The sequence below is a fragment of the Aulonocara sp. 'chitande type north' Nkhata Bay genome, linkage group LG3, assembly GCF_057382095.1.
Source record: "Aulonocara sp. 'chitande type north' Nkhata Bay isolate Kocher_YH1m ecotype deep benthic linkage group LG3, A_spYH_male_GT1.1, whole genome shotgun sequence".
Taxonomy (NCBI): domain Eukaryota; kingdom Metazoa; phylum Chordata; class Actinopteri; order Cichliformes; family Cichlidae; genus Aulonocara; species Aulonocara sp. 'chitande type north' Nkhata Bay.
Window position 1 is genome coordinate 15,497,108 of NC_141346.1, and position 58,517 is coordinate 15,555,624.

General features: G+C 43.3%; 1 protein-coding gene and 1 pseudogene across 1 annotated transcript; one reads left to right on the forward strand and one right to left on the reverse strand.

Annotated features, from left to right (window-relative positions):
• Positions 1-19,879: 19,879 nt before the first annotated feature.
• Positions 19,880-21,407, reverse strand: LOC147334151 (uncharacterized). Its single transcript, XM_086285881.1, has 2 exons — positions 20,382-21,407; positions 19,880-20,290 (listed from the first exon to the last, which is right to left on the reverse strand). Exons 1-2 carry the CDS (start codon positions 21,405-21,407, stop codon positions 19,880-19,882), a joined length of 1,437 nt encoding a protein of 478 aa, XP_086142007.1.
• An 8,306-nt stretch (positions 21,408-29,713) lies between these two features.
• On the forward strand, positions 29,714-34,624 carry LOC147334152 (uncharacterized; annotated as a pseudogene).
• The last annotated feature ends 23,893 nt before the right edge of the window (positions 34,625-58,517 follow it).

Below are 58,517 nucleotides of genomic sequence, written 5' to 3' on the forward strand. Positions count from 1 at the left end.
GACTTGTAATGCACCATAACTGAGTAGAGCGAAGCAAAAACTGCCTTGACTTGCCCTCAAACAACGCTTTGTGACTTGAAATCTATTTGGAGTATCGATATCATTCTTTCACCGTAAGAGACAGCAGGCTTTGGTGAACAATCATGGAAATTTTCAGGTCTCTGTGGAAATCCAACAAAAAGTTATGACGAGAGAAAAAAGTGGTTCATTTCCACAGTTTGAAATCTGAAGAAATCTGAGCGAAGGACGAATTTCCTACCCTCAAACAAGTCCAACTCATTTCAGAACGGTAATAGGTGAGAAAGAAATTCTTGAATTGTGAGCGTCAGGGGTGTCTGAAGATATTCGGGGACAAGCCTCATGTCTTAACTTTGCTTCGTTAAGGAGATATGACGATTCGAATATGCCTCTCATTACAGAAATCCAGCGGTGATTTTGAACAAGCTCTCCATTCACTTTATATGGAGAGTTTTCTGACCTTGTGTTAGTCTGAGGAGATTTGCAAAAATTCTATAAATCCCACAACAATGATGGTGACATTTTCTGAAAGCCAGCAAAAATACCTACGTTTTGATGTATAATTTGTGGAAGTTGAGTGAAAATTGAGCAAGTAGCAAACAGTTGTTCGGACATGAAGAGAAGACTGCAAAACCTTCAGTGACACACTGGAAGCCAAGAGCATAGCAACCATAACAACGCATGTATTTTGTGAAAAATCACAATTTTGCAACTCAAAACTTTAAGAGGCATAAAAGTAAAACAGTAGAAGATTTGAAAAAGCTGAATCATACCTGAATAGCCCAATAATTTGTGAACATTTTAAAATTTGAATGGTTGTTCTAGGTGAAAATATGAGGAAGTAGTTAAGTTTCAAAAACAAGCAAATTTTAGCAGAATTGCTGAAGTTTCCCATTCATTTCAATGGGACAAATTAAAGGAAAAAAGTGGAATATTTTAAAAAGTTTAATAGTTAAAAATACCAAAAGATATAGCAGGAAAGAGCAAAAATAGCTGAATAGTTTAAAATTTGAACGGTGAAAATAGCACAAAAATTGTGGAAGTAGTTAAACGGCGAAAAGTGTACGGAAGTCCTAAGAATAATAATAATAATAATAATAAAGAATAAAGAGAAACAGGAACTCAATAGTGTGGATGCTTAAGCATCCACACAATAATAACTAGAAAAATTTGCATTTCCTGCGAAAATGCAGTGTGGATGCTTTAAAGCTGAAGCTGTATGCAAAAACTAGCTGAAAAAGCTGAAAAGTTGCAGAAATTGTAAAAACTTTGCAGAAGCAAAAGAAGTTTGCTAAAATGGAATAACTTAGCAGAACTGCAATATCTTAGAGGAAACATAATACTTGGCAGAGATACAATAGCATAGCAGAATTTAGCAGAAATATTGTAACTTACCAGAAACATGATAACTTCTCAAAAATACAAGAATTTAGGAGAAATAGTATAAGATAACAGAAAGAATATATTTAGCCAAAAATACTTAAACATTACAGAAACACTATGATTTAGAAAAATAGTACAACAGAGCAGAAATATTGTGATTTACCAGAGACACTGTGATGAACTATGAATATTGTAATTTTAAATTAAGACTATGTTTTAGCACAAATATTATAATTTGGCAGAAATCCTATAATTTAGCAGAAATACTATATTAAGCACAAATCCCATAAAAAGCAGAAATACTGTACTATGATTTAGTAGAAAAACTATAATTATTCAGAAATACTACATTTAGCAGAAATACTATATTAAGCACAAATCCTATGAAAAGCAGAAATAGTATGATTAAGCATAAATACTACATTTAGCAGAAATACTATATTAAGCACAAATCTTATAAAAAGCAGAAATACTATATTAAGCACAAATCCTATAAAAGCAGAAATAGTATATTAAGCACAAATCTTATAAAATAGCAGAAATAGTATGATTTAGCACAATAGTAATAAGTTAAACAGAAAAATTGGGAAAGCAAAATGGACAGCTGAAAAAATGCTGAACATGCTGAGGTTCCCTCAAATATACTAGTTAAATGACAAAAATCTGCAAAAAAATTTATGACAGCCACACAATTACAAATATGCACACATGAGGAAACACACATGCACAGAGAGACACACACACAAGATCCAATTCAGTCAAACAGTCTAAATATATTGAATTTGAATCTTACAATGAGATCATCCCATTAAAAGGCTTTCTCTCTCTCTCTCTCTCTCTCTCTCTGTCACACACATACACACACACACACACACACACACACACACACACACACACGCACACACACACGCACACACAAACACACACAGACAGACACAGAGGGAGAGAGCTGCCGAATTTAAATCCACCAATCCGAGTGGCTGTTTACGTTTTCCCGCCAAAAAAGGTGCATCTTTTTACACACGCAGCACAGAGAGGCACAGGATTATTGCAGCCTATTTCTCATAGTGACGACTCCCCTCAAACAAATGACCAGAATTTCCTAACCGTAGGGGCTAGAGCGGTCATTCTTACACCGTTTTGTTCAGAAGAGATGGGGGAATCTTCCAGTGTTTACAATTTATCATTAACATATGAATTTTTAGAGATATATGACATGGATGACTTATTTACTTAGAAGCCACGAATTCCCCAATATGCAAATTTGAATGCCTGAGGCCACATATATGATTGGCTGGCTGGGAAGCCGTGCAGGCCCTGATTTGTGGATTTGAATTCCTCAGCCCTGATATGATTGGCTGGCTTAGAAGCCATGAAGGCCCCAATATGCAAATTTGAATTCCTCAGGACACATATATGATTGGCTGGGAAGCCGTGCAGGCCCTGATTTGAAAATTCTAATGTCTCAGTCCTCACAGAGGATTGGCTGCCTGGGGACCTGGCAGAAATATATGGAAATACTATGATTAAGCATAAATACTACATTTAGTAGAAATACTATGTTTTAGCACAAATACTATAAAAAGCAGAAATACTATATTAAGCACAAATCCTATAAAAAGCAGAAATACTATATTAGGCACAAATAGTATAAAAAGCAGAAATACTATAATTTAGCAGAAATACTATGTTAGGCACAAATCCTATAAAAAGAATAAATACTATAATTTAGCAGAAATACTATATTAGTCACAAATCTTATGAAAAGCAGAAATAGTATGATTTAGCAGAAATACTGTATTTAGCACAAGTACCGAAAAGTACCAGGAATACTATGATTTAGCAGAATAGTAATAACTTACAAAATTACAAATATGGAGGCATATTGAAACAGAAATGCACAGAGGGACACACAAACACAGGCTCTAATCCAGTCAACCAGTCTAACTATATTCAATTTAAATCCTACAATGACATGCTGCCAAATAAGGGCAGGGTCCTCTCTCTCCCACTAAACAAACACACACACACACACACACACACACAGAGGGAGAGAGCTGCCGAATTTAAATCCACCAATCAGAGTGGCTGTTTACGTTTTCCCGCCAAAACAGGTGCATCTTTTTACACACGCAGCACAGAGAGGCACAGGATTATTGCAGCCTATTTCTCATAGTGAGGACTCCCCACAAACAAATGACCATAATTTCCTAACCGTAGGGGCTAGAACGGTCATTCTTACACCGTTTTGTTCAGAAGAGATGGGGGAATCTTCCAGTGTTAACAATTTATCATTAAAATGTGAATTTTTAGAGATATACGACATGGATGACTTGTTGACTTAGAAGCCACGAATTCCCCAATATGCAAATTTGAATGCCTGAGGCCACATATATGATTGGCTGGCTGGGAAGCCGTGCAGGCCCTGATTTGTGGATTTGAATTCCTCAGCCCTCAGATATGATTGGCTGGCTTAGAAGCCATCAAGGCCCCAATATGCAAATTTGAATGCCTCAGGACACATATATGATTGGCTGGGAAACCGTGCAGGCCCTGATTTGAAAATTTGAATGTCTAAGTCCTCACAGAGGATTGGCTGCCTGGGGACCTGGCAGAAATATATAGAAATACTATGATTAAGCATAAATACTACATTTAGTAGAAATACTATGTTTTAGCACAAATACTATAAAAAGCAGAAATACTATAATTTAGCAGAAATACTATATTAAGCACAAATCCTATAAAAAGCAGAAATAGGATGATTAAGCATAAACACTACATTTAGTAGAAATACTATGTTTGAGCAAAAATCCTATAAAAAGCAGAAATACTATATTAGGCACAAATCCCATAAAAAGCAGAAATAGTATGATTAAGCATAAATACTACATTTAGTAGAAATACTATGTTTTAGCACAAATAGTATAAAAAGCAGAAATACTGTAATTTAGCAGAAATACTATATTAGGCACAAATCTTATAAAATAGCAGAAATAGTATGATTTAGCACAATAGTAATAAGTTAAACAGAAAAATTGGAAAAGCAAAATGGACAGCTGAAAAAATGATGAACATGCTGAGGGTCCCTCAAATATACTTGTTAAATGAAAAAATCAGCAAAAAAATGCACAGGGAGAGAGAAGTAAGTTTCTAGGTCAGCCTGGGAGCTGCTAAATTTGAATCCACCAATCAGAGAGCCTGTGTACTTTTTCCCGCCAAAACATGTGCATCTTTTTACACACGCAGCACAGAGAGGCACAGGATTATTGCAGCCTATTTCTCATAGTGAGGACTCCCCTCAAACAAATGACCATAATTTCCAAACCGTAGGGGCTAGAGCGGTCATTCTTACACCGTTTTGTTCAGAAGAGATGGGGGAATCTTCCAGTGTTTACAATTTATCATTAAAATATGAATTATTAAAGATATTTGACTTCTAATGCACCATAACTGAGTAGAGCGAAGCAAAAACTGCCTTGACTTGCCTTGACTTGAAATCTATTTGGAGTATCGATATCATTCTTTCACCGTAAGAGACAGCAGGCTTTGGTGAACAATCATGGAAATTTTCAGGTCTCTGTGGAAATCCAACAAAAAGTTATGACGAGAGAAAAAAGTGCTTCATTTCCACAGTTTGAAAGCTGAAGAAATCTGAGCGAAGGACGAATTTCCTACCCTCAAACAAGTCCAACTCATTTCAGAACGGTAATAGGTGAGAAAATAATTCTTGAATTGTGAGCGTCAGGAGTGTCTGAAGATATACTGGGACAAGCCTTATGTCTTAACTTTGCTTCGTTAAGGAGATATGACGATTCGAATATGCCTCTCATTACAGAAATCAAGCGGTGATTTTGAACAAGCTCTCCATTGACTTTCTATGGAGAGTTTTGCGACTTTGTGTTGGTCTGAGGAGATTTGCCAAAATTCTATAAATCCCACAACAATGATAGTGACATTTTCAAAAACCCAGCAAAAATACCTACGTTTTGATGTATAATTTGTGGAAGTTGAGTGAAGATTGAGCAAGTAGCAAGAAGTTGTTTGGACATGAAGAGAAGACTGCAAAACCTTCAGTGGCACACTGGAAGCCAAGTGCATAGCAACCATAACAACGCATGTATTTTGTGAAAAATCACAATTTTGCAACTGAAAACTTTAAGAGGCATAAAGGTAAAACGGTAAAAGATTTGAAAAAGCTGAATCATACCTGAATAGCCCAATAATTTGAGAACATTTTAAAGTTTGAATGGTTGTTCTAGGTGAAAATATGAGGAAGTAGTTAAGTTTCAGAAACAAGCAAATTTTAGCAGAATTGCAGAAGTTTCCCATTCATTTCAATGGGACAAATTAAGCTTAATATTTTAAAAAGTATAATAGTGAAAAATACCAAAAGACATAGCAGGAATTAGCAGAAATAGCAGAATATTTTAAAATTTGAACGGTGAAAATCGGCTGAAAATTGTGGAAGTAGTTAAGTGCCAAAAAGTGTACGGAAGTCCCAAGAGGAACTCAATAGTGTGGATGCTTAAAGCATCCACACAATAATAAAGAATAAAGAGAAACAGGAACTCAATAGTGTGGATGCTTAAAGCATCCACACAACTAGAAAAATTTGCATTTCCTGCGAAAATGCAGTGTGGATGCTTAAAGCTGAAGCTGTATGCAAAAACTAGCTGAAAAAGCTGAAAAGTTGCAGAAATTGTAAAAACTTTGCAGAAGCAAAAGAAGTTTGCTAAAATGGAATAACTTAGCAGAACTGCAATATCTTAGAGGAAACATAATACTTGGCAGAAATACAATAGCATAGCAGAATTTAGCAGAAATATTGTAACTTACCAGAAACATGATAACTTCTCAAAAATACAAGAATTTAGGAGAAATAGTATAAGATAACAGAAAGAATATATTTAGCCAAAAATACTTAAACATTACAGAAACACTATGATTTAGAAAAATAGTACAACAGAGCAGAAATATTGTGATTTACCAGAGACACTGTGATGAACTATGAATATTGTAATTTTAAATTAAGACTATGTTTTAGCACAAATATTATAATTTGGCAGAAATACTATAATTTAGCACAAATACTATAAAAAGCAGAAATACTATAATTTAGCAGAAATACTATATTAAGCACAAACCCTATAAAAAGCAGAAATACTGTACTATGATTTGGTAGAAAAAACTATAATTAATCAGAAATACTATATTTGGCAGAAATACGGTATTTGGCACAAATCTTATAAAATAGCAGAAATAGTATGATTTAGCACAATAGTAATAACTTAAACAGAAAAATTGGAAAAGCAAAATGGACAGCTGAAAAAATGCTGAACGTGCTGAAGGTCCCTCAACTATACTTGTTAAATGAAAAAAATCAGCAAAAAAATCTATAACAGCCACACAATCACAAATATCTACACATAAGGAAACACACATGCACAGAGAGACACACACACAAGATCAAATTCAGTCACCCAGTCTAAATATATTGAATTTGAATCTTACAATGAGATCATCCCATTAAAAGGCTTTCTCTCTCTCTCTCTCTCTCTCTCTCTCTCTCTCTCTCTCTCTCTCTCCCTGTCACACACAGACACACACACACACACACACACACACAGGGAGAGAGAAGTAAGTTTCTAGGTCAGCCTGGGAGCTGCTGAATTTGAATCCACCAATCAGAGAGGCTGTGCACTTTTCCCCACCAAAACGGGTGCTTCTGTTTACACACGCAGCACAGAGAGAGACACAGGATTATTGCAGTCTATTTCTCATAGTGACGACTCACCTCAAACAAATGACCATAATTTCCTAACCGTAGGGGCTAGAACGATCATTCTTACACCGTTTTGTTCAGAAGAGATGGGGGAATCTTCAAGTGTTGACAATTTATCATTAAAATATGAATTTTTAGAGCTATATGACATGGATGACTTGTTGACTTAGAAGCCACGAATTCCCCAATATGCAAATTTGAATGCCTGAGGCCACATATATGATTGGCTGGCTGGGAAGCTGTGCAGGCCCTGATTTGTGGATTTGAATTCCTCAGCCCTCAGATATGATTGGCTGGCTTAGAAGCCATGAAGGCACCAATATGCAAATTTGAATGCCTCAGGACACTTATATGATTGGCTGGGAAACCGTGCAGGCCCTGATTTGAAAATTTGAATGTCTAAGTCCTCACAGAGGATTGGCTGCCTGGGGACCTGGCAGAAATATATAGAAATAGTATGATTAAGCATAAATACTACATTTAGTAGAAATACTATGTTTTAGCACAAATACTATAAAAAGCAGAAATACTATAATTTAGCAGAAATACCATATTAAGCACAAATCATATAAAAAGCAGAAATACTATATTAAGCACAAATTCTATAAAAAGCAGAAATACTATATTAAGCACAAATCCTATTAAAAGCAGAAATACTATATTAAGCACAAATCTTATGAAATAGCAGAAACAGTATGATTTAGCACAATAGTAATAAGTTAAACAGAAAAATTGGAAAAGCAAAATGGACAGCTGAAAAAATGCTGAACATGCTGAGGGTCCCTCAAATATACTTGTTAAATGAAAAAATCAGCATAAAAATGCACAGGGAGAGAGAAGTAAGTTTCTAGGTCAGCCTGGGAGCTGCTGAATTTGAATCCACCAATCAGAGAGCCTGTGTACTTTTTCCCGCCAAAACAGGTGCATCTTTTTACACACGCAGCAGAGAGAGGCACAGGATTATTGCAGGCTATTTCTCATAGTGTCACGGATCGCTGTGCGGCAGGCAGGAGTAGGACCCAAAATGCAGGACTCACAGGCACGAGGGAATGAACTCAAAACTCAGCTTTATTCGCTGGCAGAACAGACATATAAACTAAACCAAACTGGGAAACCATAAACTAAGAACTCACAGAGAGACACACAGGGAGATCCACACAGCAAGAGGGACGACGTCACACTGAACAGAGGGAGACGCAGACAGAAATACACAGAGGGTTAACGAGGGAAGTGGGAACACACGGGGAACACAGGTGACACTGATAATCATGACGAGACAGGGCGGGGTGAACTGAACACTGACGGGAGAGGTGAAACAGGAAGTACAGGAGGAGAGAGAGCACGAGTAGAACACCAGCGTAACAGGCAGGGGAGACATGGAATAAACACGAAAGGGGACGAGGGCTCATAAATACATAGAGGGCACACAGGGGGAAGAGAGAGCACGGGGAGAACTTAGACATAATGGGCAGGGGAAGCATGGAATAAAACATAAACATACGAGGAAACTAAGAACACTGGGCCAACATGGCCCAGGACCATGACAGTACCCCCCCCTCAAGGGCTGGCTCCAGACAGCCCAAACACAGAAAAACAAAACCAAACAGAAAACAACCCAGGGCGGGCGGCGGGGGCCCAGGACGGAGGGCTCGGAACAGAAAACAAAAGAAGAGCACAGCAAACACCGGAGCCCAAGAAAACAACCCAAACACAGAGCAGTTCAGGGGGCCGACCGTGCGGAAGGCAACGGCGGAGACGCGGAAACAGTTCAGGAGGCCGACCGTGCGCAAGGCAACGGCGGCGACGCGGAAACAGTTCAGGAGGCCGGCCGTGCGCAAGGCAACGGCGGCGACGCGGAAACAGTTCAGGAGGCCGGCCGTGCGCAAGGCAACGGCGGCGACGCGGAAACAGTTCAGGAGGCCGGCCGTGCGCAAGGCAACGGCGGCGGTGAAGGAGACGACGGAGCAGTTCAGGAGGCCGACCGCGCGGGAGGCGGCGGCGACGATGACAGCGCTGGTCCGGGGGCCGACCGTGCGGAAGGCGACGGCGGCCACCCAGGCGAAGGCGGTCCGGGGGCCGGCCGTGCGGAAGGCGACGGCGGCCACTCAGGCGATGACGGTGCAGTTCAGGGGGCCGGCCGCGCGGAAGGCAGCGGCGGCGGCTCTCCAGTGTCAGGCGTACCGGCCGAGGCCCGGTGGGCACAGGACCAGTCGAGACGGGACCAGGCGAAGCACAGGCTGAGGCTGCAGCAGACGAAGGCTCTGAGGAGGCTGCAGCAGACGAAGGCTCTGAGGAGGCCGGGCCAGGCGAGGACGAGGCGGTCGCAGATGGCGGCTGGACAGGCTCCTCGGGCCCTCCAGCTGATGCGGCGTGAGGCTGAACGGGCCCCTCGGACCCTCCAGCGGAGACAGGAGGCTGAACGGGCCCCTCGGACCCTCCAGCGGAGACAGGAGGCTGAACGGGCCCCTCGGACCCTCCAGCGGAGACAGGAGGCTGAACGGGCCCCTCGGACCCTCCAGCGGAGACAGGAGGCTGAACGGGCCCCTCGGACCCTCCAGCGGAGACCAAAACAACGCCAACAGGCATGAAGTCCTTCGGCCGACATGAGGACAACTGGCGCTGCACTGAGCACTGACTCTGCCCAGGCAATGCGAACATGGTGCAGTTCTTAGGGGGCTGCTTAAACTTCAGGGGTCCAGAATCAGCTGGTGACTGAGACCTAGCCTCTGGGGAAGCCCTGGAGTGGCAAACTGTGCCAACGGCGGCTAAACCATGGAAAGTACCCTGAGTAGAAATCCAGTTACCTCTCTGCATGGAGTGAATGAGCAAAACTGGCGACACAGGAGACTGAGCGGAGAGTGGCTGCTGGGCAGCTAACTGAGTTACTGGAGACACGGGTGAGAGCGGGAGCTGAGCTGCTGGAGACACGGGGACCTGAGCTGCTGGACACACGGGGACCTGAGCTGCTGGACACACGGGGACCTGAGCTGCTGGACACACGGGGACCTGAGCTGCTGGACACACGGGGACCTGAGCTGCTGGACACACGGGGACCTGAGCTGCTAACGGTGGAGAAGTAAATGACTGCACAGGGGACTGAACTGATGTCTGTAGTAACGGTGGTGGTGAGAGTGGAGTAGGTGGTGGAGTTAATGACTTCACAGGGGAATGAACTAGAGGTAGTGACGGTTGTGGTGCTGGTGGTTGAGTGGGTGACTGTGCTAAAGGAGGCTGCACTGGGGACAGCAGGGCTGCAGGAGACTGCACTGGGGACACTGGAGACTGCACTGGGGACACTGGAGACTGCACTGGGGACACTGGAGACTGCACTGGGGACACTGGAGACTGCACTGGGGAAAGCAGAGCTGCAGGTGACTGCGCTAGAGACCGCAGTGATGGTTGTAGTGGAGGTGTGACGGGTGGAGGAGTGGCTGAAGTGGCTGCGGGTCGGGCGGCTAGTGGCTCAGCTACAGAGCATATTAACGGCAGGGCTATGGGTTGAATGACTGACTGAGTAGCAGCCTGAGTGGCTGGGTGAAGCGACGGTTGTGGTGGAAGAGAAACAGGTGGTAGTGTGGATGATGGAGCTAAGGGCGACTGAGTGGCAGACCGAACTGATGACTGAAGCGATGGTAGAGGTGAAAATGGAGCTTGTGGTGGAGTTAATGGCTGAGCTAGCGGGGACACAGGAGACTGAGCTGCGGGTGGCGGCGAGGGAGCTAACTGAGCTGCGGGTGGCGGCGAGGGAGCTAACTGAGCTGCGGGTGGCGGCGAGGGAGCTAACTGAGCTGCGGGTGGCGGCGAGGGAGCTAACTGAGCTGCGGGTGGCGGCGAGGGAGCTAACTGAGCTGCGGGTGGCGGCGAGGGAGCTAACTGAGCTGCGGGTGGCGGCGAGGGAGCTAACTGAGCTGCGGGTGGCGGCGAGGGAGCTAACTGAGCTGCGGGTGGCGGCGAGGGAGCTAACGGAGCTGCGAAGGGCTGCGAGGGAGCTAACTGAGCTGGAAGTAGCAGCGAGGGAGCCGACGGAGCTTCTGGCAGCACAGAAGGTGAATTAGAAGGCCGAATGTCCGGCTGTGGGGTGGCGCGTCGGCGGCGTGAATGCCGTTTCTTTTTTGATGATGGCTCTGACGGGCCGAGCGGCTCCACATCCGGCCCTTCAGGCAGGTGGGTAGTAGCAGCTGGGGAATGAAGGTGGAGCTCGTTGCGGATTAAATCCTGTTCGAGTGGGTGGAGCGCACTGAGTAGCCAGGGAAGACCAGAGAACAAGCGCTGTAGTCTGGTTTCCACAGCACGGCGAAATTCCTTCCCCTCATGTTCGAGCCACAGATGCAGGAGTCTTTCCACGGAGTAGATTATGTCCAGACGCAGTTCTTCTGATGGGTTGAGTGCTGCTGGGTCCATATCTTGTGACGTCGTACTGTCACGGATCGCTGTGCGGCAGGCAGGAGTAGGACCCAAAATGCAGGACTCACAGGCACGAGGGAATGAACTCAAAACTCAGCTTTATTCGCTGGCAGAACAGACATATAAACTAAACCAAACTGGGAAACCATAAACTAAGAACTCACAGAGAGACACACAGGGAGATCCACACAGCAAGAGGGACGACGTCACACTGAACAGAGGGAGACGCAGACAGAAATACACAGAGGGTTAACGAGGGAAGTGGGAACACACGGGGAACACAGGTGACACTGATAATCATGACGAGACAGGGCGGGGTGAACTGAACACTGACGGGAGAGGTGAAACAGGAAGTACAGGAGGAGAGAGAGCACGAGTAGAACACCAACGTAACAGGCAGGGGAGACATGGAATAAACACGAAAGGGGACGAGGGCTCATAAATACATAGAGGGCACACAGGGGGAAGAGAGAGCACGGGGAGAACTTAGACATAATGGGCAGGGGAAGCATGGAATAAAACATAAACATACGAGGAAACTAAGAACACTGGGCCAACATGGCCCAGGACCATGACACATAGTGAGGACTCCCCTCAAACAAATGACCATAATTTCCTAACCGTAGGGGCTAGAGCGGTCATTCTTACACCGTTTTGTTCAGAAGAGATGGGGGAATCTTCCAGTGTTAACAATTTATCATTAAAATGTGAATTTTTAGAGATATACGACATGGATGACTTGTTGACTTAGAAGCCACGAATTCCCCCAATATGCAAATTTGAATGCCTGAGGCCACATATATGATTGGCTGCCTGGGAAGCCGTGCAGGCCCTGATTTGTGGATTTGAATTCCTCAGCCCTCAGATATGATTGGCTGGCTTAGAAGCCATGAAGGCCCCAATATGCAAATTTGAATGCCTCAGGACACATATATGATTGGCTGGGAAACCGTGCAGGCCCTGATTTGAAAATTTGAATGTCTAAGTCCTCACAGAGGATTGGCTGCCTGGGGACCTGGCAGAAATATATAGAAATACTATGATTAAGCATAAATACTACATTTAGTAGAAATACTATGTTTTAGCACAAATACTATAAAAAGCAGAAATACTATAATTTAGCAGAAATACTATATTAAGCACAAATCCTATAAAAAGCAGAAATACTATATTAGGCACAAATCCTATAAAAAGCAGAAATAGTATGATTAAGCATAAATACTACATTTAGTAGAAATACTATGTTTTAGCACAAATAGTATAAAAAGCAGAAATATTATAATTTAGCACAAATAGTATAAAAAGCAGAAATATTATAATTTAGCACAAATAGTATAAAAAGCAGAAATACTACATTTAGTAGAAATACTATGTTTTAGCACAAATAGTATAAAAAGCAGAAATATTATAATTTAGCACAAATAGTATAAAAAGCAGAAATATTATAATTTAGCACAAATAGTATAAAAAGCAGAAATACTACATTTAGTAGAAATACTATGTTTTAGCACAAATAGTAAAATAAAGCAGAAATACTATAATTTAGCAGAAATACTGTATTTAGCACAAGTACCGAAAAGTACCAGAAATACTATGATTTAGCAGAATAGCAATAACTTACAAAATTACAAATATGGAGGCATATTGAAACACAAATGTACAGAGGGACACACAAACACAGGCTCTAATCCCGTCAATCAGTCTAACTATATTCAATTTAAATCCTACAATGACATGCTGCCAAATAAGGGTAGGGTTCTCTCTCTCCCACTAAACACACACACACACACACACACACACACACACACACACACACACACACACACACACAGACAGACACAGAGGGAGAGAGCTGCCGAATTTAAATCCACCAATCAGAGTGGCTGTTTATGTTTTCCCGCCAAAAAAGGTGCATCGTTTTACACACGCAGCAGAGAGAGGCACAGGATTATTGCAGTCTATTTCTCATAGTGAGGACTCCCCTCAAACAAATGACCATAATTTCCTAACCGTAGGGGCTAGAGCGGTCATTCTTACACCGTTTTGTTCAGAAGACATGGGGGAATCTTCCAGTGTTTACAATTTATCATTAAAATATGAATTATTAAAGATATTTGACTTCTAATGCACCATAACTGAGTAGAGCGAAGCAAAAACTGCCTTGACTTGCCCTCAAACAACACTTTGTAACTTGAAATCTATTTGGAGTATCGATATCATTCTTTCACCGTAAGAGACAGCAGGCTTTGGCGAACAATCATGGAAATTTTCAGGTCTCTGTGGAAATCCAACAAAAAGTTATGACGAGAGAAAAAAGTGGTTCATTTCCAGACTTTGAAATCTGAAGAAATCTGAGCGAAGGACGAATTTCCTACCCTCAAACAAGTCCAACTCATTTCAGAACGGTAATAGTTGAGAAAGAAATTCTTGAATTGTGAGCGTCAGGAGTGTCTGAAGATATGCCGGGACAAGCCTCATGTCTTAACTTTGCTTCGTTAAGGAGATATGACGATTCGAATATGCCTCTCATTACAGAAATGCAGCGGTGATTTTGAACAAACTCTCCATTGACTTTATATGGAGAGTTTTCTGACCTTGTGTTAGTCTGAGGAGATTTGCGAAAGTTCTATGAATACCACAACAATGATAGTGACATTTTCTGAAAGCCAGAAAAAATACCTACGTTTTGATGTATAATTTGTGGAAGTTGAGTGAATATTGAGCAAGTAGCAAACAGTTGTTCGGACATGAAGCGAAAATTGCAAAACCTTCAGTGGCACACTGGAAGCCAAGAGCATAGCAACCATAACAACACATGTATTTTGTGAAAAATCACAATTTTGCAACTCAAAACTTTAAGAGGCATAAAAGTAAAACAGTAAAACATTTGAAAAAGCTGAATCATACCTGAATAGCCCAATAATTTGTGAACATTTTAAAATTTGAATGGTTGTTCTAGGTGAAAGTATGAGGAAGTAGTTAAGTTTCAAAAACAAGCAAATTTTAGCAGAATTGCTGAAGTTTCCCATTCATTTCAATGGGACAAATTAAAGGAAAAAAGCTTAATATTTTAAAAAGTATAATAGTTAAAAATACCAAAAGATATAGCAGGAATTAGCAAAAATAGCTGAATAGTTTAAAGTTTGAACGGTGAAAATAGCACAAAAACTGTGGAAGTAGTTAAACGGCGAAAAGTGTACGGAAGTCCTAAGAATAATAAAGAACTAGAAAAAATTGCATTTCCTGCGAAAATGCTGTGTGGATGCCTTACGCTGAAGATTTCTGCTGAAAAAAGCAGAAAAAGTTGAAAAAACAAAAAACATTGCCCTGAGCGAGATTCGAACCTGGCCTTTCTGATCTATAGGCGGCGTCTCACCTTACTGGACCAAACTGATTCTTACAAAGAAGAGGTGGAGAGACTGACAATTCTGGTGAAATTAGCAGAAGCTGCTTAGTATTGTGCTAATAAGAGGTGAAAAGGCTAAACATTTAGCAGAAAAGAGGTGAATCAGAAGAAGTTCTGCTGAAAAGAGGTAAAGAAGCAAAAAGATGAGTTGAAAAGAGGTGTAGAAGTGCTTGCTGAAGATGGCTGTATGTGTAATGACACACTGGAGAGTGTCAAGAAAGCAGAGCGCATGCAAGCAGGGAACATGTGTAGCAACTGTCACAGGTAGGATTCGAAACTCTGCCCCCGGGTCTCACGGCAGCTGCCCTACCCTCTGAGCCAAATGAGTTCTGGTCTCAAGCAAATATATGATGAGAGAGAAAATGTGCACTGTGGAGCAGAAGCTCAAATTAGCAGAAAAGAGGTGAAGAGGAAGAACTTTGTTGTGAAATGAGGTAAAGAAACTGAAATTTGTGCTTAAAACAAGTGAAAAAGCTGAACTCTGAAATCCTGCTAAAACAGTAGTAGAGGCTGATATTTTTCAGCTACTCACTGAGCCAAACTGGTTCTCACGTAACTGAAAAAAGGTGGAAAAGCTTAAAATTCTAATGAAAACAGCAGAAGAGGCTAAGTGCACTGTGGAGCAGGAGCTCTAATTAGCAGAAAAGAGGTGAAGAGGAATAATTTCTGCTGAAAAGAGGTAAAGAAGCAAAAAGCCGAGTTGAAAAGAAGTGTAGAAGCAGAAGTGCTTGCTGAAGATGGCTGTATGTGTAATGACACACTGGAGAGTGTCAAGAAAGCAGAGCGCATGCAAGCAGTGAACATGTGTAGCAGCTGTCACAGGTAGGATTCGAACCTCTGCCACCGGGTCTCACGACAGATGCCCTACCCTCTGAGCCAAATGAGTTCTGGTCACAAGCAAAGATATGATGAGAGGGAAAATGTGCACTGTGGAGCAGCAGCTCAAATTAGCAGAAAAGAGGTGAAGAGGAAGAACTTTGTTGTGAAATGAGGTAAAGAAACTGAAATTTGTGCTTAAAACAAGTGAAAAAGCTGAACTCTGAAATCCTGCTAAAACAGCAGAAGAGGCTGATATTTTTCAGCTACTCATTGAGCCAAACTGGTTCTCACGTAACTGAAAAAAGGTGGAAAAGCTTAAAATTCTAATGAAAACAGCAGAAGAGGCTGAGTGCACTGTGGAACAGAAGCTCAAATTAGCAGAAAAGAGGTGAAAACAGCAGAAGAGGGTGAGATTTGTGCTGATAAGAGGTGAAACTGCGGAACCAATCAGAGGTACTGCTTCTGTCTGCTTCATCAGGCTGTGTACTTGTATGTATTTCTGCCATAGACTGTTAACCAGAATCTGAGGTCCATATTAGAAAAGCTGCTAAAATCATTAAACTTTGCAGAATTGTAATAAATTATCAATATGAATTACCGGTCTGTGATAGTGTATAAATTTGTAGTTAAAAAAAAAACATGTGGGCCAAGGTGGAATCGAACCCACGACCTCTGGTCTGAAGAGCGGTGTCATTACCAATCGCGCCACCTCTAAGGGGGCGGGCGCTTTGAAAAAAAGGGTGATGAGGAGTCAGAATTAGATCGCGGTGAGACGCGAAAAACGCCGTTTTTTGGAGTTACAAAACGTCGTGTAACTCAAAAACTAGGTGGGATAGAAGCATAATTCTTGCACTGGGTGAATCAGCGGACTTTGGTGTACTTTGACTGCGATTTACATAGCTCTTTGTATCTCCGTCGCGGAGATATGACGAGAGAAGAAACGGCTTCATTTTCGGAATTTGAAAAATGAGAGGAGGACAGATTTCCACCCCTCAAACAAGTCTAACTCATCTCAGAACGGTAATAGGTGAGAAAATAATTCTTGAATTGTGAGTGTCAGGAGTGTCTGAAGATATACAGGGACAAGCCTCATGTCTTAACTTTGCTTCGTTAAGGAGATATGACGATTTGAAAATGCCTTCAGTTTCAGTATTTCAGCTCTGAGTTTCACAACCTCCCCATAGACTTTGAATGGGGAGTTTTTAGACCATGTGTCACTTCGAGGCAAATTGTGAAAAAAACGTAACTCTCACAATAATTATAGTGACACTGTCTTAAAGCCAGCAAAAATACCTACGTTTTGATGTATAATTTGTGGAAGTTGAGTGGAAATTGAGCGAGTAGCAAGGAGTTGTTCAGACATGAAGAGAAAATTCAGAACGGACGAGTGTGCAGTGGGAGTTAATTGCATAGCAACCATAGCAACACATGTATTTTCTGAAAAATCACAAAGTTGTAACTGAAAACTTAAAGAGTCATTACATGAAAACGGTAACAGATATGAAAAAGCTGAATCACACAGGAATAGCCCAATCATCTGAGAACGTTTTAAAGTTTGAATGGAGTTTCTAGGTGAAAGTATGAGGAAGTAGTTAAGTTTCAAAGACAAGCAAGTTTTAGCAGAATTGTAGAAGTTTCCCATTCATTTCAATGGGACAAATTAAAGGAAAAAAGTGTAATATTTTAAAAAGTATAATAGTAATAAGTACCAAAAGATATAGCAGTCGAAAGCAGAAATAGCAGAACAGTTTAGAGTTTGAATGGTAAAAATCGGCTGAAAACTGAGGGAGTAGTTAAGCGGCAAAGAAACGGAGCAACTAGAATAATAAAGGATAAAGAATAAAGAGAAACAGGATCTCAATAGTGTGGATGCCTACGGCATCCACCCAATAAAGAGAAACAGGAACTCAATAGTGTGGATGCTTAAAGCATCCACACAATAAAGAATAAAGAGAAACAGGAACTCAATAGTGTGGATGCTTAAAGCATCCACACAACTAGAAAAATTTGCATTTCCTGCGAAAATGCAGTGTGGATGCCTTCAGGGCTGAAGATATCTGCTGAAAAAAGCTGAAAAAGTTGAAAAAAAACAAACAACAAAATGTTGCCCTGAGCAGGATTCGAACCTGGAACTTCTGGTACCCAAGGCAGGTTCTCATCTCACTGCACCAAACTCTTTCTCACAAAGAAGAGGTGGAGAGACTGACAATTGTGCTGAAATGAGCAGAAGAGGCTGAGAATTGTGCTGATAAGAGGTGAATCAGCAGAATTTCAGCTGAAAAGAGTTGAATGAGCAGAATTTCTGCTGAAAAGAGGTTTTTGCTTGGTTCACGTTTACTAAGGCACTACCCAAAAGGCGCCACAATAGGCCACTCCAACACAAGAGATGACATAGAAGCTGCTGAGAATTGTGCTGATAAGAGGTGGAAAGGCTGAAAATTTTACAGAAGAGGTGAATAAGCAGAATTTCTGCTGAAAAGAGGTGAAAATTCTGCTGAAAAGAGTTCAATCAGCAGAATTTCTGCTGAAAAGAGGTAAAGAAGCAAAAAGATTAGCTGAAGAGAAGTGCTTGCTGAAGATGGCTGTGTGTGTAATGACACACTGGAGAGTGTCACGAAAGCAGAGCGCATGCAAGCAGGGAACATGTGTAGCAACTGTCACAGGTAGGATTCGAACCTCTGCCACCGGGTCACACGGCAGCTGCCCTACCTTCTGAGCCAAATGAGTTCTGGTCACAGGCAAAGATATGATGAGAGGGAAAATGTGCACTGTGGAGCAGAAGCTCAAATTAGCAGAAAAGAGGTGAAGAGGAAGAACTTTGTTGTGAAATGAGGTAAAGAAACTGAAATTTGTGCTTAAAACAAGTGAAAAAGCTGAACTCTGAAATCCTGCTAAAACAGCAGAAGAGGCTGATATTTTTCAGCTACTATTGAGCCAAACTGGTTCTCACGTAACTGAAAAAAGGTGGAAAAGCTTAAAATTCTAATGAAAACAGCAGAAGAGCCTGAGATTTGTGCTGATAAGAGGTGAAAATGCTGAACCAATCAGAGGTACTGCTTCTGTCTGCTTCATCAGGCTGTGTACTTGTATGTATTTCTGCCATAGACTGTTAACAAGAGTCTGAGGTCCATATTAGAAAAGCTGCTAAAATCATAAAACTTTGCAGAATTGTAATAAATTATCAATATGAATTACCGGTCTGTGATAGTGTATAAATTTGTAGTTAAAAAAAAACATGTGGGCCAAGGTGGATTCGAACCGACGGCCTTTGGTCTGAAGAGCCGTTTCATTACCAATCGCGCCACCTGGAAAGGGGGCGGGGTGCCTTAAAAAACAGGGTGATCAGCAGTCAGAATTTGATCGCAGTGAGAGGTGAAAAACGCCGTTTTTTTGGAGTTACAAAACGTCGTGTAACTCAAAAACTAGGTGGGATAGAAGCATAATTCTTGCACTTTATTGTGTGGATGCCCATTGAGGGCATCCACACAATAAAGAGAAACAGGAACTCAATAGTGTGGATGCTTAAAGCATCCACACAATTAAACTCTTTAAATAATAAATAATTTTCAAAAAAATAAGAGTCAACATGAAATAGTTTAGCCTTTTTGCTTCCTGAATCATCTTTATTACATTCTATAAAAAACATTCTTTAATAATTACATTTTTAGTAAGGAATGTAACTTTCGTTAGCTAAGAAACACAATTCCAGAATAACAAATATATTTTTCTGCAACATATCTGAATAACAAAAAAGCTTAACTTAAGAAATGTTAAACATGACATATTTCACGCAGTAAACATTAAAATTTTTACATTTTCAAAGCAATGAGTAACATATTCATACATAATGTATGTCATGTCATGTCATTTGATTCAACAAAGTGAAGTTAACTCTGAACTTTGGTTAAATAACAGAATTCCTCTGAAACTTCCTCAAACCAATGAGCACAATATTTCCTGCATGCTGTATGCATTCATGTTTTCCAAAACATTTTTTGTACTACTTAGCTGTGTTGTTTTTGAAAAAGTTGTTGTATCTCATTAATGTAAGTCTCTCAAAGCGTTCACTTGACAGTCTGTTCCTTCTGGGTGCACAAGATTGCCGAGGCTGCGCTTGATGGTGTGGCTGTGTTGTACCTCAGTGAAATGGCCTTAATCCTGGGAAACTGGCTAAGAACACCCAGCTCAGACCCAGTAGATTTCAAATATTCCATCACCTTTGTTTCAGCAGAGTAGGTACAGTCGTCCTCCTCAAATGAAAAAAAGTCATCAGTGGAGTTAGCAGGATTCTTGTGATCTTGAGCAGGTTGTTGGTCTTCAAGAGACAACCCATGGCACTCTGTAGTAAGCATTGCCCTAACCATGCCTTTTTTCTCTTCTTCTCTGATCCAGCGTAACTTAAATTTAGGCAAAGTGACTGCAGCCAGGAGAGCTTCTTTATTGTCCATCATTGAGGAAAAGCGCACCTTGATCGCCTATGAGAAAAAAAATACATCAGACACTTCACATAAGAGCATGATAAATAAAACAAAAATTCATTTTAGGGTAAGGCTATATATAGATTACCTTAACAATGATATCAGGGAGGGATGCTGTCAGCTTAAGCTCGTCCTGCAGTGCCAGCGTCCTGGACATTAGAATCTCCAGAGTTGGAAGAAGGATTCCAAAATAACAGTTCTCTTCTCCTTGCAATATGTCTAGTGCAACAGTGAGTGGCTTCAACGCGATACAATACTCCTTTAGGAACAGATACTCCCGATCAGTGAAGCATTCGATTCCAAACTGAGTGCAGACAGTATTTAATTCAGCGAGGGGAATGTCAGTGATCCTGGACAGAGCGTCGTGAAATGAATTCCATCGTGTTGAAACAGGTACTATGAGTTTTTTCTTGAAAAAATTGTCTAGCAACTCAGAAGCAACAGAAGAACGGTTTGCTTTTGTCCACATTGCAGAACACTTTGAAGTTGCACTTCTGTAGATGAATTTTTCCTCATTTTCTTGAAGCCATTTCTCAACATCATGAAAAATTAAGTTCAGTGTGTAAGATGCACACCTTAAGTGTGGAGGGAGAGAAAACTGTCCTTCAGATTCTGTGGAGAGGGTCTGCTCAACATCAGTAAATGTCACCTCTTCATCTTCTTTCGATTCCTCATCAGAGTCGGATTTTTGGAACATTCTAAAAGCTTTGATAAAATTGGACCCGTTGTCTGTCACGGTGGCTGTCACTTTAGAGTTCAGTCCATAAGCCGAATGTACTTGCTCGATTTCATTGCCGATGACATCATATGTGTGTCTCCCTCGAACTCTTTTACATGCTAGTGCTGCATGTCCTCGTACAAAAGTAGAAGGATCAATCCAGTGTGCCGTCATTCCGAGAAAACTTTTGTTATGGCTGGTCCAAATGTCAGTCGTGGAAATATATTCCAAACTCTTGAATGTCTCTTTAAGCTCCTTTTCCATGTCAGCATAAGACTTAGCTAAGTAAGTAGAAAACGTTTTTCGATCATGCAGTGCTGCTTTTTTGCCACACACAGGTATTTTGTTTAATATGCACCTAAAAGACGGAGACTCTACAGTACGCAGCGGTAGCATCTCTTCCACAACGTAGCCTGCAATCATTTTCTTAAGCTCACCTTCAGACACTTTCTGTGTTGCTGAAGTGAAATCAAGTTTCGTCTGCTTAGCAGGAGTTGCCATGGTGTTATCCATGGATGATGAAGATGGCTCACTCAGAAGGCTTTGTTTGTGCTGCCGTGTCAGGCGCTTCAGTAGATTACTCGTGCTATTGACAGCGGCCGATAATTTTTTCTCCCCAGGACATAGCTTACATATTACCGTAATGTTCTTGTCTGCTTGTTTTAGAAAAGTGAAGTGACAGGAATATTTCCCTTTCATAAAACAGGCCCCCGCTTCAGCCGAGTCTGACATCTTCCGCTGTAGAATACGACTATGCGGCAAACTGGCGCCAAAAGACGTGCACCTGCACTACAGCGATGTTAAAGCAGCAGAGTTTATTTTTACCTTTAGAAGATAAATTATTGAAATTAAATAATGATTTTCAGTGAGTTTAGTTATTTTACAATGTAACGCAAGTACATTGTAAGTAACTGTATTTAAACTACCTAAAAATGAACAGTAATTAGTTACTCTACTTTTTCAGTGGAAAAGTAATTTAAATACAGTAACGCATTACTTAGTAACGCGTTACACCCAACACTGTACATAATATACCAGAATATTGACACAATTCTACATTCTTGCCAAGAGTGTTTGCAAACAAACACAAACATTTGAAATTCACCATCTCATCTACAGCAATGATCTACTGTTTACTATGTGAGAGAGAAACAGTCCGTTTCATCTTCAACTACATGATAACAAGATTTTATTGTGTTGAACCATTTCTTAGATCTTAAAGTGAAGCCGATTACACTCAGACACTGAAGGAAACCGCTCACTGTACTTTATATATGTTGCACACTTGGATTAAAATGAATTGAAACCAGTGTGGCTTTGTGAGTTCGCCTTTACTGCATCTGCAAATATATACATTGACATAGCACAACGTTACACACTTTTGCAGTCTCACACAACTCTTATAGGCGCACTGCCTTATGGGTAGTCTTTAAACTCAAATCACTAATATTTCTTACAGTGCAACAATGAAATAAACATAAACAAAAGATAGTGTGATCCACAAGGTATAAATCCACAAAAGTGCCACGAGGTTTCCGCACAAACTAATGAATCAGATCTAGCTGCTAATCGTTAGCATCACGGCTAATTCACATCGCGACCAATAACTTATACACTAATGACACATAGTGGGGATTAACGGCCAACTTTCCCACATTCTCTGCAACCCCGTGGACTCATCTTGAAAGAAATCTCTCCTTTCGGGTCATCCGTGGATCGAGTTTCCTTCGAGACGTGGGCAGCGATAAGCAGAGTTTTGTATAAGATTAATTATTCAAAGTAAGCTCAGGTATGCCGTTCAGCGGGTTAGTTACAGCGCCGGGAGTAGCCTGGGAGAACAAAATGATACAGAGACTGCTTCAGGTTGCTTTCCCAAAATCAACTCAAAGTTTATTCTTTTGTGCAGGGTTTTTATAGGCAGAAGGGTTCGTGTGTCAACAAGTTTCAACCATATAAGGAAGTTCCCCCTAGCTCTGAAAGGGGCCTTCTATAATCTCAACATATCTTTTGACAGGTCCATTAAACACTAGACATTTAGAATCCTTTAGTGATATAAGTTTGCACATGGTAGAATACTACATGTAGTTATTTGCATTAGGAAATGTTTAACCATATATACCTAAAGGCACATAATCAATGGTGTGTGATCTTTAGCAGGCTGCAAACTTGATGTGCACTCGAGGAATGCACTGTCCTATTGTACCACGGCAGGATCAACGCAGCTATGCCTGTTCCAGTTTAAGTGCCTTCTTTACATATAGATGAACTGTTGGATTTTCCAGACCAGCAGGCCAAAGGAAGTTGCCGTGGGGTCACAGCAAGAGGAGATGAAGTTCAAACAAAGGGCATTGCAGAAACAGGGTCCTTTGTATAATATCATCAAAAACAATATCCTGTAAATGCTAACCGTAGTGCTAAAATTCACAACACCTCTGTAGATACATTTTAAGTTATTTACCATCTTGTATCTGCTTATCTGTGTGTCGGGTGGTGGCCAGGAGTGGAGGCCCTGGCGGACTGACCCCCAGCTGCCAAGACTGGCAATAGGGACATGGAATGTCACCTCTCTGGTGGGGAAGGAGCCTGAGTTAGTGCGTGAGGTTGAGAGGTACCGGCTAGATATAGTCGGGCTCACCTCTACGCATGGCTTGGGCTCTGGAACCAGTCTCCTGGAGAGGGGCTGGACTCTGTCTCAGTCTGGAGTTGCCCCTGGTGAGAGGCGGCGGGCTGGGGTGGGTATTCTAATATCCCCTCGGCTTGCTGCCGGTTCGTTGGGGTTTTTCCCGGTGGACGAGAGGGTTTGTTCCCTGTCATCTGTGCTTATGCGCCGAGTGGCAGTTCAGAGTACCCAGCCTTCTTAGAGTCCCTGGGGGGGGGGGGGGGTGCTGGAAGGTGCTCCACCTGGAGATTCTGTTGTCCTGCTGGGAGACTTCAATGCTCACGTGGGTAACGACAGCGAGACCTGGAGGGGCGTGATTGGGAGGAACGGCCTCCCTGATCTGAACCCGAGCGGTGCTTTGTTATTGGACTTCTGTGCTAATCACAGTTTGGCCATAACGAACACCCTGTTCGAACATAAGAGTGTCCATAAGTGCACGTGGCACCAGGATGCTCTAGGCCGTAGGTCGATGATCGATTTTGTAATCGTATCACCAGACCTGCGACCATATGTTCTGGACACTCGGGTAAAGAGAGGGGCTGAGCTGTCAACTGATCACCACCTGGTGGTGAGTTGGATCAGGTGGCGGGGGAGGACACTGGACAGACCTGGTGCACCTAAACGCGTAGTGAGGGTGTGCTGGGAACGTCTAGCAGAGGCCCCAGTCCGCGAGATCTTCAACGCACACCTCCGGCAGAGCTTCGACAGCATTCCGAGGGAGACTGGGGACATCGAGTCCGAATGGACCATGTTCAGCGTCTCCATTGCCGAAGCTGCTGCATTGAGCTGCGGCCGCAGGGTGGTTGGTGCCTGCCGTGGTGGTAATCCCCGAACCAAATGGTGGTCACCAGAGGTGAAGGGAGCCACCAGGCTGAAGAAGGAGTCCTATCAGGCTTGGTTAGCCTGTGGGACTCCGGAGGCAGCCGACAGGTATCGACAGGCCAAGCGGAATGCGGCTCGGGCAGTGGCTGAAGCAAAAACTCGGGTGTGGGAGGAGTTCGGAGAGGCCATGGAAAAAGACTTTCGGACTGCCTCGAAGAGATTCTGGCAAACCGTCAGGCATCTCAGGAGGGGAAAGCGGTGCTCTACCTGCACTGTGTATAGTGCTGGCGGAGCGCTGTTGACGTCGACTGAGAAAATTGTCAGGCGGTGGAAGGAATACTTCGAGGACCTCCTTAATCCCACTGACACGTCTTCCGAGGAGGAAGCAGAGTCTGGGGATGAGGGGAATGACCCGCCAATTTCCGGGGGCGAGGTCACTGAGGCAGTTAAACAACTCCTTGGTGGCAGAGCCCCTGGTGTTGATGAGGTCCGCCCCGAGTTCCTGAAGGCTCTGGACGTTGTAGGGCTGTCCTGGTTGACACGCCTTTGCAATGTTGCGTGGAGATCAGGGGCCGTACCTGTGGAATGGCAGACCGGGGTGGTGGTCCCCATCTTTAAGAAGGGGGACCGGAGGGTGTGTTCCAATTACAGGGGGATCACACTCCTCAGCCTCCCTGGGAAAGTCTATGCCAGGGTGCTGGAAAGGAGAGTTCGTCCGCTAGTCGAACCTCGGATATAGGAGGAACAATGCGGTTTTCGTCCTGGTCGCGGAACACTGGACCAGCTCTTCATCCTCTCGAGGATACTCGAGGGTGCATGGGAGTTTGCCCAACCAGTCTACATGTGTTTTGTGGACTTGGAGAAGGCATTCGACCGTGTCCCTCGGGGTGTCCTGTGGGAGGTGTTGCGGGAGTATGGGGTGTCTGGCCCATTGCTACGGGCCATTCGATCCCTATACAACCGTTGCAAGAGCTTGGTTCGCATTGCCGGCAATAAGTCGGACTCGTTCCCGGTGGGTGATGGGCTCCGCCAGGGCTGCCCTTTGTCTCCGGTTCTGTTCATAATTTTTATGGACAGGATTTCTAGGCGCAGCCAAGTGGCGGAGGGCTTTCGCTTTGGTGGCCTCAGAATCTCATCTCTGATTTTTGCGGATGATGTGGTTCTGTTGGCTTCATCGGGTGAGGGCCTCCAGCTCGCACTGGAGCGGTTCGCAGCCGAGTGTGAAGCAGCGGGAATGAGGATCAGCACCTCCAAATCTGAGGCCATGGTTCTCAGCCGGAAAAGGGTGGAGTGCCCACTCCGGGTCGGGGATGAGTTCCTGCCCCAAGTGGAGGAGTTCAAGTATCTCGGGGTCTTGTTCGCGAGTGATGGGAGAAGGGAGCCGGAGATCGACAGACGGATTGGGGCTGCAGCTGCAGTAATGCGGACGCTGCACCGGTCCGTCGTTGTGAAGAGGGAGCTGAGTGTAAAAGCAAAGCTCTCAATTTACCGGTCGATCTACGTCCCTACCCTCACCTATGGCCACGAGCTGTGGGTAGTGACCGAAAGAACGAGATCGCGGATACAAGCGGCAGAAATGAGCTTCCTCCGAAGGGTGGCTGGCCTCTCCCTTAGAGATAGGGTGAGAAGTTCGGCCATCCGGGAGGGGCTCAGAGTAGAGCCGCTGCTGCTCCACATCGAAAGGAGTCAGCTGAGGTGGTTCGGGCATCTGACAAGGATGCCCCCTGGGCGCCTCCTGGGTGAGGTGTTCCAGGCATGTCCCACCGGGAGGAGGCCCCGGGGCAGACCCAGGACACGCTGGAGAGATTATATCTCTCGGCTAGCCTGGGAACGCCTTGGTATTCCCCCGGATAAGCTGGAGGAGGTGGCTGGGGAGAGGGAGGTCTGGGCCTCTTTGCTTAGGCTGCTGCCCCCGCGACCCGGCCTCGGATAAAGCGGATGAAAATGGATGGATATCTGCTTACTTGCAAATATATACATTGACATAGCACAACGTTACACACTTTTGCAGTCTCACACAACTCTTATAGGCGCACTGCCTTATGGGTAGTGGCTGGGCTTATTTACTCCCGCTAGAGCTGCTCATTTTAGGGGATACTCCCTCTTGTGGTGTAACGGAGGAATAACTACGCTTCCTGCACTATGTCATTTTTGGAGACTGGGGCACACATTATTTTACCACAATCAAAGAAAATACATATTTGAACAATCAGACCATTTAACTAACTATAATATTGTAACTAAAGATTATGGGGGGGTGTCCTGTTTTGTCCACAATGTCTTTCCTGTCCTTACATATAAAAGCTGGATGACAGTGCAGAACAACAGTTTGTAACATGTAGAAAATGCTCTGATGGTTTCCATCTGTACCTCGACCCAGATTGTTAAAACAACCTCACCCCAACCTTGCAATGCTTCATATCAAAGTTTTAGTAATATTCAATGTCCATTAAGATTAAATGTATCCAGCTTATAGGAAAAAGTCCTTGTGACTGATCCTTCTTTAAGGGCTCCAGACAGGTCTATATAACAGACCATTTTAACAACACAGTTATCAGGCTGTCACTGCATCCTGTGAACACTTTAAACTTTGGATCTAAATGGTACAATTAGCCTTGGGCAAAAAGTCAAAGTCCAGTTATGTGAGTACAGAAAACACGTGCATGATATTTGTTTGTGAAGGAGTGACGGGAACTGATGACACTGTATTTCCTCATACTTCTGGAGCTTTGACAAACTGACTGATGTTTGTTGTTGTAGATCTGCAGGCCCAGCATCCTGATGGAAGTCTGGTTAGGCTCTCTCATAAAAAGAAAAGTCCTCATCTCTGGTCCTCTGAGTCTTACAGGAGATAACACAGAGGTCAGATGGAGTTTATGTGGGTGCTTTAATGTCCAAGTGTCTTTTCTGCTCGCCCTGATATGAAAAAGCCTGAGTAGCCCTGCAGGTCAAATCTGATCAGTCGCAGCTGTTATGGCTAAATTTAAGAACACTGTCCATTTCATTAAAAGTAATGAGCAGATACTGAGGGCAAATTCTATGGCAACAAAATTTCAGCACAATAAGGTGTATGAGTTTGGAAGAAATAAAGTTTACTTACAGTAGTAAGGTGTTATTGTCATCAACTATTGATGGAGTTATTGACAAGAAGAATGTTGCTGAAATATGGAGAAAATATTACAGCAAAATTCTTAACTGTGTAAAGAGTGAAATATTTAGTTTATCTGATATTGGTTTCAATAATGGCGTGACTATTCAACCTGAAAAGTACAACTTGCCATTAAGAGAATACCTCCAAATAAAGCTGGTGGTTTAGACCAATTATCAGCAGCTGTCAAGTTAAATGAATGTCAAACTGGGTGTATGCTGGGGAATCTTCTTGTTTATCATCAAATGTACATTGAGGATTTGGCAATTTTGTCTCCTTTCAGTGCTGGTTTGCAGCAGATACTTGCAGTTAGTGCTAGTTATGGTGCCCAGTATGATATTGCTTTTAACCCTAAAAAGAGTTTTATTGTGATCGCTACAACTGAGGAGGAATTTTCCTTAAACTTCCAAGACGGACATCTGCAAGTCAAATGTTTTTTCATGAGTAATGTCCCAACTTTTCGTGCCTTACTGAAGAACTAAGTACAAATTTATGTGCCGTTTGAATAAATCGAGACGTTGTTACGACCCGGCTCAAAAGCCGCAACATAAAAAAAAAAAACCAAAAAAAAAACCAAACAAAGATGAATACCAGAGTGTTAGTGAGAAGAAGTTTTATCTTAAAATGGAATACCAGGTTGGCTAAAATGGCTGGTGCCACCAAGGCAAAGACAAGTGAGCTTCCCGGGAAGCTTGCCTCAGGTATGCTTTTATCCACACCTGACTAGGTGTGGCCAATTAGCACCAGCTGAACACATTGAGATGATTAGGGGCTGCAGAGGGACGTAACAACGTTCAACAGTAAAAGCTTTGCCAGTTCTTGACAGTTGTGGTGGCACAAAGTATGTGTCAAGGTTTTATAAACTTCGGAACAAGTGTCTGTATATTTTGTCTTTGTTGTTTAGTTTTAATGATATAATGACTCATTTTGTCTGAAATCAAATCAAATATGATATAACTGTTACTTTAAAAGGCTGGAGGAACCTGAGCTATTTACACCAAAACTAATTACAATTTCTTAAAATTGTAGTTAATTAAAAAAAATAATACCCAAATCACCTGAACTCTACTTTCTAACTAACCTACTGTGAGCTGAGTTTGCTTCTATCTTTGATGAGGAGAGGTTGGAGGAAGGATGAGCATAGCCAGGTCTAAATATGCTCTAATCCCCGAGTTCTGTGTTGATGATAATCACCCAACAGAACAGCAGCATCCAGTGGACGTATGATGTCAATCAACATCCTTCTGAATGATCCATCTAACATGGCAACAATGAGCAGATAAAAAGCCAAAAATCATCTCACAGAAGACAAAAGGGAAGAAGCCTGAATCTCTTCTTCACCTCACTTTTATACCTGCTCACCCTTTCCCTCCTACTCCTACTGCAGCATTTGAGTGCAACACAAATGGTTAGCTAACAGCCTGACAGTGAAATGTCTCTAGATGTATATGGATGTGGTGTTGTCTCAAACATAAAGCAGTTTTTATTTAAATGCTAAATAAATGTGCTGCTCAGATGAAACTAAACTGAAAAAAAGCGATTACAATATAAATATTTAAAATAAATAACAGGATCATGTGCTTCACCTCTCTCAACCTCAGTGCGGGTGTAATATCCTCTCTGTTGCACGTCATATTTGATAGAATCAGGAACAGATGGTCGTTCGGAGCACTTTTAGTGACGTGTTGGACTAATTTAACAAAGACAGCAACAAATGATCTGATGTGAAAAGCTTCAGGTGTATGAAGAGTGGAGGAAAGAAGGAGGAGCAGTGAAGGCACCTGAACACCACGGAAAACACCCACAATATTCAAAACAACTTTATTGTCCACTTTTTGTGTACAAAGTCATTTGTCTTTAATTCAGTCACATGAACATATCACACGCAGAAAGGACAGAGTGCAGTGAAACTCACCTGCACGGCACCGCCGACTACGCCTCGCCACACACCGCCATTGCCCGATTGAGGCCGGGGAGCCATCCGGCTGAACCTACTCCCCCCAACCGGCTTCCAACCTGGCGACAGGGCCCTGTCCATTCCGGGGGCTGTCCACGCCTCCAGCGGTGGCCGGCATGGCCCTGCACGGTCGTGAGCCCCCACTCACTGGCGGCTGGACTGGCGTCCATTGTGTGGGAACAGCTGGTTCTCGCTCTCAGCCCCAAGTCGCGCGGGACCCCCTGACACGGGGACCTCTATCTCCCCGCGCGGCTCCTCCATCGCCTCCGGCTGGAGCAGCTGCTCCAGCTCCCGGCTGGACAGAACCCTTGTTCACATCCTCTGTCACTGCCGCTTCTGCGCGCGGCTCCTCTTCCTCCGGCCGGCGCAGACCCTCGCGCGCCTCATCTGCCGCCTCCGGTTGGAGCGGCTCCTCCACCGCTCCCAGCAGGAACAACCCTTCACCCGGCTGTTCTCCCTCTTCCAGCAGGTGCGGACCCCCTCGCGCCTCGTCCACCACCTCCGGCTCCCGAGATGCCCCACGTGGCTCCTCCACCTCTTCCCCACTGTCAGGATACACCGGCGGGGGCAGCGGCGATGCTGACCAGGCTTGGAGCAGCATCACCAGGTTTGCCTTTCTATCCAGGTGACGCTCGGTCTGGACCCGCAGTCTTCACACTGGTGGCGCACAAAAGCCTTTAATTAATCCAAAATGCTACAGCAAGAGTACTGACAGGGACTAGAAAGAGAGAGCAGATTTATCCAGGCGGGCGTGATTGCGGATGCCGTGCAGGTGCGTCCGCACGGCACCGCCGACTACGCCTCGCCACACAAGGTCTTAAATAATCAGGCCCCATCTTATCTTAATGACCTTGTAGTACCATATCACCCTATTAGAGCACTTCGCTCTCGCTCTGCAGGCCTACTTGTTGTTCCTAGAGTATTTAAAAGTAGAATGGGAGGCAGAGCCTTCAGTTTTCAGGCCCCTCTTCTATAATAATGGATTGGATTTATATAGCGCTTTTCAAGGCACCCAAAGCGCTTTACAATGCCACTATTCATTCACTCTCACATTCACACACTGGTGGAGGCAAGCTACAGTTGTAGCCACAGCTGCCCAGGGGCAGACTGACAGAAGCAAGGCTGCCATATCGCGCCATCGATAGCCAACACTAGTAGGCGGTAGGGTAAAGTGTCTTGTCCAAGGACACAACGACGGGGATCGAACCGCGACCTTCCGGTTACAGATACGCTTCCCAACCCCCTGAGCCACAGGCTCTGGAAACATATTTGCCCCTCTATTCAGTGCTCCCTTGTCACTTTTCCAAACGCCTCCCATGCTATGGCTTTTTGATGGTGTTTTACTCATGGGAGATTACAGTCATCTGTCATGGCCCTGGGTCTTTTGACCCTAAACAGGACTTTAATATCACCAACCATTTCCATGTTATTATGGTGTATCCATATAAATGGCCCACCCTGTATTAATGAACAGGTGAAACCATTGTTTCACCTGTTCAATAATGACATCTCTTACCTTCTCAACAAAATCCAAAGTGTTCTGGATGTGGTGTTTACGGGACTGCACACACCCAGGACACCGGGTGTTTAAGCTGCTGCCGTCTGGCAGGAGGTTCAGGCTGCTGAGGTCCCGAACAAATAGACTCAAGGACAGCTTTTACAACAGGGCAATAGCCCTGATCAATGTAAATAGCTGACCTGACTGGCTACCTCCCTGGACCTTTTTAGGGGGGAGGTAACAATGTTTAAAACAATAACAATAATAATATTTATATTTATAACAAGGTGCAATAATAATTAATGTGCAATAATAATAGTGTGCAATACACATACACGTATTCTTCTTTTTATACTAAGTTAATATACTGTGTTGTGTTGTTTGCTGCGTTGTGATGTGTCATATCGTGTCATGTTGTGTTATATGTAGTGCCGACGCAGGACAGTTTTCCAATTTCATTGTACTACTGTACTATGTATGACTGTGCAATGACAATAAAGAGTTATCTTATCTTATCTTATCTTGGAGCTGCTCACAAATGGGTTGTGGACAGAAGACAGAAACGTCAAGGTTTTATCAGTGACCAAGCTGATCATCCACACAATTGGTCTTAAACGTAGACCCTGTTTATGTATCATCGGTAACCCATAACACACCTCTTTCACCATCTTATAATGCTGTGATTGCAGTCATTCCCCAACTCTCTGTACTGAATGGTACTGATAAGATAAGATAACCTTTATTAGTCCCACGCATAAGAAATTTGTTTTGTTACAGCAGTGGACAGTGCCAAGTTGCATAGAAAAATTTGAGAAAAAACACTGGAATAATATATCCATAAGATACTGTACACAATAGAATAGAATAAAATAAAATACTATATATATATATAATCGAATAAAATACAGTGGCTTGCAAAAGTGTGAGCTGAACTTTTGAACTTTTCCACATTTTGTCACATTACAGCCACAAACATGAATCAATTTTATTGGAATTCCGCATGAAAGACCAACACAAAGTGGTGTACACGTGAGAAGTGGAACAAAAATCATACATGATTCCAAACATTTTTTACAAATAAATAACTGAAAAGTGGGGTGTGCATAATTATTCAGCCCCCTAAGTCAATACTTTATAGAACCACCTTTTGCTGCAATTACAGCTGCCAGTCTTTTAGGGTATGTCTCTACCAGCTTTGCACATCTAGAGCCTGAAATCTTTGCCCATTCTTCTTTGCAAAACAGCTCCAGCTCAGTCAGATTAGATGGACAGCGTTTGTGAACAGCAGTTTTCAGATCTTGCCACAGATTCTCGATTGGATTTAGATCTGGACTTTGACTGGGCCATTCTAACACATGGAAATGTTTTGTTTTAAACCATTCCATTGTTGCCCTGTTATGTTTAGGGTCGTTGTCCTGCTGGAAGGTGAACCTCCGCCCTAGTCTCAAGTCTTTTGCAGACTCCAAGAGGTTTTCTTCCAAGATTGCCCTGTATTTGGCTCCATCCATCTTCCCATCAACTCTGACCAGCTTCCCTGTCCCTGCTGAAGAGAAGCACCCCCAGAGCATGATGCTGCCACCACCATATTTGACAGTGGGGATGGTGTGTTCAGAGTGATGTGCAGTGTTAGTTTTCCGCCAGACATAGCATTTTGCATTTTGGCCAAAAAGTTCCATTTTGGTCTCATCTGACCAGAGCAGCTTCTTCCACATGATTATGTAATGGAGCAAAGGTGATTTTATTTCCACAGTGTTTTTTTAAACGAGGGAAATCTTCCCCCAAACGGACAGAGCAGTGGAGCCGCCAAGGGAAAGCACATCTTCATTTATTTTGCGGTTGAGAGAATTATACTGTAGGTTGCGAAAGCATGATCCAGATAATGTTCCCTCTGATGCAGCCCTGCAAGATCAATTGTTGCTAGGATTGCGGGAGGGCCCTGTAAGTGAGGCACTGAAGGTCTATGCGTGGCGTAACCCAGATCAAGATTTTGCTGCCATACGCCAGGAGGCACTGCTGCTTGACTCAGAACATGTACAGGTGTTGAAGCAGGAGATACTGGAGGATGTCAAGGCACAAATGAAGGGATTGGCACAAGAGCTAGTAAGAGAAATTAGAGGCTCCACTCAGCCAGCTGTAGCTACTCTTCCGCCTGCACCTCAGTTTAGGAGAAGACCGCGACAATCAAATGCTAGCTGGGATGCACAAGGTCGGCCTATCTGTCAGGGGTGTAAACAAGCAGGACATATAGCTAGGTTTGCCAGACCTCCATGTCTTCCCAGCCAAGTTTAAACTAGATGACCCTGCTGCTGAGGTCCGAGGGGCGGGGACTTTTGGTTCACCTAAGGAATTAAGGGCCACAGAAACATTTATTGGGCAGTGTCCAACAGTGATCTTCGGGGCTTCAAGGCTTGTTAGATACAGGATCACAAGTGACTTTGATACAGGAGAGTTTGTTTAATGAGCATTTTTCCCAGGCTAAGCTTGAGAAAACTCCAACCGCCTTTAAGCTGAGAGCCGCCAATGGTCTGGAAATTCCCTATACCACCTATGCTGTCCTGGACATGGAAATAGAAGGTGTTAAGGTTCCTGGACGCGGGGTTGTGGTGGTAAAAGATGACCATTGCACGCACCCACTGATTGTTGGTATGAATGTTGTGACTGCCTGTTGGAATGTATTTAAGTGGCCGGAAAAGACTGCTCCTGTCCCACAGCAATTAACGAATCAACAGGCCTGGAGGACTGACTTCGCAACATGCAGAGGGATAGAAGCAAATAGAGTGGAGGACGGAATGGTGGGGTATGTATGGCTAGCTGGCCGACGCAAAATTACAGTTCCCCCAAGGAGTGAAATAATGGTGTGGGGCCGGGCTCAGACGGGTCCGCAAGGAACGGATTATTGTGCCCTGGTGGAGGCACTGCCTGAAACCCCTGATGTGGGGGTGGCGAGAACCCTTGTCATGGTAAGGGCCGGGAGAGTGCCAGTGAGGATTTGTAACCCGCACCCCTATCCTCTTTTTATAGGTCGCTACCAGAAACTGGGAAAGCTATCCTGCGTGGATGAGGCCGACGTACATGGCTCACAGGACCTGAGCCTGTCCCTTGGGACAGATGGTGTGGTGGAGGTGGCTCTGGTCGACAGTGGCGCCCCCACGGAGGAGGAGAGATTACCTGAGGAGATGAGTAAACTGATTGAAAGACCTGATCTGTCTGAACTGCAACAGGGCGAGCTACGTGCTTTATTGCTTAAATGGGAGAAGGTGTTCTCTAAAGATGACGAAGATTTTGGGAGGACTGACCTGGTGCATCATTGTATCCCCACAGGTGATGCAGCTCCCATTAGAGAGAGGTATCGTCCTTTGCCCCCTGCAATGTATAAAGAAATGAGGAGTCTCTTGGCAGATATGATGGAAAAGGGAGTTATCCGGGAAAGCTGTAGCCCGTGGTATGCACCCATTGTTTTGGTGAGAAAAAAAGATGGCACCTGGAGGTTCTGTGTGGACTACAGAAAATTGAATGCGGTGACACATAAAGATGCTTTCCCTCTGCCACGAATAGAAGAGACATTGACAAGCCTTACTCGAGCGCAGTGGTTTTCCACCCTGGACTTAGCCAGCGGATACTGGCAGGTCCAAATGGACCCGACGGACCGGGAAAAGACTGCTTTTACTACCCCAGTCGGGTTGTTTGAGTTCGAGCGGATGCCGTTTGGTCTGTGCAATGCACCCGCTACATTTCAACGGCTGATGCAGCACCGTTTGAGTGGACAGATTGCAGAGTCTTTATTGGTGTACTTAGATGACATTATCATTTATTCACCTGACTTTTCGTCTCATTTACAGCATCTAGATGAAGTGTTTCAGAGGCTGTGGTGTCATGGGTTGAAGTTACAGCCGAACAAGTGCAAGTTCCTGCAACAGGAGGTGAAATTTCTGGGGCATGTAGTGGATAAGTGTGGTGTAAGACCAGACCCTGATAAGATTTCTGCAGTGATGGATTGGCCGGTCCCTGATACCATCAGACAAGTCAGATCCTTTTTGGGCCTGGCTGGCTACTACAGACGTTTTGTGTCCGGCTTTGCTAAAATTGCGCGCCCTTTAAATGCAATATTGACAGGGGTCCCTGTGAACAAGAAAACAGACCATCGCAAAGTGCAGTGGTCCCCAGAATGTCAAACAGCATTTGAGGCCCTCAAAGCAGCTTTAACGCAAGCACCTGTTTTAGCATACGCAGATTACTCTCTTCCCTTTATAGTGTATACTGACGCCAGTGGCCGCGGGCTGGGAGCCATTTTGGCCCAGGTTCAAGAGGGCCAAGAAAGGGTAATAGCGTACGCCAGCAGAAGCTTACACCACACGGAACGGAATGACGCCAACTATAGTTCCTTCAAGTTGGAGCTGTTAGCCCTTAAGTGGGCAGTTACCGAAAAGTTTAAAGACTATCTGACTGGTGCACGATTCGTTGTGTATACTGATAATAACCCTGTGGCCCATTTACAGACTGCTCGCTTGGGCGCAGTAGAACAACGTTGGGTTGCCCAGCTGGCCTCTTTCGACTACGAGATCAAGTATCGTTCGGGTAAGAGCAATATTAATGCTGATGCCCTTTCTCGATTCCCCACTGTCCCAGCAGAGCACCCGGAGGGGGCTGGATCAGAGCGTGGAGTCACTTCAGCAGCCATTGAATTGACCTGTGAGGTAGAGGGGAGTGACTGGGCAGAAGCACAAGCTCGTGATCCGGATATTCAAGTGGTAAAGCAACTTCTGGAAGCCCAGGTCGCACCCACAAAGTTAGAACGTCAGACATTGTCACATGGTGTGCGACGACTCCTGCAGCAACAAAAAAGACTTTTTATTAAAGACGGAATACTGTGCCGTAAAGTGTTGGACGAATATACCCAGGAGACTCGTTATCAAGTTGTGTGTCCTAGTTCCAGGTGCCATGAGGTGTGGCGGAAGATCCATGAAGCTGCTGCCCATGCGGGGGTAGATTGAACCCGCTCTCGGATACGGCAGCGGTTCTACTGGGTTAACATGGAAGCGCAGGTACGTCAGTTTCATCTGGGTTGTGTCCCCTGTAGTCTACAAAAGGAGAGGGTAGAACCTAGGGCTCCACTGCACCCTATTTCAGTCTCATACCCTTTGGAGGTTGTAGGCATGGATTTTCTGTCCTTAGGCCGGCCCACTGACACTTATCAAAACATACTTGTGGTTACTGATCTGTTTACACGGTTCGCTTGGGCTATCCCTACAATAAACCAAACAGCAGAGACTACAATAAAGGCTTTGTGGAAGTATGTGATACAGCCGTTCGGTTGCCCAGGCCGACTCCACTCCGACCGTGGGTCTAATTTCGAATCTGCATTAATGAAACAACTCTGTGATACCTATGGTATAACTAAAAGCCGCACGACACCTTACCATCCTGCAGGGAATGGTAGTGTAGAACGTTTCAATCAGACCCTATTGAACATGCTTCGCTCACTAGAATCAGTTAGACAGAGTCAGTGGGTAGGAAATCTGCCAGAACTCGTCCATGCTTATAATAATACTATCCATAGTTCCACAGGTTATGCGCCTGCCTATTTGATGTTTGGTCGACACTTGAGACTTCCCGTGGACGTGGCATTAAGGCGTGGCCCCCCAGCAGGCGAGGCAGGATGTAAGTGAGTGGGTGTATTTTTTTTTTTTTTTTTTTTTTTTTTAAATTACATCAGAAACAGCAGTATGCGACATTACGTGATGGCAGAGCTTCAGTTCATCCTTTGTCATTTTTTTTTTTTTAATAAATAGGACAGGGGGAATGAATGAGAGAAAGAGGGGGAGAGAAAGAAAGAAAACCAAAGGGGAGAAGAGACGGTGAGAAGGGGGGGGAAGAGAGAGAAAAAAAAAAAAAAAAAGAACTCCTGGGTCACCTGTATGGAGAAAAAAAAACAAACAAACAAAAAAAAACAAACAGAGGAGACAGCAAACAACAAAGAGCAACATAATAATAGAGAAAACAAAGCACCATCACAATAAACTAGCTAGCCATAGATATCAATATTTACTAAATAATAAACGATATTGTGCAGCACGCAAGATAGACAGCGCACAGTGTGCTTTGAGGTAGCAGCCAAGAAAGCTTTAGTCCGCGTCTGTGAATACCCATGTGTGCATACCTGTGTGGATCAGCATGCTTGCATTCCAAAGGTTTCTCCATGTAATGATCTGCTAGGGAGTGTGGGGGGGCCACAGCCCCGTCCTCCAGGGTGTGAAGCGGGTATGGAGGAGATCAAAACTCCAGACATCCAGAGGCCCCCAGAGCACAAGAGACCATGGAAGACCAACAGAGGGGCAGCCGCGCCACTGTTCCAGTAAGAGCTGAGGAGAGTCCCAGATGAGGGCTCGCCCAGCAGCCGCGGAGCAGAAGTCAGGGGGAGTTGCAGTGACGCGCCCGTGAGCTCCGCCGGCCCCCAGCTGCGCCTGAGTGACCTCCAAAGGGGCCCGAGCGAGCCCCAGGCCCCAGGCCCCGACAAGCGGCCGCCAAGGAGTGAGCCGGTGTGTACCCGGACGCCCACCCCCAGACACAAAGAACCACCAACACACCGACACCTGAGGGAGTCCGCCACCGGCAGGGGAAGTGGTGGTGGGTGGAGATAGGCCTCCAAACCTTGGGGGGCCTGAGGTGTCCCCAGAGAGGTGGCGTCTGATACCCAACCTGACATATAGACACAGACATACAGGCACACACAGACACAAACATCCATTCCCACCCTCATGCTCTCATATGCACTCACTCCACACTCAACCAACGTGGAGACAGACATAAAGAGACGCTGTACACACAATCACACTCCCCAAGCGTACTCTACAAACCGGGTCTAGGTACCCTTGTCCCTGGAGGGGGGAATTGCACCCAGACCCAGGTGGTGTTACCCTTTTCCCTGCGGTGGGGAGAGGCAGACCACCCCAACTCCGCAGCAGCAGGGAGGCCCCACACCCCAGACCGCAGTCGGACGGCCAACTCCTCCTAGCCCTCCCGCTCCAGCAGGCCGCAGAGAATGGGGGTGGGAGAAGACTCCAAACCTCCCTCCACCCGCTCATTGTAGTGTTGATGCATATGTGTTCTAAGGTGCAATTAAAACCCAGGAGGGCATGGAGCTACCTGCCATGGAGCAGCAGGTAAGCGCATAGTCCCTCCTGCTAGCCCTCAATGACTAAGTGTATTTAAAATTGAGAGGTGGGCAACGACGTCAGGGGTGAGGTATACACCCTGATGGTAAATTGGACTCCGTGATTGTGCCCACCCCCAAGATCCTATATGTATGTGTAATGAGAGTGTGAATAATGTGAATGTCTAAGTTGTGGGATAAAATTGAGGCAGAGGCAGCCAGAAGGGGACGGGGGGCGGGGGGGGGGGGGGGGGGTAGCCTCCTCTGCACCCTGGTGACATACCCCCACTCCAAGGCCCTGCATGTGTGGGTGGTTGTGGAGGAGCGGGAAGAGGGAGGCAGCTGGAGATGGGGAGGGAAGGAAGGGAGGGGCAGGTAACCCCTCCCTGGGGCCAGCTCCCCCGCTGACCCCAGTAGGCACTCCCACCCTCCGCGACCCGCCAGGGAAGGGGGGCCCAGGCCCATCAGACCGGGGCCCAGTGCAGTAGCGCCCTCCGGCTTCACAGAGCCCTGGACAGTCCACCCAACCCCACCACAGAGAAAACTGCACCCACCCCACCATCCACACATCTTCCAGACTACATAAGACGGTAAACGCCCAGGCTGAGATCTTCCTCCACCTCTCCTGTATCTCCCCCTCCCGCAGAGAGTTCCTGAAGAGAAGAAAGCTCCTGCGAGATGTGACCATCCCCCCCACCAGATGAAGAGACCCCCAGGCGGCTCGACGCTGCATTTCTGATCAGCGCTCTCCTTGTTTGGCCTGTGAGTTTAGGTGGACGGCCTTGTCTTGGTAGGTTTACAGTTGTGCCATACTCCTTCCATTTCTGAATGATTGCTTGAACAGTGCTCCATGGGATGTTCAAGGCTTGGGAAATCTTTTTGTAGCCTAAGCCTGCTTTAATAACTTTATCCCTGACCTGTCTGGTGTGTTCTTTGGACTTCATGGTGTTGTTGCTCCCAGTATTCTCTTAGACAACCTCTGAGGCTGTCACAGAGCAGCTGTATTTGTACTGACATTAGATAACACACAGGTGCACTCTATTTAGTCATTAGCACTCATCAGGCAATGTCTGTGGGCAACTGACTACACTCAGACGAAAGGGCGCTGAATAATTACGCACACCCCACTTTCCAGTTATTTATTTGTAAAAAAATGTTTGAAATCATGTATAATTTTCGTTCCACTTCTCACGTGTACACAACTTTGTATTGGTCTTTCACGTGGAATTCCAATGAAATTAATTCATGTTTGTGGCTGTAATGTGACAAAATGTGGGAAAGTTCAAGGGGGCCGAATACTTTTGCAAGCCACTGTATATCAAAGGACATTTTGTTTGTTGAGTCTGCATTTTTATATTTTTTTAATGTATAAAAACTTGGTTTATGTAATACCCAGTTTTACCAGTAGATGGGAACAAAAATTTAAGTCCTTGAATGTCATTCAAGATCTCTGATAGGTTGAACAGGTTGGGATCTCTCCTGGTTCCAACTTTGAGCTGGGCACTATTGAAGTTTGTAAAAGTGACAAACCAATTTAGAAAACAGGAAAACTGAAATAGTAATATTCCACTGAAACCACCAGGTTTTATCCTTGTGAGCCTCCATAAAGGCCACAACATCTTTGATAAAGCATAGCTGGAAAATATGTGATTCTTTTCCAGAGTCCAGTCTAACATGTAGAAATTTGTTTTTTTTTTGTCAGCAGACAAATCCCAATGTTTGGATTTGCAGTTTGCAAAAAAAACCCAAAACAACAACAACAAAAAAACAAAAAAACATAAACATTTTTTAAAAAGCTGGTTGGTTTTTGATTGCCAAAGGACATAAGGTCAGTCTCAACCAGACAAACAGACACAACCTCCACTGAAACCACTCAATGATGTCCCTGCTGTTTCTAGCCTGCAGTTGTGGTTTAGTGTTTGTGTTCTCCTCTGAAGAGACATTTCCATTGGTTAGCCACAACCAAACAAGTCATATTTTCCATCTCATAGCTTGGTAAAGCCCACATACCCACACAGGAACGTTATACAAGAACGGAGGTTTATTAATCTGCCAAAGAAACCAGATTGCAGTCATAAGTCACCGAGCATAAATAACATTTACAAAACAATAAAGTTAATAAAGCATATTAACACATTTAAAAGATCATTGCCTACTTGGCAGAAAATTCTCTTAAAAATTATGTCTTTTTTGAGTCGTTTGAGTAAGGTTCAGTGAGAAAAAGGCGCAAAATATATAAAAGTATTTCAACAAGCAGTTGTACTCTTGAGATGCTGGGAGGACCAATCAGAGACCAGCAGTGGATGTCAGTGGTTGGATTGGTGGACTACTTCAGTGAAGAGTAGATGACGTCTGGCTCTGGTTCACAGTCTGAACACAAACACACACAGTTCAAACAACAGGAAACATGATTACAAGCTATGTAGTTCAATCAGCACCTCCAATCTCCACCTCTCTGCATCACACACAGTCCCAGTTCAGACTTTACTGGGAACCAGCTCAGGTTAATAAGACAAAGTTCTTCAAACACTGCCAACACTTTAGATGTGTCTTGAATCAATGAAATTTACAAGATCTCCTTCTTCTCCTGAAACTTGAAGAAGGTTTCTCAGACTCAGCCATATTTTTTTTTTTTTTTAAAAGGAACCCCCAACACATGTAGTATCTATAAAGTGCAGGGTGGTGTTCTTGTTCTTACGACTGCACCCAGATTTTCAACTATTCAGGTATTTGTTTACTGGGTAGTATTGGATAGTGTTGTTGGTTTGGTATGTCTGTCTGGTAACAATCATTTATGCAGAAACACTCTCAGGAGACCAAATGACCAAAACTAGAATTAGACAGCATGTGTTACATCACATATAATGAAACCACACAACAAGCAAGTCTATGAAAATGTTTTTGGCGTTTTTAGAACTGATTTGAAGGAAGTCACTGATTTTGTGAACCTGATATCCTCATGCATGTCATTTCAATGCCTTAAGGCTTCTACATTTAAGTCTTGATTTTGGAGCAGACAGAAGGTCCTCACTAAAGATCTGACACAGCCAACAGACTCATGCAGGCACAGTTTTTCTGCTGTGTTCCAGGAAATTCAGTCTGCTGTCTGATAGAACTGAAAAGCTTGACATCCTGACCTTGAGACAGGATGTGGTTAGCTTAGCTTAGAATTACAGCTAGCTTGGCTCTGTTCAAAGTTGACAATAGATAGCAGATGTACCTCTGGGAGTCTTTGATCTGATGAGTATTTGTCCATAACTCATGTCTTCAGTTTCCACTTCTGAGTGGGCTGGAGTGGGCTGCAGCTGGATTAGTCTCTGCAACATCAATTGCAGTAGTACTGTAATACTGTATTATAACACTACAGCTATGGCAATATGTTTTTGTTACATCCTGCACTGAAATTTTTTTTAAATGAGCATCAGATTTTCACAGGTTTTTTTTCCCCACTACATGCCTTTGCTGCAAGAAAAAGTTGACCAGAAAAAGCTGGTGGGTGTTTGGGTGAAAAAGAAGGTAGACGACCACAATGCTGTTATGTTTATTCTAATGCAAACTGATGCACTTCACCACAGAGCACAAAGTAAACAAGCTGTTATTATCTGCCAAATAAGAAAATACACAAGTTTCTCACTTGTCATCGGCTTTAGATTTACTGAAATAAAAAACAGGATGCTTGTTTAAAGAAGTCAAAAATATCATATCAAATGGCATTTAGTTTGTTGAGTATACCTTTTTATACATTAACAAGAATTTGATCTTGGTAATTAGTGTGTGCACCCGAATGAGATTTCAGACTCATTGGGAATGGTGTGGAACATATTACTCAGTAACGTCACTACCAAAGGTGGAGGACACTATTGGTTCCCTCAGCTTTTGGGTTGGAGAAAGGGCTCTGACTTTCTAAACACCAGTCTGGACTTGGCTTAGCAATGCTGGAACATTGAGGCATTTCACCAGAAAAGCTGGTAATGAATGCATTTATCGTATGTACACAAGCTAATTAGATTGTTTATTAGAACATTAAGACAATGTGATTTTTTTGAATCAAGCAATACACAGATTTACACAGCTCACAAGGAAATGTTACCTACTACTATGATGAACATGTTTAACATAAAGCTTACTAAACATCAGCCTGTTAGCATTCTAATGTTAGCATTTAGATTAAACCAAGGGGTCAGTGTGTAGAACTGAAATATGATGGAGACAAAGATCAGATGTACCTTTTGTCTTTGACTTGTTTTTCATCTCTTTGATGATGATTTGACCATAACTCACATCTTCAGCTCTCATTACTGTGTAGTTTGCAGCTGGACAACTTTCTGTGCAATAAAAGTTGTTCAGTCCCATTTAACTCAACTTAAATGGGACTTTATTAACTTCTCTGTTAAATGCAGAGAAAACCAAGTTCATGTTATTCTCAAATGCCAAAGAGTTGTTATCTAGGTCTACTAAGATAAAAACTATTCAAGGAACTGTAATTGAAATGGTCACAACTTACAATTATCCAGGTATCATTATAAATTAGAATTTTACGGTGGCCCTGAGAGGCCAAACGGACTGCAACTTCAGAAAACACTTGCAAAAAGAAAAATGCTGCAAAAAGAAAAACGCTGCAAAAAGAAAAACACTTGCAAAAAGAAAAACAATTGCAAAAAGAAAAATGCTGCAAAAAGAAAAACACTTGCAAAAAGAAAAACACTTGCAAAAAGAAAAATGCTGCAAAAAGAAAAACACTTGCAAAAAGAAAAATGCTGCAAAAAGAAAAACACTTGCAAAAAGAAAAACAGCTGCAAAAAGAAAAATGCTGCAAAAAGAAAAACGCTGCAAAAAGAAAAACGCTGCAAAAGCACACAAAGCACAACGGAAATAGGAAAAAAGACAACGGAAATGTTTCTGGGGAGTTATGTTGAAGCTCGTGCATAAATGAATTGAGGAGAGTGACATAAATTGAGATTCAATTGGACATAAAACCTGCAGATATAACGTCAGTAGCAAAAAGAAAAAAGGTTTGCCAAAGAATGTAAAAATCAAAAAGTATTCCTGTTAAATGTGTAGATTATTTAGCAAGAAAGCAAAAAGGTGACTCTCACCTTCAGGTGAGGTGTTTTGGTGAACACATTGTCTCACCAGCAGAACCAGTAACACCAGTAGAACCACAACACAGACTGATCCAATAGACAGCAAAACAGAGGGTGATGGAGATAGAAACAGAGGTGTGGATGTCGGTGGAGGTGTGGTGGTGTGTTTGTCTAAAATAAAGCAAACACAGTCATTAAGTTGTCGTCACATTGTGAATGTTGAAAGCTGCAGAAACACAGACAGGTGAGTGTGTCACCTGTGACAGTGATCCAGCTGGATGGAGACTCTCCATGACCGCTGATGTCACACTTGTAGAGGCCTTCATCAGACCTGGAAACATGCTGGATGGTCATGTGACCTGTAGGCTGCTTCCTGATGAGGGAGCCATCTTTATAGAAAGCAGCTGGGAGGTTGGAGGGAGTGGTCTTTGTTTTACAGAGCAGAGTGACGTCATCTCCCTCCATCACAGGGAGGACAGGACTCTGCAGGATCACTGATCCACCTCAACACAGAGACAAACTACAGCATTTCATCCATTTACACACAGCTTCATCAACACTAACTCCACACACTCAGCTTACCAGTGACTGTCAGGTTAACCATGTTACTGATGGGACCCTCTCTGGACTCACACCAGTAAACGCCACTGTCATGAGGCATCAACATGCTGATGTTACAAGAAGAACCAGATGGGTTTCCCCACCCATCTCCACACTGAGTGATGTTTCCTTTGCTTGTGTTTCTCCATCCAGCAGAGCTGTCGTCCTCCTCACAGCTCAGAGACACAAAGTCATATTTGAAAAACTGAGCGCCGCTGGGCCTCACAGTCAGACGAGCTGTGAGGGTTAAAATGAGGATCTGATGATCTTTTTACAAATATGATTCAATACTAAAATAAGTTTTGCAGAATGGTTCATTCATATATAAAGCTGAGCTCCATTGTGAAACATGAACCCAATCAGGTCATATCAGTGAGCATTTCTCAGGTTTAAACTGTGTTACTGACCTTGGTTTGTTGTGCAGCTCAGCAGTGAGATCAGAACTAAAGAGAAATGACACTCAGGTTGATTTGAGGTGAACATAAAGAACAACTCCACACAAACAGCTGACAAACACACAAACTCATCTCTCTTTGATCTTTGATTTGCTCACTTTCTGTTTGATGTCAGTACCATGCTTTAGTAAAGTTTGAGCAACATACAACCTTCTTTGCAAGCTCCTTTGACTTTGAGCAACATACAACTGGAGTGTGTATAAAGTTTAAAAACAACAAACAAGCAAAAAACATCTTTTGGGAGATCTCACAAGTATTGACAGAATTTAGATTCTTCGTGTTTGAACTCTGTCAGTACAGGGTTTTGGACCATGATCATCACTTTCTATCTTAAAACCAGCCCTGAGGGACGCTGGTTTAACTCAATGCATTAGCAGATGACAATGTGCCACATGGTTTAGAATAGAATAGAATAGAATTCAACTTTATTGTCATTGCACATGCACAGGTACAGGGCAACGAAATGCAGTTTGCATCCATCTAAGTGCTTAGTGATATAGATATATTAAAATATATATTAGTGTAACATAGTTAGAGTTGAAGTTAAATCCAGCTAAATGGGACATTGGCGCCACCTACTGTTGAAAAAGTCACCCTGCAACATTCACAAAGGGCAAGGAATTCTGGGTAATCCTCAGAATAATGGAGGATTCCTGCGAGGTAAGGAATGCGCAAATGTCATGGGGAGGAAAAATCATATCGCAGGCTGTTAAAGTAATACAGTCTGACCCGATTATTTTTGTTGTTTATACATCATTTGTTGCCGGTCATTTCTCCAGTCTTTATGTTGAACTGAGTGCACGTTTATGTGAGATTTATTTATTGGGAGGAGAGGAAACAAAATGGGAGCATAGTTAGCTAACTCTGTTGTTGCTTTCCCATTTAGATTTTGTGCTGATTGCCCACGACATTAAAAAGAGAGCATTCTAACCATTGCCTTTTTGTTGTGAATGCAGGTATGTGACTGTGCCACACTGTTTAGAGAATTTACATTGTTTCATGTACAGCTTTAAAATATATTTCTATATTCCTTTCATTTGGGAAATTTAACATGCAATGTTAATGGTGTTGAAGTTTTTCTATTTTGGTTGTAAAAATTTACCACTATACGATCACACTGCAAGTGGAAATGTAATCCTGAGAATAATGGAGGATTCCTGCGAGATTTTGTGCTGATTGCCCACGACATTAAAAAGAGAGCATTCTAACCATTGCCTTTGTGTTGTGAATGCAGACCAGAGAAGACACTACACAGAGGTCACATTAGCAATAATATAGATATGTAAGTATATTGCAGAAATGGGTCTATTATGTTATAATGTACACGGTATGAAGTATGTTGTGAATATTCTATAACTATAAGTATGTACAGGCTGTAGTGAGTACAAGCTATGTACAGGATATGGACAGGATATAAATATGAAAAACTATACAGAATATGAAATAAATAACTTTACAGGAATCTGAGATATACAGTTATACAGAAATGGGAACTATGCAAGTTGTAAACAGTTGTAGGGTTAAAAATTATCGTATGTACAGAATGATTATTTACACTGAGCTATACAGTAGTGCAGTTAAGATAAGTGAGGGTGTGGATAATTTCTACAGAGGCTATATAAAGTGCTAGTGGTTGTAAGTGGTGGTTCACTCCATGTTATTATTGTGTGTTTGAGGGTACAGTTGTCCATTGTGTGTGTGTGTATGTTCAGTCCATGAGTTTAACGTGGGTCAGATGTCAGGAGGCAGAGTTCAGGAGTCTGACAGCTGTGGGGAAGAAGCTGTTCCGGTACCTGTTGGTCTTAGTCCGGAGGCTCCTGTAGCGCCTCCCAGAGGGCAGGAGGGTGAAGAGTCCATGTGATGGGTGACTGGGGTCTTTGATGATTTTCCCAGCCCTTTTCAGACACCGCTTCCTGTAGATGTCTTTTATGGCAGGAAGTGGTGCTCCGGCGATGCGCTGGGCAGTTTTCACAACCCTCTGCAATGCCTTCCGGTCCGAGGCTGAGCAGTTCCCGTACCAGACTGTTATACAGTTGGTCAGGATGCTCTCGATGGTGCAGCGATAGAAGTTCACCAGGATGTCTGAGGACAGGTGGTTCTTCCTCAGAGTCCTCAAGAAGAAGAGGCGCTGGTGAGCCTTCTTGACCAGCTTGGAGCAGTTGGTCGTCCAGGTGAGATCCTCGGAGATGTGGACTCCCAGGAACTTGAAGCTGCTCACATGCTCCACAGCCGTCCCCTTAATGTGGATGGGTGGATGTGGGTCAGCATTCCTCCTGTAGTCCACGATGAGCTCCTTGGTCTTCTCGGTGTTAAGCAGCAGGTTGTTTGTGTCGCACCACTCAGCCAGACGATCCACCTCCTCCCTGTAGGCGGCCTCATCGTTGTCACTGATGAGGCCAATCACCGTGGTGTCATCTGCAAACTTAATGATGGTGTTGGAACCATCAGCAGGTCTGCAGTCGTGGGTGAAGAGGGAGTAGAGGAAAGGGCTCATCACACAGCCTTGTGGTACACCGGTGTTCATTGTGATGGTAGATGAGCAGTGGTTATCCAGCCGGACATGTTGGGGGCGGTTGGTCAGGAAGTCCAGTAACCATTTGCAGATGAGGGAACTGATGCCCAGGTCTGTCAGTTTCCTGATGAGTTGTGAGGGGTGGATTGTATTGAACGCTGAACTGAAGTCTATAAACAGCATTCTGGCGTAGGTGTTGTTGTTGTCTAGGTGTGAGAGGACAGAGTGCAGTGCGATGGAGACTGCATCCTCTGTGCTCCTGTTCTGGCGGTATGCAAATTGGTGGGGGTCCAGGGTGGGGGGGAGACAGGATTTGAAGTGTGCTAGGACCAGCTGCTCTAAGCACTTAGTGATGATGGGGGTGAGTGCTACTGGGCGGTAGTTATTGAGGCAAGATGGGTTGGAGTTTTTGGGTATCGGGATGATGGAGGTGGATTTGAAGCAGGCCGGTACCACAGCGTGGGCCAAGGACAGATTGAATATGTCTGTGAGCACTCCTTGTAGCTCCCCAGAACACGGTCTGAGAACACGCCCGGGTTTGAAAGCAGCACTCATGTCTTCCCCTCTGTTCCCCCCTGATTTCCTGTCCATCTCTACTTACTATCCAATGAAGGCAAAAAAACAAAAAAAAAAAACCAAAAAGCAGTGGGCGCTGACCTATATTAACTAAATATATGTAAAATATCCTCTACTTTTAAATAACACAGTAAAGTCATGTGTCCACTGTGCAGCTGTGTTGATATAACGAGTGAATGATTTGAGCTTTTCACTGCCTGCTGTATTTCCTCGACTCCTGAGCAAAGATAAAGAGTCAGTTCAGACCTGCAGTTGGTCCTCGTGGTGTTTTGAACTTGAATTCAGCCTGATTTGTTTTTCATGTCTTCTCCTCCATCATCAGTTATCAGGAGAGCAGACAGTCAAAGTACAAGAATTCAAACAAACACAGAGATTCTACTTACAGAGCAGACACAGCACAGATGTTTCCTTCATCGTCCTTCTCACTCATTTGAGCTTTTTTTCGTTTCTGTCACTGTCACCAAGTAAAGCCCGCCCTCTTCCTCTTCAGAGGAAGAGGGCGGGCTTTATGTTCACCTCAAATCAACCTGAGTGTAATTTCTCTTTAGTTCTGTGCTCACTATTAGTGCAAAGACAGTGGTGAACAAATACAGTCTAAAAACTAATGCAAGTGATAAAACTATTTGTCCTCGAAAGAGGACAAAGGTCACTCTTTCGAGGATGCCAATGTTCACATTTTGGACAGAGAGGACAGATGGTTTGAAAGAGGAGTGAAAGAAGCCATTTACATCCACTGTGAGCGACCATCTTTGAACAGAGGCGGTGGTTTACGACACCAACTCTCTGCCATCTATAATCCAGTTTTGAGATCCCTTCCCAGACGCCTTAACGCCCACTCACATCCTGGGCCATCTGACCTCAGGAAATCACATGATAGGGTGGGGCCAGGTTTCACAATGAGCTCACCCGAAACCCTGGCTGATTGGGACCCACATCCACTTTCACAACTTGGCTCATGTGATTAGGTGGAGGATCATCAGGGGGTCCTTTGTCCCTCTTCGGGGGGAAACTCCCACTGGGTTTGAATCTGGGACTCTCCACCATTTGACCTTAGACCTAAAGAAGCTTCTCGCATGTGAGGTGAAACGTCTTAAAGGAACTGAAAGAAGTCCAGACGCTTTTCTTTCCAAGCTCCTTTGACTGCAATGACCTGGATGACTGAGAACCTTCACAGACAAAACTATTTAAACATATAACTTATAAACCAGTGAGGTGTCTGTGACGTTTCTAGGTTTATACAAAAAACAAAAACAAACTTGAATAATAAAATCTCCTCTGCTCTCAGTGATCTGTAGTTTGGTGTATGAACAAATCCATGTCCATGTAGTGGACGTCCCCCTCAGTGAGAGAGGCAGATATGAGCTGAAACACAGGAATCAAACCAGGGACGCTGCTGTTATGGAGCTGAACTGGAACCATTCAGACACTGAGGCCCTCTGAACACATTTTAATTACAGCTGTGCAGAGACACACTGATGACCAGTGTTGGGACTAACGCGTTATTAAGTAACGCGTTACAGTAACTACGTTATTATTGTGGTAACGAGCACGGTCACTAGTTATTATGCCAAAACCAGGAACGCGTTACTCGTTACTGGGATTTAGATAGGCTCGTTATTCGTTACTTCGTGTGGTGGCTGCGGAGCTTCCACAGATTCAATAACATTAGCAAGTGGTGGAAGCCAGCAGGTGGATGAAAGAAAAGGGAGGCAAGAGGAGAGACCCGAAGCGGCCGCTGGTCCGAGTGTCACGTGAAGTGAACTTCAGGTAAGAAGTTATGACCTGCAGTGTATCTGAGTCACATTTATGTTTAGGGTCGTTGTCCTGCTGGAAGGTGAACCTCCGCCCCAGTCTCAAGTCTTTTGCAGACTCAAAGAGGTTTTCTTCCAAGATCGGCCTGTATTTGGCTCCATCCATCTTCCCATCAACTCTGACCAGCTTCCCTGTCCCTGCTGAAGAGAAGCACCCCCAGAGCATGATGCTGCCACCACCATATTTGACAGTGGGGATGGTGTGTTCAGAGTGATGTGCAGTGTTAGTTTTCCGCCACACATAGCGTTTTGCATTTTGGCCAAAAACTTCCATTTTGGTCTCATCTGACCAGAGCACCTTCTTCCACATGTTTGCTGTGTCCCCCACATGGCTTGTGGCAAACTGCAAACGGGACTTTTTATGGTTTTCTGTTAACAAGGGCTTTCTTCTTGCCACTCTTCCATAAAGGCCAACTTTATGCAGTGCACGACTAATATTTTTCCTATGGACAGATTCCCCCACCTGAGCTGTAGATCTCTGCAGCTCGTCCAGAGTCACCATGGGCCTCTTGGCTGCATTTCTGATCAGCGCTCTCCTTGTTCGGCCTGTGAGTTTAGGTGGACGGCCTTGTCTTGGTAGGTTTAGAGTTGTGCCATACTCCTTCCATTTCTGAATGATCGCTTGAACAGTGCTCCGTGGGATGTTCAAGGCTTGGGAAATCTTTTTGTAGCCTAAGCCTGCTTTAAATTTCTCAATAATTTTATCCCTGACCTGTCTGGTGTGTTGTTTGGACTTCATGGTGTTGTTGCTCCCAATATTCTCTTAGACAACCTCTGAAAATTTGATAACTTTATTTAGAAAAGTTAAGGTTTTTCAGCATACTGCCCTGTGAAGCAGCTAGCTAAGCTCTCATTTGGTGGGTAGTTCAGAAAGCCATGTGACCAAAATACATGCTAAACATGCCGCATACATTTTAACTTTACTTAGTTTATGACGATACACATAACGGGTACAAGGTCGCTTCTGTGTGTGGGGGTAACTTTTGCCATATTTTTATGATAGTTTTATGTTTCCTTATTCAAAGACCAATTTCATGAACATCAACTGTTAAAGTAAAAGACTGAAATGATAATATACTTATAATCATATATTTTACTGAACTAGAGGAAAGTGAAGAAGAACTATTTCAGGGAGACTGTACTGTGTGTATTAAGTCTTTTTTATTATTTTATGTGTTTGTGGGGTGTAATGGTGGCAGTATTTGATCAAGGCATGGATAAGTGTCTGGGCATAGAGCGACTGATTTTACAAAGGAAGCTAAAACTACACTGTATCTGGAAAATTGTGCAAAATTGTGTTTGAGTGAGAGGGAAATCTGTGTGCAATAGTTTAGTTTAAAAGTGATGTATGAATGTGCTTTGGTTAGTAATATTGGAGAAGAACTACTATGAATAAAGTTTAGCCTTTTTGAAAATGTCCACTGTGTAAGTTAACAGACTTAACAATATCACAGCTTTATCAATAAGATACAGAAGAACCTGATATATTTATATATGTCATAAAATTTGCTTTTAAAAGAAAGTTTTAGGTTATATCTCAGATTTTTTTTTCTTTAATGATGCCCATCAGAGAAACATAAAGTACAGATGTCACAAAACTTTTGACCTTCCTACCGAACACAAAGGTCTGAAGGATCTTCCAGGAGAAGTCAATTATCCTCTATACCGTGAACCCAGGATTAATCCTGAAGTTACCTGGATAAAACAAAATCCTGTTTCTGGCCTCAGATCATCAGTGAGCTGTTTTTGGTTCTCATTTATCACTTTATATGAGATTTTAAATTATGTACCTGAATGCAAACACGTTTAAAGGAATTGATTTGAAACTTGAGTTTTGGAGTTTCTACTAAGTTCCAGTCTAGTCTAGTTCTAGTCTTGGTTGGAATGTCGCTAAAATGCAAAAAGACTGACCCAAATTGGTTTAATGGTCATCTGGTAGATGTTAAGCGGTGAAACTGCTCTGATGTAATACCCAGAATAACCAATAGATGGTGGATTTGAAATATGAGCCATGGTAGGTGGAGGTTCATGAGATCTGGTCAGGATGGAAGTCCAACCTGACTCAAATGTTCATGAGAGTATAGTTTCAGACACACAAAAGGACAGAAAAAATGCATCTGTCCATTCGCTTCCACTTATCCTTTTCAGGGTAACAGGAGGCTCTGGAGCCTATCCCAGCTGTCATAGGGCAAGAGGCAGGGTACACCCTGGACAGGTCGCCAGAGTGTCGCAGGGGTAATACTCAGAGAAATCCAACCATTCGCTCTCACATTCACACCTATGGGCAACATAGGCTACGTTCACACTGCAGGCGAAAGCGCATCAATCATCCTCTATCATGGTATGACAGTGTGAACGGCACAAATCCGATATGGGTCACTTTCGTATGTGGTACTGAATCCGATACATATCCGATATTTTAGAAAGCGACTGCTGTTTGAACCGTCATGTCGCATTAAATCCGTCTTTTACGTCACTGACACAAGACAGACGCCAATTATCAGCTCCGGAGAAGCGCCGGAGAAGACATCGTGAACGCTTCCTGGCCATCTGCTGAAACTGCTGGGAAGACAACGTTGGAGAAATGTAAACATTTTATTTGTTCTGCATAATCTGCAGATTCTGACAGAAATCTGCAACTATCCTTTGAAGCACCGCTCCTCTCTAAAACAGCAATAAGGATCATTATTAGGTTATTTACATTATTATGTAAATAACAAAATAACTTAAAGCAAAAATTGGGAAACGTGAAGTCCGAAGTCTTTATATTAAGGCCATCAGTGAAACAATATTGTTTGCTCTGGGTCTAAACAGAGCGTGTTGTGTGTGACATTTTCTTTTGCGCATGCGGGCCGCTTTGAGCGTTCACACTAGAGAGCGTTTGCTGTCGCATTTTATTTGTAGTGTGAACGAGCAGACAAAAAAATCGGATTTGATCAAAAAATCGGAATTGAGCATTAAGACCTGCAGTGTGAACGTAGCCTTAGATTGAGCAATTAACCTATCCCCACTAACTGCATGTCTTTGGACTGTGGGAGAAAGCTGGAGTATCCGAGCAGAAGCAACACAGAAAACACCACACAGAAAGACCCTGGCCTGATGGTGGAATTGAACTTAGGACCTTCTTGCTGTGAGGTAACAGTGCTAACCACTGTGCCACCTTTTATTTCAAAACTTCTAATTAAAAATCATTAGAGACAAAAAAAAATGTCATGTTTAAATACTGGACATTTTCGTATTTAAACTTTATGAAGCATAAAATTTTTTACCATGTCAGCTGATATGTTTTGGTTTCTGAGTGTCCAAGGACATAACATGTTTCAGACACCACATCCTGTATTGAAGTTGTATTGAACAATGTCACTGCTGTTGTTAGCCTGCAGTTTGCTGTTTCTTTCCTGACTATCGCATGTCCGCCATTACCTGCCAAAACCAGAAGTGACATTGTATTCTGTGGGAAACGTATTTTTTTTCCCCTAAAGGCATTTATAAAGATATGCTGTTGTTTTTTTTTTTAAATTAATCTCCAAACATTGATTCTGTTCATCTGCACCAAACACTGGTCCACCCCAAGGATCGGGTCCCCCGACACAAACAGAGTAACATAGTGTACGCTGTTAAGTGCAGAAGGATTGCCAGGATTTATACATCGGGGAAACCAAACAATCTCTGGCGAAGCGGATGGCACAACACAGAAGAGCTACCTCGTCAGGCCAGGGGCCCGTTCTTCGTACGTCGCTCACTACATCCAAGATCAAATGACACATCCAAGACCAAACCATCGCGCTAACCGTGAGCTCGCTAATCCGGTTCCCCGAACACACCTGCTGTTGACGATTAGTACAGCTGGCTGAAGTAATGTGCGATCACTGGGTGTTGTAAAAGGGGATACGCATCGATAGCAGAAACAGTGATCGGCAACCCTCTGATTGGTCGGCGAAAATGTCGAAGGAGCGCGCTCGGTATTTTTCGGCAGCAGAGCAAGAACTCTTGAGTGAGGGATTTCAGGAGTTTCAGAGTTTAATCAGAACGCAAGGGAACACTGCAAAGGCTGCAAAAGCAAGGAGAGAGGGCTGGCAAAAAGTTGCTGACAAATTAAACTCGTAAGTAATCTAATAATAACAATAATAATGGAGTGGATTGATATAGCGCTTTTCAAGGCACCCAAAGCGCTTTACAATGCCACTATTCAGTCACTCTCACATTCACACACTGGTGGAGGCAAGCTACAGTTGTAGCCACAGCTGCCCTGGGGCAGACTGACAGAAGCCAGGCTGCCATATCGCGCCATCGGCCCCTCTGGCCAACACCAGTAGGCGGTAGGGTAGATGTATTATATTACACTATATTATCCAATATTATATTACATTATATTATATTATGTTACATTATATCCTCTTTCACATTAGAGCCACAACAGGACCCACTAGAACATGGGAACAAGTAAAAGTGAAATATGAGAATATTCTACAGAATGGTAATATTTATCACTTATATTGCTTTTAGTCTCTTGGAAAGAGACCCTGAAATAATCTGTTTGTTTGTTCATAACAGCAACCAAGAAAAGGGCAGAGCAAAAAAAAGACAGGTGGTGGTCCTGCACCCCCTCGTCAACAAGTTGGTTAAGTAAATAATACCCTCACGGGAATATCGATATCTCTCAATGAGCACACTGTCGCGCTGAGCTAAAGGATCCTGTCTATCCCGCAATATACGCTGGATTCTGAGGACTCTCCTTATCAATCTTGCACCTTCCGCAATGGGTGGCTCGCGTATACGGACAGGACATGGCTGCGACAGACTTCCCAAATCCACCTTCGCTTTTATAGCCGTGGTCTCTCATCTTGATTACACGAAGTAATTTACAATTACTACTCTGAAATATGGATAACATCTGTAATAATCACATACATGTAATAGAATGTTAATAGTACATTTCCCTTTTTTGGGGAATGACCTGTATGTATCTGTGTGACATCAATAAAAGGATCAAGTGCTGCATTATCTTTAGTTACATTGATGTTATTTATTTATGGTGAAACAGTGGTGGAATATCGCTGTTGCTTTCGTATAAATGAAGCGGACATACCTGCGTGGCCGCGATCTAATCCTGTTTACATAAAGTAAACCTGCTCCCGAGCAGGTTTACGCTTACGGCTCTGTTGCTATGACAGCAAGTCCCGGATGAGCTTCGGGGAACCGAACGATCCAAGATCACGCGAAATCGTCAACAATCTAATCCAGCTAACCTACTTAGCGAGGTACGAAGAACGGGCCCCAGGACTCTGCAGTCTATTTACACCTACAGGCCAGTGGACACTCTTTCAATGATGAGGATGTACACATCCTGGACAGGGAGGAACGCTGGTTTGAGCGCGGAGTCAAAGAGGCCATTTACGTGAAAAGGGAAAGACCATCTCTGAATCGAGCAGGGGGCCTAAGGGTACATCTTCTGCCATCTTACAATGCTGTGATTGCACCCACTCCCCAACTCTCTGTGAATGGTACTCATGACCATTGATCAGTGGTTGTTGATCAATCGTCCAGAATCAACTTTTGGAGTAAAGTTTATTAATACTGCAAAGATAACAGACCACAGGCTTGGGAATATTAGTCAACAAGCACAAATAACATAGTAATGGCACTGAGGTTACTACACATAAAATATACAAACATGTGTATAAAACCTTTTTTTGATCTGGCAAGAAAAAATACACTCTTAAAATGGCAGTTAAAATATGTGTTTTTTTAAATAGTTTGTCTAATTTGGTGTGAAAAAGACAAAACTGATAGGTTTGTAGCATAAACCTATCAGTTTTGTTTTATTTGTTTGTCATTATTTGTTTGTTTTTCAGTTTATTTTATTCGCTGGAACGTTAAGGACAATTTACTACACAGCAAAAGCAAAACACAAGTAGGCAAAGTTCTTTGTGTTACTCATGCATGAGGGAGGCCTGCCTGGAGCCAAGTGTCGTTCCACCCACTTGACCTCCGTCAGACTCTCCTCCGATCCCCCGCAACACTGTTCTTTTATTGTGGTTACATGAATATGCATAGGTTCATTAACATATGAAGTTTCATATAGGTATAAATGTGGACAAAGAATACTGTGTAAGTGTGTGTGTGTGTGTGTGTGTGTGTGGGGGGGGGGGGGGGTTCAGAGTGTGACCCCATAAAGACTTCCCTAAACCTGCTGGTCTGGAAGTCAGTTCATCTAAACAAAAGGCACTTAACCTAAAACAGACATAGATACGTTTATCCTACCACAAAACAATAAGAGAAGGTACGACCTGTCCCATGCTCCCAGGATGTGGGTGTGAGTGCCAGAACACTCTGGAACGCACACGAAGTCTTTGCAGACTCCTAAGGATCACACATCCTATCACTACACAATCGATTATGCACCTCTAAGCATATATGGTTAAATATTTCTAAGCATAAATGACAATCTACGGAGCCCCGCAGGGGACATGGGAGAAAAAAAATTAAGACGGACTTTTGCGAGATCTCGCAAAAGTTTTGCGAGATCTCGCAAAACTAATGCGGGATCTCTTAGTTGTAATATTACTCTTTCTGGGTCACAAAATACACTTTTAAGATATTTTGAGATGTGAATGTAGTTGTGTAAATGTCAGATACCTGCTCGGTTTACAAGACGTCACATATTTGCAAAAGTGCTCCGACGTTTTCGGAGATCTGACACCCACTAGCTCAAAGCTAACAGGAGGTCGAGACCTACTACAGCCGGGAGGCACATCGTGCCTTGACCTCCCGGTTGGCTTCGAGCTCGCGGCCTCCGAAGAATGCGGCTAAAACCTTTGCTAGATCTCGCAAAAGTCCGTCTTAATTTTTTTTTCTCCCATGTCCCCTGCGGGGCTCCGTAACAATCAACAATATAAACCTGACAAAAACATAAACAAATTCTTTCAGGATGTGGATGTCCTCTGGTGTGAGGTGCTGGGGGGACCAGTTAGAGACCAGTAGCTGGACATTAGTGGTTGGACTGGTGGACTACTTCAGTGAAGAGTAGATGACGTCTGGCTCTGGTTTAAAGTCTGAACACAAACACACACAGTTCAAACAACAGGAAACATGATTACAAGCTTTGTAGTTCAATTAAGACCTCCAGTCTCCACCTCTCTGCATCACACACAGTCCCAGTTCAGACTTTACTGGGAACCAGCTCAGATACAAATCACAGAGCTTTCATACTGCTCACACTTTAACTGCATGTTCTAATGTGTGCTTTGTTATAATGTTGGGGTTTGTTATCAATATTAAAAGGTTGGCTATAATCAACAGAGCCACAAAACAGTGACACAGAGATTACTTGCTAATATGATTATTTGAAATGTTATCCATGTTTAAAATGAACAGAATCTACATGAAATTTTTCATGATTATTTCCTTTACAGTGGAAATTTGCTGTCTGGTTCTATTTCTAATCTGCAGGATATTTCGTGTTTGTTGTCATGTGATGATCATATTTGATGGGAGGTTAAACGATCATCAGGTAAAGAAAAGGAGGAAGTCATTTGCTTTTTCAAGACTTGCTGAGTTGACTGTAATGGAAGCACTCTCTGGACATTAAAAAACTTCAAAAATGACTGCAGGTATAACAAGAGTGCTGTTATATTATTACATCTATGGCCTTTTTTATGCTTAGGGGTGCATGAATTTAGATATTTTTTGTAAAATGGAACAGAAGCCTGAGAACTTTCAATACAGTTTGCACTGTGCAGGACATTCCATTAAGTCACTGTGTGTAAATTTTAGACTACTAAATGTCAGTATATTGTAGATTGCAACTTCTTAAATTTAGTGCATTATCCTAGATTATGTTAGCTGTTATAGGAGAAGTTTTAGTCAGCCAAGAGAGATCAAAGACATTAAATTTCGATTGTAGTTTTTAGGTGCTGTTATTGACAATTAGTGAAAATAACAAGGGTTTGAAGTGAATCTAACATTGGACCTTGTGACGCTTAGTGAATAAACTCTAATATCATGTAAGAATGTAATCAAACTATTTATCAGTTGGAGAGTGTGATTTTGTTGGACTTTTAATATTAGTTGGCATAATGTTAGCTTACAACCAGCTGCTTTGCTGTTTAGATCAGACATGTGACCCGCCGCTCGCATGTCTGATCTGCTAACATTTACTTCTTGTCAGCAGCGGCTGCAAAAGTACTGCGCATTTTAGGTTTTCATTTTTTTTCCATCGCTTAACACCTTTGTTGTGAAACAGTCGACCCAAAAGTGTTTGTGTGAGGAAAAAAAAACCCAAAAAGGCGGACGACCACAAAGCTGCTACCTTCAGTAATAGCAAACTGTTGTACTTCACCACAAAGCACACAGCAAACATTTTCTCACAGCATGAACACTATTTATAGCCAAACCAGAGCACACTGCAGTGAGAAGTCTCATCGGCTTCAGATCAACTGTAGTAAACAACAGGAAGTTGCTGCTTTGGCTTTACAAGGAGGACTTAAGAAGACAAAACTAATGGTTATATTATATTATATTATTTTTATGAACCTTATATTAAAAACAAATCCTTTTAATAAATATGTTTACCAAAACCAGATGGGCCTAATGAGAGGTGCTTTAGAACTGCTCAGTTATAACACTGCCTGATGTGAAACAGACCTGACACCATTGCAAGGCAGGTCCACCTTGTAATGGCCATATGTGGTTGAGTTTACACCATTAGATACGGCTACATGTTGCTCGACAAAAATTGCAGATGTACATAATCTAAACGAAACAATACTGAGGTTTTTTTCTTTTCCCTGAACAAATGTGGGACTTGTGGCTTTGGAATAAGGGGCATCTGATCAATTTCTACTGTACTGATATTGGTATGCCACAATAAGTCAAACTTCTTCCTCATGGAAAGAATGGTAAAACAGAGGAAAAGCTGCCCTTTGCTCATCAAATCTTTTTCAATTTTCTTTTTCATTTTTTCAGACCCCCCAGAACTCAAAGGGCACTCCGGAGACTGACTTGGGGATATCTTTGTACTCTCCCTAAAGAGTTAAAGGAGCTAGGGAGCTCTAGCCCTTCTGCACTTTCTTTTTCCTCCGTGGCCCAGGTCCAGATAAGCTTAGAAAAATGAATGGATCAACTGTTGTGAATAAATTATTTTACTGTGGGAACAAGTATCTGGCTCACATGCACAAGCTAATTAGATACATTTTAATTTCTAGAGTTTATGACTTTTTTTAAAGCAACAGA

What these genes read in the sequence shown, in the direction of transcription:
- LOC147334151 (XM_086285881.1), bottom strand. Translation starts at nt 21,407, where the DNA reads ATGCTACCGCTGCGTACTGTAGAGTCTCCGTCTTTTAGGTGCATATTA. An exon ending in TCCCTGATATCATTGTTAAG is followed by an intron (nt 20,291 to 20,381) that starts GTAATCTATATA and finishes TTTTTCTCATAG; the next exon opens with GCGATCAAGGTGCGCTTTTC.